General features: G+C 49.6%; 2 protein-coding genes across 2 annotated transcripts; one reads left to right on the forward strand and one right to left on the reverse strand.

The window, feature by feature from the left end:
• Positions 1–11,031: 11,031 nt before the first annotated feature.
• On the reverse strand, positions 11,032–43,760 carry LOC127200977 (zinc finger CCCH domain-containing protein 3-like). Its single transcript, XM_051159341.1, has 4 exons — positions 43,673–43,760; positions 41,050–42,361; positions 39,410–39,606; positions 11,032–11,233 (listed from the first exon to the last, which is right to left on the reverse strand). Exons 1-4 carry the CDS (start codon positions 43,758–43,760, stop codon positions 11,082–11,084), a joined length of 1,749 nt encoding a protein of 582 aa, XP_051015298.1. The 3' UTR covers positions 11,032–11,081.
• A 17,876-nt stretch (positions 43,761–61,636) lies between these two features.
• Positions 61,637–65,010, forward strand: Gsdmd (gasdermin D). The gene is made up of 10 exons (XM_051159342.1): positions 61,637–61,878; positions 62,086–62,278; positions 62,502–62,670; positions 62,923–63,097; positions 63,265–63,318; positions 63,652–63,722; positions 63,837–64,040; positions 64,117–64,261; positions 64,361–64,446; positions 64,581–65,010. Exons 1-10 carry the CDS (start codon positions 61,662–61,664, stop codon positions 64,821–64,823), a joined length of 1,557 nt encoding a protein of 518 aa, XP_051015299.1. The 5' UTR covers positions 61,637–61,661; the 3' UTR covers positions 64,824–65,010.
• Positions 65,011–70,916: the final 5,906 nt, after the last annotated feature.

The raw sequence follows: 70,916 nt of genomic DNA on the forward strand, positions 1-70,916 counted from the left end.
CGAAGCCGGCAGGCAGTCACAGAGCATCCTGGACTAAGATTGAGTCAAGAGACACAGACATCATAAAGGCCAGCAGGAGACACAGCCCATGAGGGGTGTCCATGCACAACCCTGAGCAAGGAGGATGTGCAGGTACTGCTTTTGCATGGCTCACTGTCCTACCCCTCCCAATGTCCTCATGCTGGCCTGTCTACCGTCAGTGCTGTACTAGGGGACAGAGACAATGGGTGACTACGTAAGGCAAGGGAGCATATCACTGCTGCCTGCTCTGCCTTCCTTCTGCCCCCACTGGGCCTCAAAATGGGGCCATTCCAGTCCAGGACCCTGGGCTTCTATGTCCTGTTGGTCCTAGCCTGTACCTCTTGCATGTCTCCCCTCAGATGGTCTCATCACAAACACTAGTCATCATTTCCTAACTTTGTGCCAGCAGCCCTGAAAGACTGATAAAACAGCAGTGGCTGTTGGAAGACATTGTCATAGGGATTTGGAACTCTGTGGGAAGAAGATCCTGTGGACCTTAGCCCTGTCCTACTCTTCCAAAATCTGAGAGGCAGCTGAAGTTGAAGAACAACTTAGGCTCTGCTCCTACCTGGGAACATAGGGGCACTGAAGACTCCCACGGAACTCTCAGTCCACTACACACGTCCTGGTCATAGGGCCATTCCGGAGCTCACTCAGAAGCTATCTGTTCAGATGTGGAATGCCCAAGCAAAGGAAGACCTGGGTGCAGAAGCTCTATCTGGCTTCCTGCTCTGGGGCCAGAATAGGCAAAGCACGGTGCTCATGCACTGCTTGTCAGAAGAGCAGTGCAGTTCAGTCAGAAGATCAGTAGGCACCAACTCAGTCATCAGTACCAGCTAGGCCCTGGCACCAAGAGCATCCTCCTCAGGGACTCAAGCAAGTCTCAGTCTTGTCTCTGTCCCACAGTTAGAAAGGGCTGGGTTTTAAAATCTGAGAAGGGGTTAGAGAGATGGTTCAGAGATTAAGAGAACTAGTTGCCCTGGTCTGTAACTCCAGTTCCAGGAGATCTGATGCCCTCTTCTGGTCTCTGCAGGCACCAAACATGCAACCGATACACAGATACACATGCAGGCAAAGAACCTTACACATAAATAAAATAAAGTGACAATAGACAAAAAGCTCTCTGAGAGAGTGCCCTCCCTTCCTGAGAATCCTGTATCCTTCAGCTATATCCCAGGCTCAGTGTTGGTCAGGGGGCTAGCTGCTGCCCTGACAAGATGGCTCCCCTGACTGTCCCTCTCTGAAAGGCTTTGAGAGGGCGTGGGCCTCAGCTTTCATGGAAGCAGCAGGTGTCCAGCTCAGGAGGATGCCACTCAGCCTTACAGCCAGCACTATGGAGGACACAAGCTCAAAGGGCCTGCCTGCCTCAAACTGAAATAAATAACCAAGGCGTGCTTTGAAATGACTTCCAAATTAAGAGTTGCATCCGTGCTGTCAAGCCCCTGCTAGCAACTTCTGTGGCACCTTCCGTGCAAAAACGTATCTCAGCCCATTTATTAGAATGATGAAGGCAAAGGGATCTAAAAATTGCACTCCTTCCTTAATGAGCAGCCGAAGGGATCGGTAAGCATAATTTCAGAAGCCAGTAATATTTTATATAATCGCCGAGTGGTTTAAATTGAAAACCCCCAACTGAATCAATATTTACTGCATTGAAACGAAATGAATAGTAATAAGTCACTAAGCTCCCTGTCCTGTTTCATAAAATAAAAAATTATAAAAATGAGCACAGGCGCAGGGAGGCCATCACATTAACTTTTACAGCACTTGGGGAGCTGTAACGCCTGTTCTCATAAAATAAAAGTCTAAAAAACCTGCCGGAAGAGGCCTCCTTCAACACCACGTGGGGAAGCTTGTGGGGCCAGAGCAGGAGGGAATGAAGGCTCCAGGACTCATCCTCAAGAGCCCTCCCCTGGGCCAGAGAGAGTCCCACGATCTCCTGCTGCAGGCTGACACAACCTGGTGCTGGCGTAGCTCCTTCTGCACGGAGGACAGAAGAGCTACATTGAATGCAACTCCTGTTCCCCGTAGGAATATCCTGCTTTAGTTTCTTTATCTATTTCTCAGATTTCAGAACATCAGATGGAATATGAGTGAGCAGCCTGACAGGGGATACAGACAGGGACCCAAACAGACGCACTCAGGCAAGCATCTCTCCCAGCCTAGGAGGGGGGACACAAGTGAGCTGGCAGGGACTGGGACCCAGTAAGCGTTCCCTGAGGTATAAGCGTGGAACCAGGGCATAGAGCACAATGGTGTTAGCAGACAGCCTGCCTGAGAGGGGAGTGTGTGCATAGTATACTGTGTGTGTGTACATGGACAGGTGACAGAGGGGGCAGATGGGACACGTAGGAAGGCAAGCATAAGAATGAGGTCCCTAAGCCAGGTGTGGTGGTGCACGCCTTTAATCCCAGCACTCCCCGGGAGGCAGAGGCAGGTAGATCACTGTGTTGAGGGAAATGAAACTTGCATTCCAGGCTTGAACAAATGAACACAGACTGGCACTAATGGAATGAGGACTCTCTGGGTTGAAGAAGAGGCACAGATAGGAGGAGGTGGAGGTGGAGGAGGTGATGGTGTGGTGGAGGTGATGGTGGTGGTGGGGGTGATGGTGGTGGTGGGGGTGATGGTGGTGGTGGGGGTGATGGTGGTGGTGGAGGTGATGGTGGTGGTGGAGGTGATGGTGGTGGTGGGGGTGATGGTGGTGGTGGAGGTGATGGTGGTGGTGGAGGTGATGGTGGTGGTGGAGGTGATGGTGGTGGTGGAGGTGATGGTGCTGGTAGAGATGATAGTGGAGGTAGTGGTCGTATGGTGGTGATGGTGATGGTGGAGGTGGTGGTCGTGTCGTGGTGATGGTGGAGCTGGTGATCATGTTGTGGTGATGGTGGAGGTGGTGGTCGTGTCGTGGTGATGGTGGAGCTGGTGATCATGTTGTGGTGATGGTGGAGGTGGTGGTCGTGTCGTGGTGATGGTGGAGCTGGTGATCATGTTGTGGTGATGGTGGAGGTGGTGGTCGTGCAGATGATAGTAATGGTATGCACATATATCCAAGCACAAGCAGATACTGAGATGCAGAAGCAACATGGCAGGGTGTGTTCACTTAGGACTAGGTTTCAACATTATTAATACTTGGCCACAGGAGGCTTTCTACACATTGCAAAGACCAGCCGAATGTTGACATACCACAAGGAGCAAGAAGTGACTGATTCAGGACCATGGAAGGGAAAGTCCAGGGCAAACCCGGAGCACCTGGTCCCACCAAGTCAGTGTCCAGGGAATGAGGAGGCCTGGTGACCAAGGACCAAAATAAATAATGAACGATACAAACAGCCTACAGCCTACCTGACAGTGTAAGTTCCGGACCACGCCATTATAAGTAAACAAATACACTACTTACAGGCAGAGTTCCACCAACCCACCGGAAGGAAGAAGGGCTTGGAAACATCACTAATAGGTCTGGATGACTGGGTGACAACTCAACAGCGAACATGAGTCTGCCAAGTCTTCACCATTTCCAACCAATGGATCAGAGTAACCTGCACAACACAGGCTGGCCAGGAGCTCCTGGACCACGTGGCTCCTCTACCAAGCAAGCTAAGAACACAGCAGAACCTATATAACATTCCTGCCCAACAGCAAATCTACCTAATTCCCAAGAGACATCAAAAAATCCCAGTAAAGGGACATTGCCCACAACACCTGGGGCCTTTACTCTCCAAGTACATAACCACAGAGACCAAGTTAGGCCTCAGATGTCCTCCCTGCCTAGAGACATGTGCAAGACCACAAAAAGAGGTCCTTAAGAATCAGTTCAAAAGGCACAAAGGCAAAAGAGTAGTAAATGGCCAAAATGAAAGTTATTGGTAGGCTTCGAAAAAGAATATTAGAGTTCTATATTATTCCTATGCCTTTTTTCTACGTATAAAACATCAAAAATTTTAAAAAGTTATTTAAAGAAATTACAAGTAAGAAACTAGTTAGGAAGGGAACATGCAAACCCCGAACCAAAGGTAACTCCTCCCTTCCTTTCCTGGGCACTTCTGACACAGAACATACAGGCAGCAGCCTGTGTCCACTGGGACCAGAGCAAAGGAGCAGATTCAGAAAAATGTCAGCCCTAGACCAGAGCCACCTCTAGCCCAGCCCAGCAGCTGTGGGTTTTGAACCTGTTGGCAGCCATCTACAGTCCACCTCACCAAGCCCCAAGGGGCAGTGCATAGATGTTAGCAGAGCCCTGCATGGGATGGTGGCTACATTAAGGCCACACATAGCTATTATATCCACCACTGTGCCTCTGAAGCAAGAGCTGTTATTGGGCTTTGACATGTCCAGGCCTGCTTGGCAACCCCACGGCCCCATATTCATCCTCTAAAGCCAGACCCCTCTACTACAGACCCAGCCGAGCATCTGCCTTGGCACTTCGCTGGCCTCCTATATGGGCTCCCCAGGATCTCCCAATCTAGGCTGTGCCATTTCCCCTACCATAGCCTCTGCTATGCCTATGACCTTTACCAACAGGCACCACAGCTTCAGAGAAGTCCTGCGAGCTATCCCTGGGCCCAGCTGTTCCTCTCAGCCTAGAACAATGACCTGTTCAGGCTGGCTGGCTTATGCTGGGCTGTAGCTTCCAGGTAGGCAGGGGCCTTCAGTGATTACTGAGTGAGGGGACACACAACAATGGTAAAAAGAGCAAGGCAGACACCACCTAGGCTGTGAGTCAGGCTGGCAGGTCTTAAGATCTAGTCCCTAAGCAGGAAGGGAAGCCTCACCCACCTGTTGCTTGCCTACAAGACCCACTTAAGGGAACTTGGAAGAAAAGTCTGACCTGAGTTACAACACCCACACAGTCAACAAGTAAAATATGGGTGCTGATCAGGTGAATAATCCCAACCCACATGATCGCCACTCTATGCTATCCAGAGACCCAGTTCCCCCAGAACCAAAGTACTGGACACTCCTCTCCTGCTGTCCTGTTACTGGGTAGGAAACCCCTGTGCTTAGGGTTACTTGTATCCAGGATCTCCCGACCTGAGATAACAATACTTGCGGACATGTAATTCAACGTCTCACATTCCTATAATACTGCCACTAAGGTGAGGAAAGGGAGTCAGAGGAAGCTGTAGTGGCTCCCAGGATGGACAGCAATGCTTCTGACCACTGTACCCCTCCTTGCAGCACAACCCTGTCTTCTTTCGTTACCACCCCTCTTAATCCCCATGCTCTAGGAACTGTGCACTCAAGCAAGAGCATCAGGCAGAATGAGGCTCAGAGCTGTGGCTCAAATGTAAGCCACCTGGATGAGGTCCTAACAGTCAGGTTTACTCTGAAGCACAAACTGCAAATTGCTGAGGAACCCAGCAGAGCTCTGTCCCTGGCAGGAGGTGGACTATCTTGAGTGACCCTGCCTTTTTCTCCATCACAGCCAGAATTAGGGACACTGTTCACCTGCAGAGCCAGGAAGGCAACTCCCAAGGAGGGCTTGCAACAATGCTGCCTCAGTAGCAAGTTGTTCCTTTCTTGTGGAGGGAATAATGCCTATTCTGATACCCCATGGTACACAATACTGGATTGGCCCGTGGGTCCTGCTTTGCATACCAGCCTCTTTCCTGTTAGCACATAGTCCAAACTCTTCTCTAAGCCACAGAAAGGCCCTGCTGGTACACCCTGTGCTGCTCTCACCCTAATTCCTGGAAGCCTTGCTTGCAGACGGGTCTGCCCACAGACCAACCCCCGACCAGCCATTTGGAGCAGATCCCAGGGCCTCAGTGCATTCTACCAGTGGCTACTTACCTGCCTCATTTATCCATGTGCTTCCTGACTGTCATCCCCACTAGGACTTGGGTCCCACAGGCCCCTAACCTAATATGCCCTCAGCCCCTTGGCATCTAAGACCACCAGTGTGAACAGGACCCCATACTAAGCTGAACTAGGGCCTTTGTAAACTGCCAGAGTGCTGTATGAGACCAGAGAGAGGACCAGGATGAAAGCCACCCTGGAGAGAAGGAGTCACCCTAAGTATCTCTGCCTCCTGCACTCCCTGAGAATGTCAGGATGCTGTGAGAAGAACTCCAACTCTAGCTGAGAGTGGACCACACCCTGCCATGGATAAAGTGGTTGTGCCCTTCAAACTTCTATGCTGCAGCCCAAGCTCTAAGAAGTGTCATTTGGAAGTAGGGCTTTTGGGAGGCTATTAAGAGTCAGATTAAGTCCTCGGGATGGGATGATGGTCCTGTAAGTGAAAAGATGAAATGTTCATGAACTCTCTTCTCCCCTTATATAAAGATGTCCCCAGTAAGCCAAAAGCAAGCCCTAATCAGCCCCACAATCTGTCTTCACCCTGATCTCAGACTTTAACCTCACAAGTGAGAGGCAAATACCCAGATCTGAGCCACATACATGGTGACACTTTGTTGTGGCAGCCTTGGCAGTCACAAGACAGTCCCCTGCATAGACAGCAGGCAGGAGGCAGAGCAGGGCAGTTGCTGGTAGCCAGGCTAGTGAGTGCACCTGCTCATTAAGGAAACACATGTAGACAGAGCACAGGAACCAGCCGTGCAGTGGAGATGCCTCCCATCCTTGGCTGAATCCTTTTTAATGAGACGTCACTTTGGAGAAGCATTTCAGAGCCTTTCAAAATCTTGGTCTAAACCTCGTCAAACTGCACAGAGATTACTTAAGATTTACCGCACACGCACAAAATAAAATAGAATAAGGCAACCCAGCAAGCAGCAGCTCTGTGACAGGACCATTTGTAGTTGGGCTGGAAAAGCCTCTCGATTCATCTGCTTAAGCACAGTGGCTTCTGTTTATTTCGCACTTTCATGTCAAATGAATTTGGAAAAAGAAAAAAAGTGACAGGCAGTTTAGGGATATAAGTCACATCAGTTTCAGTTCAGATTAATGAACTTGCTGAAAGCCACAAGGACACAGGCAAATCCACAAATCTTAGGGGGAAAACTCACCCGCCATACAGATGTGCACCTCCATTCTGGGGTGGCTCCTCTCTCAGGCCCCATTCAATCTCTGCCCCTGCATCTTAGGTCTAAGCAGCATCCTTTGGGCCACTTGGACTGGCTCTGGGCCTGAAACCCCTGGAGACAAGCCCTGTGGCAAGACAGCAGTGCTGTACAAGGCTTGAGGATTGCTCTGGGAGGCTGAGGTGGAGCCAAGGCAGCCTGTGCGGCGGGGCTCCCAGGGCCCTGGACTGAGCTAACTGAGCAGCCATCCTGCTGGCTCCCCTGGGCATAAGCTGAACAACACATTCAACAGAACAGCTTTAGAGCTAAGCAAAAGCCAGAGATCAGCCCCACAGATACTATCCTCAGAGTCAGAATCCTGTATCACAATGGACTGCGGTCCTTGCACCTTCTGTCACAGACCTCTATGAATTCACCTGGCCAGGGCAACAGGTGAGCTTGCCAACCACAGCCTCAATGGGAACGCCCATCCTCACAGAGAGCCTGAATGAAAATACCTCAAAGTGCTAAGGGCTTTGCTCAGTAGCCTCCCAGCCTTCTGTTTGGACAGAGACAAGCACAACCAAAGGGATCTGAGGTCATAAGTTGACTTCCAGCATGTCCAGCCCAGAGAATGCCAGCAGTGGAAGGAAGACCCATTTCCCCTCCTGGGAATACTCTGTGAACATATGCCTGCCAGTTTCTCATAGCCTTAAAGAAAGATAATCTCATAGCATAAAGTGTGTTCAGAGACAATAGGTGCTAGGAGTTCCCCTACAGTGCCACCTTAGGCTCCACAGAAGGAATATATAGAACTTCCCAGAAGGGAACAAGATGGTCACCACTGTCCTTTCCCCAGAACAGCCCAGGGTACCAGAGACTTCCTGCCTTCCCAAGAAAGAAGGGGGTGGGGAGGCTGGAGAGATGGTTCAGAGGTTAAGAGAACTGTCTGTTCCTTCAAAGGTCCTGAGTTCAATTCCCAGCAACCACATGGTGGCTCACAGCCATCTATAATGAGATCTGGATCCCTCTTCTGGTGTGTAGGCAGACAACTGTATAAATAATAAATAAATCTTTTTTAAAAAAAAACAAAAAAAGAAAGAAAGCAGGGAGGGACAAGCACAGACAGGAGGCCCCAGGCTGTGGTTGAGCGGCCTCACACAGATCATAGCATTGCCACCTTACCCACTCCCTCACCCTGGTGGCCCAAGAAGGGCAGAGATGGCAACCACACAACCCGGCTGTCAGGTGGCGTTGTGCTGAACCCAGTCACTAAAAAGCCCTGCTTAGGGTGAGACCAACAGGCTGCTCTCTGAGCCTCTAAGGACCCAGAGCCTGGACCCTAGAGCCTCTCTGCACTCATTATCCACATCTTCTATACCCACTGCCTGCTATTCCATTTCTAATACTGCAGAATAAATAATGCCAATTCCAGGGCAGATTAGAAGCTGATGCTTCAAGCAGGAAGTGGCCTACCCAACCAAGATCACTTAGCAAGCTCCCTGGAGGGGCCAAATCCCCAGCCATAGTATCTGCAAGGAATGAGAAGAGGTCATCCCACCACATGTGTTTACCAGTCTCCACTCTGTCCATCAAAACTTCCAGGGCTACTAGAGCTACAAGAATACCCTCCTCCCCCAGGGAAGCGACAGCTATGGGCCCAAGGTGAGTCCCAGTAAATAGCACTGCTTTCTCTTCACTGCAGCAGTCCTTAGTCTGCAGTGGCCTGAATCCAACACTGTCTCAACCCCTCCTATTGCACAAGGAAACCCGAGAAGCCTTTAGGGTGAGCTGCATGGAAGCAAGCCTGCCAAATAATCACGGTGGCCCCTGGCTCTGACAGGGCCCAGCCAGCAGGGAGGCAGGTACCAACTCTACCACTGGCCCTGGAGACAGGCTCTTTCTGCTGCTTCAATAAGCCCAGCCCAAGTGTATGCAGCCAACAATAGCAAGTCAGGCAGCTGACGGGCAGCCACTCTGCTGAGCAGGCAGCTACGCCAGGGCATGGGTGACCTTGGGTAAAGGAGGTCCAACCTGGTAGCAGTCATCTTTCCAGGGTCCCCTGAGAATTGTACTTCTAAGCTTAGTTCCTTCCCCAGCCCTGAGGACAGAAATCATGGGCCCCAAGAGTTTCAAATATCTGTCAAGGGTTTAAAAACAACCAAGGTGAGTGGTCAGAAAAGAGTGGAAGGGGCCCTCTACACACCCTCAACAACTGTGTCCATCTTGATAAGCTGAACCGTACCTCTGAGTACAAGGACAGCACTGAGGCTTGGAGTCCACAGTGCTAGCTGGCACAGCAAGCACGTAAGTTCAACTGCAGCACCGATGGCTGTGGGACCTGAGCCATCAAAAGGCAGTATCCACTCCACCTCCTGGCCTCTCATACAGCTAAAGTACACCAGGTACTACCTTTGAGAACAGGAAGCTGAGATTGAGAGCCCAGTTGACTTGGCTGCTCTTTACTGCCTAGTTAACACAGACTGCATGACATGCCTGCTGAGTGGACACCCCTAGGCCTGCAACCAATACCTCCCTTTTCCAGACTCATCCCACTGTGGTCTAGGCAAGTTTCTACATAGTAACTCCTTTAGGGCCCTCCTAGAAGGGCGTTATGAACTGAAACCTGGAGCCTGCTTGGCTCTCCAAGGTTGGGAAAAGATGGCTGTGTCCCCAAGGAGCATTACCTTGGGCCCCTATCCATGCCCACTAAGAGGAGGGATGCAGGCCTACTACTGGCTGCAGGAGGGGGAGGTTCTCACTAGCTGAGAATCAATAAATCTGAACCTCATTCACGATGATCTGGGGCTCTTATTAAGTAAATTAATTTAAGTTAATTTAGCTCGATCATGACTCCCGATCACAGTGATTTAGTGAGGGGGAAATTGCATTAGGAAAGGCCATGCTCACCAGATAGAGGAACGGAAGAAAATTAGATCCACTTAGCAATGTGAATTAATATGGAAATAGCAGGTGTAAATTTAACCTTATCGAGAGAGTAAAAATTATCTTCATAAATTTGTAGAAATAGCCCCCAAGATACATATAAATCTATTTAAAACAAAAATATTACAAAAAGTGCAGTAAAATTAATTTAAAATATACTTCGAGCTATTGCCTCCAGAAAAGTCAGCAACAGGGCCAAGGCTGGTGTGGCCAGTGGTAAGGTAGGAGGGTGGTGGGCCTTGGACACACGAGCTAAGTAGGCCTACCCACCACAGGCCCCAGAGCCAGGCAGGGCTGTGCACATGGCATGAGGCACCTCTGCTGCTGGCCACAACCCTGGAATCCTCTGGGTAGCAGCAGGAACAATGACAAATAGGGGGTGGCAGGTCCTGGAATGCACTGTTCTCCAAGTAGGCCTGCCCATAGTCTCCACACCCACATCTCTAGGCTCTGCCACTCCTTGCTCCGCACCTCCCCACTGGGATGCCACTCCTTATGGTGTCTGAAGTAGGACACCTCCAACAACAAAAAAAGAGCAATGTCCTAAAAGGCTCAGCCTCCTCCTAGGACCCAGAGGGAGCCCCAAGAATGCCACATACAGCTTGCTCCTGTAAATGGTTGTTCCCACACTGCCGCTCTCTAACACGGTAGCTACAGCAAGGCCAGGCATTCTCAGAGAAGACTGGATGAGATGGCCTAGGCAGGGTAACGAAGAGCCCTGAGTCACCATTCTGGACAGCTAACATGCTGGTAGTTTTCCGACAGGCTGCTCAAGGGTCTGGCTTCTCTGGCTAGAAATTTCTTAGCAAGGACATCCATGAGCAGCTCACAGTAGAGGACCCAAATATTTTGGAGGAAGCTGGATCCACGCTGTATGAGGTCCCACCAATTAGTAGACTTGCTGACATCAGCACTGGATGTGTACACACATGTATCTTTGTGAACATGCAATATAGCAAGCTGGCCATGTATATGGTATATAAATTGCTAAACAAATGAAAAAAATAATACATAGGCTGTTTGCTAGCCAAGACGTTGCACACCATGCATCTCCTTGAGGGAAGCTGAGATGCCACAGCCCTTAGGCCTCAATCTTCAGCCCTCAATACCTAGAGTGAGTCCAGAACCCAGGTTTGCAGAAGCCTAGGTAAGGTTCTCCTACCTCGATGAGATTCGTCGGGCCCGCCAGGTAGGTAGAGACGAGGGGAAGGATGGAACACCAAGGGGAAAGGCTGGGGTCTTCTTGACAATGCGGTAGCGGGTCTTGATCACCTTATTGGAGGGTGGAGTCCGCAGGTGCACACTGGAAGCTGCAAGGAAAACCCAGGCATTAGCATAGATCAGCAGGAGACAGCAGGATTGAAAGCCCTAGGGGCCCAAGGCTATATCCTCTGAGTGAGAGGAATCTCCATCACCCCCTGCCCCCAGCCTCACTCCTCGTACACACACAGATGCCCCAAAGAGCCTGGCAGCTAAAGCTTTAGGAGGTGGCTGGTGTGGCCTGCAGGGGAGCCTAGAAAACCCTCACAGCCATCACAACAAGATGGGAACACTGCACAGCTGCTCCTAGTGCAAGCAGAAGCCCAGCAGGTGAGACCGGGGCAACAGGGAGGCCTCTTGAGAGAGAGTCCGTACCAGAAACCTCTAGACTCCAAACTCCAGGGTTGGTCCCAGAGGATGAGGCAGACAAAGTCCTGCCCCTGAGTACAGGAGGGGGCACCACAAAACTCACTTTCTCTCTAGCACCTCCCAATACCATGCCCAAACAGATTTATGTACTTAATCACTGTTTTCATAACATTCTGTGGAGTGATGTCCACGACGGCTTTTCTTGCTGAATGTTTCTTGCAATTAGCAGGGATCTGTTTTGCCCGAGTTCCCTTCCACTTGATAGCCAGCAATTTCTCCATAGCTTCAAGGAATGCGCCTAATTGCCCGACTTTCATAATGTACAGCTCTAACTGCCCAGATAATTAAAGCTAACACGGCTGCCTCTCATGGCTGCTCCCCTCTGCCATGAGACACAGGGCCCTAAACAGAGCCAAGCCAGAGAAACGCAGGTGGTCTGAGTCCCTTCAGTCTGTGCCTAGCTTCCTCCTGCCCCAAGAACCCTCAAAGACATGTGTTTGTCCCTGCTCTGTACTCAGGCTGTGAGTAGCTCTGAGTGACCCAGCAGCTGTGACAGTTCCTGAGAGTAATGTACTGGAGACCAGCAGAGCTCCCACATTTCAGCTTCCTGAGGTAGCACTTCAGCCACATGACCTCTGGAGAGGCCAAAGAGAAGATGAGCTCACTTGCCCATAATGCCCACACACAAGTGTCCTTCCTCATTCAGATGTCAGCAAAAGCCCTCCTCTCGGGCAGATTGCCCCCACTTGCATCAGAGCTACACTTCAGTCAGCACACACACTGAATGTCTCAGGGTCACTTGGACAAGGCCCTCTGGGTAGTGATGGGGTTGAGCAACCCTCAAAGTAATAGTTCAAGAGCTATCTAGCCCCAGGGAATAGAGACAGATGCCAGTCAAAACTGCCATAGCAGCCTCTAGATGACTCATCCCAACCACTCCTTCCACCTCCCCCATACCTATTCAACGGGTTCTCTTCTCCTTTCTATTAAAAAAATCAGTTAAGAACGCACTACATTTATTCACTTACTTATGTAGGTGAATGTGCACATGTGCCACATCACACATATGGAGGACAGAAAACAACTTTGAGAGACGCCTTACAACATGTGGACCAAAGGAACCAAATTCAGGTCCTCATGCTTGACAGCAAGTGCCTCTCTCTGCCACTGAGCCATCTCTAATCAGCCTTTCTGATTTATTCTTTCCTCACCTTCTGGTTCTCTCTGATCCCATCTTTGTCTTGATATCTCTCTCTCCTCCATGTCTGCTCTATTACCCCACTTTCCTGTCTGTCTCTCCCCAGGTCTGTAAGAACAGCAGGTCTGACCAAGGAGAAAACAAGAGTTCAAGAACCAAAGCAAGAAGCTGCATTTGAGGTGGTAAGATGACTCAGCAGTTAACAGCATGTACTGTTCTTGTAGAAGACCTAAGTTTGGTCCCAGCACCCAAATCAGGCAGCTCACAACCACCTATAACTCAGCTCTAGAGAATCTGATGCCCTTTCCTGAAGCAGAGGTAAGCAGATCTCTGAGTCCAAGGCTACACTGGTCTACATAGTGAGTTCTAGACCAGCCAGAGCTATATATGTGAGGCCATGTCTCAAAAAAACTAAATAAATAATACATCCAAGAGAAGTCGCAGTTGGGCATGGTGGCACACACCGTTAATCCCAAGCAGAGGCAGGTGGATCTCTATAAATTCGAAGCCTGCCTGATCTACAAAGGGAGTCCAGGACAGGACAGCCAAGACTACAAAGAGAAACCCTGTCTCAAAAAACGAGAGAGACAGACAGAGAGACAGACAAACAGACAGAGACAAAGAGAGAGGCAGAGACAGAGGGAAGGAGGGAGAGAGGGAGACAGAGATAGAGACACACAGAGAGAGGCAGAGACAGAGAAAGGGAGGGAGGGAGGAGGGAGGGAGGGAAAGAGAGAGAGAGAGAGAGAAAGAAAGAGAAAGAGAGAGAGCCAGAGCGCAAGCAAGCGCAAGACCTGGAGTTCTATGATCCTCTCTGAGTTACCAAAGTGACTCTGTAACCCTGAGGGCTGCCCCTATAACCCAACATGTTTAGTACGCAGGGAAGAGCCTGGGATACAGTGGGTATCAATAAATAAATGTTTGTTGAATTGAATTTTCAAGGTCTTAGAAGCAAGGAGAGTCCAACAATCAATACAAGCTTGTTTCAACTAAGAGCTCAAGAATACAGGCATCCTCACTGTCAATAACCCAAGATGACTTCACTGCCAGCAAGCCCAGCCCCAGGCTCCCTGCTTCTTCCTGAGCTGAGAATGTGCCTACTAGACCCATTCGTTCCTTACACGGGACAGTGGGCTACCTGATACCAGTGTTCCCAGTGGACAGGGGCATGTCAAGCAGAGCAACGCTCAGGCTCAACCTGCCCCTCCCCCCAGCTAAGGTTCTCCAGACAGAAGGGTCCCAAACACTAGCCAGCAACCTCTTCTGTTCACACTCTGCTCATGGGTCTCCTGAGTCTACACATGGCTACTGAATACAAATCCTAACACTTTCCCCCAGCTTAGAGTCACAAAGCTTAGTTCTACAGCCCAGCGTACTCCATAGCAGAAACTTGGACTGGGCTGCTCTGGAACCCATGTTCCCTCTGAGAGACTGCATCATGTCAAACCCGGCTCTGCTCCTGTTCCCTGGCCACATTCTAGTTAAAATAACCTTCCCTTAGGTAGAAGATATCACCTCCTCTAGAAAGCCAGACATCCCTACGGCCCATAGCACTGAATTCTAGAAAGGCTCTCCCCTACACAGCAGCTCAGAACAGTCAGCACTTGAGTGGCAGCACCAGGCTGAGGCCTCTGCTGCTCACCCCTCCTGCTAGCAAACCTAGGATCAAATGTCTTCACTAACTTCCTGCATTTCACTTAGTAGTGCCCAATTGTCACATCAAGAAAATACAAGGTAACAACCTGGGCCCCCAAACCTCCTATCACTGTAAAGCAAGGTGGGACATTTTCACACAACCTCACCCCTACCATGGTCCCAAGGGACAGTCCTCCCATGAGAGTGAAATGATTTGAGGGGTACAAAGAGAGGATTATGAAGCCCATGCCACCCAACAGTTAGCTGGGTGGCAGCCGTGCCCCCCCCCCCAAAACTACTCACAGTCCCCAGCTTTTTTCTGGATGGACAGCTTGGAAATATTCATAACAATGACCCTGGGGACACAGGACAAATGGCTAGACAGATGGGCTACAGGAAGGAAAACACCGGATGCAGTAGCCAGCAGGAGCAAGGGTTTCTGAGACTATGCTTAGCACACAGAGACCAGACAGGCTCAAAAGAGGATGGGCCCCTCCCTGGTAGACAGGGGATAAAGACTTAGAGCTACTGGGCAGCCAGACTCACTGTCAGGAACAGCCTCGGCCCTCCTCCCAGAGGACACAGGTGGGGGCAACCCACCCCGTCTTGCTGGCTGAAGGGTTTTGTGTAGATAATCATGTTATTTAGATAGGATGTTGGTTTAATTCCCTTCATTACAGACTCCCAGGGCTGTAATTTTTTTTCTCCGCATGATGTATCCCCTGTGGCACGCTTCACTCAAATCAAGCCCCTTGCGCCTTTATTGCCTACGCTGCCCTAGCTGTGTTATCAGGCCCACACATGCAGCCCTCTCCGCCCGCCGTCCAGAGGTCACTTCTAATGACTAATCGAACTCATTAGCTTTCCTAATTAAAAACTTTACTACCGCAATGGAAGACAAACTACAAAAAAACTGCTGGCATCATATTTGAATGGGATATGAGCCCCATCTATCAGCAGGGCTCCAGCTCCTGTCCAAGGATGAACCTTCTGGCTGTGAGGTTCAGTACCCGCGCTCCCAGGCTGGAGGGTGGTCAGGGGCAGCTCAAGGGTACCCTCACCCTGGAGTATACTATCAGGAGGGAAGAAGGGAGGCACTCGGCCCAGGAAGTCTGGACAGCCCCTTAAGTGGCTGACCAGAAGACCTACTTGTCCAGAAACACTGCTCTCATTCTAGGTGGCTCCACCACAGATGGCAGATTCTTCCAATAGGTGTCATAAGGCAGGAGTTGAGAAGCAGTTCAGACTTTTATGAAACTCCAAAGGGAATAGGAAAAAAAATAAGTTGCTAATCTCACAGGAAGTTAATAAACAGTATGATATAAGAGTTAGCACTTTGTTCAAAGAACTGTCCAAGGCAACCCAGGAAAAGGCTACGTTTCCATCTCTTGCTCTAATCAGCTGAAGAGCTGAAATGAGTGCCCTGGCCACAAAAGCCACACATGCTCCCTTAGGAAAGGGGAGGACATTTAAGTGCAATCTTGTCCCACCCACAGGAGGAGAGAGCCAAAGAGACTTCTGAGCATGCCTGAGAGCGGTGTCCACCACGCCCTTAGCTGGGGCCCCAGAAACAGGCAGGTAAAACAGCCGCAGCTGCTGTTGAGGTGGCTAACACAGGGCAGTAGGAGTCGTCAGCAGAGCAGAGCTCAGCTCTGGCCTAAGAAAACATCCTTCGATTCCAGGTAGGTGACAGAGGCAGCTAGGAGGAAGGCCAGAGACTGGCTCCAAGCACAGAATGTGCCAGGGTTAGCCGTGAGACGGACATGCCAGTGGAAGAGGAGAAGTAAACCTATAAAGAAGAATATGACCCTGCTGACAGAACTCTGAAAATTACTCCAAGTTCTTGACAACACAGACACTGGGAAACAGGCAGGCATGGGTCAGACCCACAGGAAGACTGCAACACTCCAGGATGCATGAGGAGAGGCCAGAGACAGGAGGTCTCCTGGGGCTGGCTTCCCAGAGCTGTGGTACTACTACCCAGGTTGAAGCCCCTTCATGGTTAAGGACAGAGCCACAAAGACGGCTGCAGCACTAAAGATATCCTGCCCAGCCAGGCTCTCTGCCCCTAATTCTGTATGATTCAACTTTCTTCATCTATTGCCTAAGCTGCTTTTTATCAACAGCCACACTGACACTTCTTCAATGTCTTCCAACTGTCTATACTCTTCCCTGGCTGATGACAGCTCTAAGAAGTCATCATGGATTAGCCTTTCCAGAAGCCACATCGATCTCTACTCTGCTCCATAAACCATGCTCCCTTCCCATTCAGTTCATAGGCTAGCTGTCCTGTCTGTCCATAAATAGCAGCATCTTCCATGGTCCCCACCTCAGGATCAGCATGGGCAGTCCCTAACCAGCTCACAGCGGCACTGGCATCGGACTCTCTTTGGTCAGTGACAGTAGTCTACAGGGCCTTTCCCATCTTATCATAGCTTCTGATGAGATGCACGCTCTAGGCCAGCTCAGGATCCGTCCTGGGGCAACTGGCCTAGGAGAAGAAACATGAGCATGAGGCAGAGGTGAGCAGGCTGCAGGAACCCATCCAGACAGGTGGCAGCGAGCTGCAGGAGCCTTCAGGGACACGCTGACTGAAATGGGGCTCTGTTTATCACCTTGGCCTGGCAAGTGCTCCCTAAGAATGTGACCTAAGACTACTACACATCTTCATGCCCACCCACCTTCCCTGTAACTTATGCATTGTCCTTGCCACCCTATAGTTCAGGTGCTGTGCATGAGTCCCCACAATTACAGAAGGATTCCGGGGACAAGGCAGAGCCATTCTCCCATGAGAGCAGACTTCTCACAACTAATTGCCTAATTAGTTGTGTTACAACAGATGGTGTTCTGGTGCCATATATATACACGCAGTGGCCAAGACAGGAAACCTTCCAGACCTTCCAGAGCATCTTTTGAACCTGGCTCTGAAGGAGCAGAAGTAGCCACAGATTACAGTCACAGGCCAGGACTCCAGAAGTGCCAGGGCTTCAAGGAGCAGGGGCAGTCCCAGACAGGGGTACCCTACTCCCTGGTATAAGTGGAGAGATAAACTAGAGACTGACAAAAGTCAGGGCAAACTGGCCAGGTTCTCAGGAAGTACCTGACAAGTCAGGCCCCTTTCTCAAGCCTGGATGTCCAGCTCATGTGGCAGTGTCCTGTCCCTCCTGCTAAGAGCTAGAAAAGGGCTGAAAGGGAGGGTCCAGCAGTGGAAGGGGCAGGAATGGACCCCTTGCCTATCCAGGATGAGCAAGATCCAAAGAGCAGCGGCAGTGAGAAGCCGTTTGAGCTTAGTGGCTTCTGGGCAGACTCTCAGCAGCTGAGACAGCACAATGGGAGAGGAATACCATCTTATTCCATCCAATTCCCCCTCCTCAGAGGCCCTTGCCTCTTCTGCTGCAGTCAGCAGGTGCCCTAGGGGACACTAGTCCTCTCCAGCAACCCATCCTCCCTCCACACCTCCTGCAGAAAGGCTAACATGTTACACATAGGCAGGCGTAAGAGGCCAACATTCAGGTCTGCCTCTGTAGAGCCAGTATGGTACCCCCTGCCAGCACAGGGCCCTGTCAAGACAGCCTCTTCCCCAACAACTGCTGAGCTGCACTCTTGGGGAAAATGACCACAAAATTCTAAATAGAACATGCAGCATACATTTCTGAAAGGCCTGCTCCTACATTTAAAACCGTGACGTACACCTGAGCTGTCTGCAAACCCCACGCGCCTGGAAGGCACAGTGTCCACTAGTGTAGCAGGATGGAGCAGAGGCAGTGTCAGCAGGACTTTCTGTCAGTCACAGAAAGCAGGGCAGGCAAGAGCTGCTCTAGAGTGAGAAGGCTCTTTCTGGCTTGAGCAGTCATAACCTACCCTGTAAAGCCTGGACTGAGACCTGAGATACTGCACATCGTAGTCTACACTGAGGTCAGGTGGCATAGTCAGAGTGACCAGAGCCTGGGGCCATAGAACTAACCAAAGTGAGGACTGGAGAATCAGTCACTTCCTGACCACAGGGAATCACCTCAGCCCACAGCTCATCACTCTTAGGGAAACCTGAGACCAGGACCATATAAGTGTGCAATTTTTAGTCCCTGAGGTAGCTGAGAGGAAAGTCAAACAAGGTAGGCTCTGGCACTTCTGTGTCATGATTAAGGAAAAAGGATCCAAAAGAGACTATTCTCCTTGGGGATTCCTAAGCCATCTAAACCCATCCCACCCTTCCTATAAGACTGTGGGACCTTCTTTGCCTCAGGCCCATTTCTCTCCTATTTCTGCCACAACAAAGCTTGCCTAGAACCAAAAGCCAGAGTCAAATGCCTCTACCTTAGGCTCTGCCTCAGCTCCTCTCCTCCCAGTGTCTGACTATTGCTGTGCCACACAGACTGCCTCCAGTATAGACATACAAAATGCAAAACACATACACATATGTGTGTGTATTATATGTATGTAATATATATGTGTGTGTATACATATACATATGTATATATATAATTTCTTTTTTCCATAGCTCAGTGGCTAGCTTCTCAAGTATGATACCCATGGCTCCTATACAAGGCAAAACCAAAGCTCCAGCTGTGCCTGACCAAGTTACATGTGACTCTATACTAGAGCCGGGACAGCCTACTCTGAGGGTAGTCAAAGGAAATAACAGCTCCCACAGAGCCCATCCCTGAAGGCCTGAGCTCACTGCTTAGGCGTATACCTGCAGAGGAACATCTGTGCATGGCATCTACTGACAACAGGTAAAGTTAAAGGCTGACCACACACTCTCCCAGGCCAGAAGCACAGAGGGGTCTTTGTGTGTCTTTCTCTCAATCTTTCTGAGCTCTGGCCATCTCCATCATCGCCTCGCATCCACATAAGGAAGTCTGCAGCCAGGCTTGGCTGTTTAAGTGTGTGGTGTCTGCTTCTGGAGAGCTGAGGCATAGTACCGGGTCCCATTCACGCCACCCAACAATAATTCCCTCCACTGCACAAATGGGTACACGGAACCAGCACTGCGTCCCACTCATCAGTTCATACCACTATACACCCAGACAGCATAAGGTCCAGTCCTTGGCAGGGTTCCACGAGTATCCATTGGGCCCTGACCCTGCCTAGACCCACTAGAAGTCTACCCTCTGCCTTCTGGTCCCTGAAAGCCAGCTAGGAAGTTCTAACTGCTTTTCTTTTCCAGACACTGCGAATGGAGTATGTGCTACCAGGCCTTGGTCAGCAGCAGGGCCCCTTGGGGTGCAGGGAATAATCAGTACTGATGAGTACTGCATCCCAGTCTGCTCATGCATGACACTTGCCTCCCTGCTGTTGGCACTGGCAGGCTGTGGGGACCAATGGCTATGAGAGGAAGCAAAATCGAAGCAGAAAAAGCTGAGGATCTGCCTCTGCCCTTGGCTTCCCAGGTGGCCTAGACCCTCAACTATTTAGGGAGGCAACAGACATTCCTGCCATTAGAAGGAGAGTTCTCTGCTTCTCATACTCTCGCATAAAACAATGCCAATACTATGGCAGAACAGGAGTTCATGTCAGTCCTTCAATACAGATGAGAAGAAGACAGCAAGACTTACAAGAACGGAGAACAGCCTGCCTATACCACCTAGCACAGTGGCTCAGCACATGGGTCTAGCTCAGGCCATGCAGGGACCAGGACAAGCAGCCTTAGCAGAAGCATCCAAAAGACACACAGGGCTCAACTCCCACTATTACCAGCCTGGCAATAATCACAGAGGCATTGCATCCTCCATCCATGACAACTGCTAGAATCACGCCTGCCCACTTGAACTTGGCCTCCTATACCTGTCCACACCTCTACCTATGCTCATGTCTCCACCTACGCCCACAGAGTATAGACAGACTGCTGTCTGTCTGCATACAAGGTGTACCGCCAACCTGAACTAGCCCGAGACTGCTCATACTTAGTGCTCTAATACCTGAACAGTTTCATCCCAGGTCTTTAGAGCAAGGAGCTCCACCACCTGCTCTCACTCGTAAGGACACAGCCCGGAAGGTACAGCTGTATTATCACAAGAAAATCCCTGCCCTCCCAACCACTCTCCTTTGCAAAAGAGTCATTCATGTGCTCCCAGAGCCTGCCTGTCTGTTTTTCTAAATACAGCAGGATGGCAGCTAAGGCAAGGAACGACTTGTGAACCCTCCCCACCGCCACACTGGCGCGGCAGGAGCTGCCAGGGACCGTGCTCTAACAAGCTTCAGATGTGGGATGACTGGAAGCACAAAGTATGAATTTTTATGAGTCTAATAAATCACTCTACTTTCCTCGTGCTTGATAGTTCCCAGCAAATCAAAAAGGAAAAGACATGCCACAAGCAGCCAGGTCCTTGGGTCTGCAGTGGGCACAGGCAGCATGATGGGGCTCTATACCCTGAGGACAAGGCCAGTATGTCCAGCAGGCCCCTTGGGAACAGCAGCAAAGCAACGTGCAGGTGGAAGTTCGTTAGCCTCTAGAAAGGCCCTGCCAGAATCCCAAAATGGTAGAAAAACATGCCTCAAGTCCTTACCAGCAGAGGAGGACTGACAGTCATTTGGGTGGCTCTAGGAACAGGCCTTCTTATTTTCCAGCTGCATGAGAGACAGGGACACATGTGTACACATACATACACATATGCTCACCCAACACAAAAATAGCAGGAAGACCCAGCCCTGTGAGAGAAAGAGGCTCTCTGGTGTCATATCCCAGGCCAATCTTGGGTTCCGGACCAGAGACCCAGAAACTTCAGCCATCTGCCTCTTCAGATGTACCTGGTGTAGTGGCTGTCCACATCGCCTAGCCCACACCTGGCTTGTCCTCAGCCTCCATTGCAGCACCATAGAAATAAGGAATCCATCTTTGACAAACATTTACAGATTATCAAATCACAACAGCAGCCCCCGACAGGGCCATAAGTCACCCTAAGCAGCCATTCGCACCGCAGTCTGAGGAGTCTGGGCAGCTCGGTGATGACAAATAACTGCTGTCAGCCACCCTGTCCCCCTGTGCAAGATCCGTGTTCTCTGTTGTTCCACACTACCTGGTGTTTAATGACAACACTGTCAGCCCAACACTCAGCCACCAAAGCCGCTGCCGCCTCAGACTGTCAGAGCCCTATTAGAGGGAAGATTGAGACCCTACTCTTCCTAAAGTCACTCAAGCAACACAAGCTGCTAGTTCCTGTAATTATTGTGCGCTAGCCATCGATCGTGCACGACACCTGACCCGCCTGTATGAAATGGGAGTAGTTTGCTGTGTGACATTCGCTATAGATTATAGGGGCTGGATCTCCCCTCCCCTTCTAACCATCACTCTACCCGACCTTAAAGGCTAGTGAGGGAAGAAGGAAAGAGTGCCACCCACTACAGGGAGCTGCCACCATGAGAGTGGAGGTAGGCCTGCCATGCACCTCCGGGAGCCTCCCAGGGAGCCCTTAAGTGGCTTGCAGCTGCACTCAGTCAACTTCAGTTCCCAGGCTGACTAGAGGGTAGCCTGTTCCACTTCAACATTCTACAGGGCCCTAGGCATATGGGCAGCATGTGTAAAAGGGCCTTCCTTGGTGCTGTGAGTCCTGAATCATGGATCACCGATCATGATGGCTTCACCTTGTTGATTTGCTGGGATACTAACTCCAAGTATGCAGAGGCACAGTACTCCCTCTGTGCCACAGGACCACCTATAGCCCAAAAACCATAACATAGCACACACCAAAGACGGAAACCTGCTCCTAAACATGATGCTGCCATCCCTAAGGGTATGTATAGCACCAACTTACCCAACTGGGTTCATCCTTGCTCCACCATTCCGGTGATCTAGGGACTCTGTGACCCTTCCCCTCTCCCTTGGGATGCTTATGTTCACATGCCCTCTAGAGACTATGCCTGCGCATGGAAGCTAGTCAGACTTCCTGACATACATGAGCAGAAGCACAGTACCAAGGGAACAGGGCCTGCCTGTATCAGCACCACACCCCCAGGCACAGGCCCTCACTCAGGAAATTTCAAGGGACAAGGCATAGTGACCTCTTAACGCAGATTCAGGTCCCCTCCATTTCCATTGGTCATAGCTAGCTACATCCACAGGACTCCAGGCCCTGCTATGTGAACATCAGCATGGTGTTTAAGACAAAGTGGCAGGAGAGGACAAAGGCCAGGCTGCATCTCTGAGGCCCCAAGAAGCTGAGCTGCTAAAATTAATAAATGATTCCACTGGACAGCCAGGTGAGGAGGCAGCCTCTGCTTACCCTAAAAAGGCATAGCTTGAACTGTTTGTCACTGGGCTCACTCCCTCCTACCCTTGGTTGTGAGCTGCATGTAACCTTCCCACCAGTGGAGCCTGGCTAAACTCTGAAGTCAAGAGGATAGAACACAAGACTGAGTGGCTGCCAGATGGCCTGAGGACCTAACTCCATCTTGTCAGCTTCCCCAGAGGGCACGAGCATCCTGCTCTCCACAACTTGGCCTTCTCTTGGCATCTTTCCTCTTACTTCCTGAGTTAGAGCCAGGAAAAGATGCTCTGAAAGGAAGCCTGGAAACCACACTCTATAAAAAGAGGCACAGCTACGAGGAAGCTGTATTCCTCTTGTTAACACCAGGTTATCAGGCCCTTCTTGGCCACTCTTCAGTTTCCTTCTGGCCATCCTGGCCTTCTATAGCTCAGCGAGCCAGCTGCAGAGGGAAAGCCTTGAAGCTAGATGCTCAGTATGCTAGGCCTCGCCGCCAGGACCTTTGGGAGTGTGTCATCGAGCCTGCACTGTGAACCACACTCTTTGGAAAGATCTAGTTCGTATCCTAGCTTTCAGAAAATGTATTCCCCTGTGCTTCTGCACATTCGTGATCACAGGTGTGTACACACACACACACACACACACACACACACACACACACACACACACACACACACACACACCACACAGGACAAAGCAAGACCTGCCCAGAGCTGACAGTGCAGACTGGGGCCATGAGAAATCAGCAACAACCTCCCCTGACCCTCAGCCCAGTATAGATCCCAGCAGGCAACAGGGCTCCCTCCCTGGCCTCTAACAAAGCCCACTGGTAGGATAGGCACCATCACCCTCAAAATAGGAAAAATATATCCTTTTCCTCTGGAGTCTCCTATCCAGTGGCAATAAACCTGCTATACGCGGCCAGGCAAAGGGTATCCTGGAGAGGAAGGGTCCTCAACACAGCCCAACACATGAGCCCTCCAATGAGGTAGGATCAGGGAGGGAAGGACGGAGGGGAAGGATCCATGCTATGGTCTGTGGAAGGGCGGAGGGGTAAAGACCACCAGGTGCTAGTCAACTAGAATTAGGCAGACAGCTGCAGTGGCCGACTGGCGGGTAGATCTTCCAACATTACTGACCCACCCCCAGGTGCAGCCTCTAACTCACCTACAGTGCCCAAGGACTGAGAGCTCCAGGGTGATGCCTCCTCTGGGCTAATGGCACCACAGAGGAGCTTCACCAAGTAGCAGCTAATCCTGAGCCATCCCAAATCAGTAGCAACAACCCAAGCCTGCCCCCAAGGCCTACCTGACAACTGTACACAGAACCAGACTTGTGGTGCGGCCATAGCTCAGAAGGGCTTGGTGTCCTCACAGGAGCCACCAGAATCTCAGGGCATCCTGAGAGACACACATGACAACTTGGCTGCCAGCTGCTAGACTGCCCAACCCCTTCCAAAAACCTTCTCAGGTGACCAGGGCTCAGAACATGGGCGATGTCACCACCCAGGATTTAGCCCCCGCAGGTGACACCAGCCCACTGCAAGGCTCCCACAGACATGTGCCCTACCACTTACATGGCTGCTGAGGCATGAGAGGGCAATTAGAGAAAAGTGGCCAGATCCCTTCCAAGCCCATGCAACTTTGAGTGCTCTGTAGAGAAACATACAGCTTTAGGACTAATTGAGGTGAGAAGACCGCAGAGAATGAAAGAAGGAGGCTGGAGGACTGGACCACAGGACCTTCTGCAGCTGGAGTACCCTCAGCCCTGGCTATAAGAGCCTGGACTCTGGACGACTGTTCAAGATAGGTATCCAGAACAGCAGCATGTCTCACAGAGCCCCAACTACACTTCAACAAGCTGGGAAGGGTATCTGAACCATGTTTGGCCACAGCACTTTATCCTGTGAATGTGTAGCTCTGGGTTCCCTCAGCATGGCCCAAGTGGGCCCTGGAGCAAGGTGGCTGACGTGGAGCCGGTCCAGGCGGGCTTTGAAATCTACTCCCCTAGCACAGCTGTAGCAGGTAACAGGCAACTCCCCAGAACCTGTCATCTGCTGAGCCCCAAGAAGCTTCTTGATTCTTGGCTGGGACTATTACTTCAAGAGAGTTACAGGAGCCGTCCTCATGTGAGGCACTCAGAGTCCCAGGGCACCCTGTGAGACAATGAGGAGTCTGCTGCCAGCTGCTAGACTGCCCAACTGTCCCAAAACTTTCTTCTCAGGTTGCTAGGGCTCAGAAAGTAGTCATGGTCACGGCCCAGGATTTATCCTCTGTAGGTGACACCAACCCTCTGGTGTCCAAGCTGCTTACGTGAACTCTGGTGTCCCAGTTAGATCTCATACTCCACAAGGGGGAAGAAGAAAGAACACAGGCAAGCTTCTAGTCAGGCCCTATGTTGAACTACACCTGCCAGAGCCACCTGGCTGGGACATCCAACTGAGAGGAGCAGGCCCCAAATCAGCTGGGCCCCCAAGCCTACCCCACCCACTTCATACCAGCAGAAGGCCAGGCAGCCTGTGACCGGTTATGTGACAGGTGCCTGTGGCCGCCTATGCATTAGCCCCAAAAGAGAAGACTGGCCCCACCTGGGAATCACCCCACCTGGGACCCAGTACTGTGGGAGAGAATGGAGAAGAGGAGAAGATAGAGTTCGGCTTCTAGTCAGAAGACTTCCCTATAGCAGGGACCTGTTAGTCTACCTGAACTGGATGCTTTGTCCTGACTTTGCAGGGACCAGTCAATAGTGGAAATGAGCATGCAGGCCATGAAGAGCTACTGGCCCCCGAGGAAGCCCCAGAAGACTCATGGATTAAAAGTATCAAAAGAGAGATTGGGACCCAGGGGCTTATCTCCAGGGCCAGGGTTCCTTCCTGCCAGGACTGAGAGACAGACACTCAGACAAAGCCACAAATAACCGGACACTTAATGATCACAAGCTGCTGGATTTACAGTCATCGTACCCAGCTATAGATTTTCTTTACAAATTCCATCAATTTCTATGCATTTAGACTAAATCTTCCATTTGGAAGGCTATGAGCCCTAAAAACCCCTAGCTATGTGACAGTGGTGCTTTCTGGCCAATCCTGGCCCTGAAGACTTCCTCTCCAGCAGGCTCTGCCTAATCCATGCCTCTTCCCTGTGGTAACGTACCAGCCACCTGTGGAGAATGAGGGCCCTTTACAGCAAACAAGTTATTGTTAGCAATACCAAGCCACCACCATGGCCATGGCCACAGGAGAGGGGATGACAAAAAGTTAAAGGCCACAGTGACTGTAGTTTTCTCTCCAGGGACTGGGATTCCTATGCTATCTAGATGCTCTGACAGCAGAAGAGACACACATAGCCTGGCCCTGAGGCGGCCACATTGTAGAGCCTGTATCTGAAGATCTTCCATTGGAGGAACCACCAAAGGGACCCCAGGAGCAGGGGTAAGGATGTCACTCTCCTCCAGACTCCAGTGGGCAAGGTTATCATGGGAGGGTGGAGCTCCATTTGGGTCACATGCTCCGGAAGAGGCTGTGGGCCAGGAAGGCTACAGATGTTAAGAGGAAGACCAGCAAGGGGCTCAGTCTTGGGAGTTCCCACCAAGAGCACCACAAATGGCCTTCTGGCCTGACCTATACTCTGATTGCAGCAATTCCTCAATGAGCAAGTACACACAGAAGGCCCCACTGGGTCTCCTGGCCAGGGGTGGCACCATCAGCCCCCAGTTCCTTTCCCTGGCTGCCCTCTTAACAACAATACTAGCTTACAATGGGCTATAAGAGCATTGTTATAAGCTATAAGGAAACCCAAGACCCACCTTAGCCTGTCCTTGCCTGCTATGGGCTATCCCTACTCATTCCCTTCTGTATTCTACAATATCCCTGAGCCAGTGAGCACTTAGCCAAAACATGAATTAGTACTGGAGACCTAACAGGCCTCAACAACATCAGAGCCCAATGCCCTGGGCTACTCCAAAGTACTGACTCTCCCTGCAGTTTCCTCGGGGCCTGTCAGTACCCATTACTATCCTGCAGCCAGCATTCACTCTCACTCAGCAGCCCACTTTATGTGCTGGGTGCAAACAGGCATTTCTCACCCAAGTACAGCCTTGTGGGTATTTTCCACTTGGACCACATTCTGCAGCCCCACACTTCAAATCAGCCACAGGAGGTTCAGAATCCTAACCAGGCAGGATTTCTCACAAGCCTCTCCCAGGGGCCTACAGGCAGACAAAGGAGAAAGCTGCAGGAGGAAGGCACCTCTAGGATCCCAGAAGCTGCCCTTCTACCAAGCAGTCCTCCTGCCACTCTGCTCCACACACTCTGAGAAGCTACAGTCAGTGAGCTGCACACAGGTTACCAAGACACAACTGCCTTCTGTTAGTGGCAGTTTGGTAAAGCACCTCAGACACTCAGCCTGCTGATGAGTGAGTAAGTCCAAGGTTTGTAAAGCTACATACAGCTGGACTGAGCAGGTTCCCATTGCTCACTCTGGGCCCGCTTCTGCAAATACTCTGCGCTTGCGAGTTTGATGTAAACTTGACACAAGCTGGAGTCATTTGAGAAGCAGGGAACCTCAGTTGAAAAAAATGCTCGGGGACAAGGCTGTAGGGCATTTTCTTGACTGGTAATTAGCATGGAAGGGCCCAGCTCACTGTGGGTGGTGGCACCTCTGGGCCAGACATGACTGCTATAAGAAAGCAGGCTGAGCAAGCTGTGAGGAACAAGGCACTCCTCCATGGCCTCCTCCAGGTTGCTACCTTGAAATCCTGTGCTGATTTCCTTCAGTGAAGTTTCCTTTCCTCCTGAAGATGCTTTTGGTCATGGTGTTTCATCCTAGCAACAGAAACCCTAACCAAGACAGACACTGTTCAGCTAACAGGCCATCAAACCTAGTGAACTGTTGCGGGTAGAGAGGTGCTGCCAAGGAAGAGCCAGAGGCTCACAAGGCATCATTGGGCTTTAATGGACTTATACCCCAACTCCTCCACAGGCAACCTGGGCCTTACAGAGCTACAGTCCAGCCAGGCCTGCCCAGCAAAGAGCCCCTCCCTGGACAGGACAATCATCCAGTGGCCTAGAAGACTGGCGCGGGAGGTCCTGTCATACACCCAAAAGAAGACATCATCCATTCTCAGGTTTCTTCACATTTCTCATCCACATTGTCTACTAATCTACATAAAATAACCCAACACGTACGTCAGATTTGACTCAAAACTAAGAAACAATACACAACAGACAATGGGACGGCCAGCTATCTTAGTAATGGGCGGCCTCTAAAAGTACAGCAGCAGGCGGAAAGCAGAGCTCAGTTCGGGTGAGTGCACAAAACCTCTGTGAGGGCCTGGGTTCAATCTGCAGCACAAAGAGATTAAAACAAGATTAGCATATTTTCTCCCAGACTTGGACTTGAAAAAATGACTAGTAGAAAGCCTGGTGTAGTTTGATCCCAGAACTCAGTACTCAGGAAGCAGAGCCAGGTAGATCTCTGAGTTTCAGGCCAGTCAGAATAACATTCTTTTCAAATGCAATTTACCAAAACCACAAGTTGAGCTACAAATCTGCAGAAATATCAAATAGCCTAAAATTCAAGTGCACACACAAACTCAAGTAAGAAATCATTAGTTAAAATAACTTTAAAATCCCTACATGTTTGCAAATTAAAAAGTACCTTCTATAACTCACAGGTGAAAAGGGGGAAAAGTCACATAAAAACTATAAGGTAGGTCGGGCTGTGGTGGCACACACCTTTAATCCCAGCACTCGGGAAGCAGAGGCAGGTGGGTTGTTGTGAGTTTGAGGCCAGCCTAGTCTACAAAGTGAGTCCAGGACAGCCAAGGTTACACAGAGAAACCCTGTCTCAAAAAACAATAAATAAATAAATAAATAAATAAAATTAACCTATGATAAACAGCTTAAGAAGGCCAGCAAGATGGCTCAGCAGGTGAAAGCTCTTGTCACCAAGGTTGATAACCTGAGTTCAACACCCAGGGCCCACATGGTAGAAGGCATCCTCTAACCTCCACACGCATAGTGTGGCACATGTGTGTACACACACACACACACACACACACACACTAAATAAATAAATAAATAAATAAATAAATAAATAAATATTTTTTAAAATGTAATAATTCTGAAAAGCTACACCTAGAGTAAAATTATAGGTAGCACATTTAGATAGCTATAAAGTACCTGTCTCACCCAGTGCTTTCTCTGACAGGCCTCTGTGGTAGGTGGGGTCCTAACATGAGTCCCTCCATATCCAGTCTCTTTGCTTGCTGACTTTCAAGCACTGTAACCCCAATCAACCCTCATTCTCAGAGCAGACCAGGGTCCCTGGCATGGGAGGCAGGGTGACTTACAGCCCTTGCCGTCAGATGCTCACCAACCATGCCCAGCACCCCTGCCCATGGGAGGCCATCCTGAGCTAGAACCAGATGAACCCCACCCAGCCATGTGCTTCCCTTTAAAAGAAGGCCCAGGCATAAAGGAAATGGCCAAAGAATGCTTTTAGAGACTCGTTTTGAGCAAAACATATCCTGAGAGACCCTAGACACAGCTGTCAGTCCTCAAGCCCAGGCCTACTGGCTAGGCAGAGGAGCAGGAACAGGCTCAGCCAGCTGGCTGCTCATGTCAAACTCAGACACACCCTGGCTAACTTTCAGAATGTTATTGTTGGGTTCCAGCACAGGTGTCAAACAAGGTCTCTTTACACCCCTCAAGTAGCAATGGCAGCCTGATCTCTAGCCCCATGAAGCCATACCCTGCTCCTCTCCACAAGGCCAGCCCATGGAGTGAGATGACTCTCCATTCAGCTACCTATCCCCAAAACCCTCAGTAGGCACCTCCTGTCCTCCCCCCACATAGGCCTAGTTGTCCTCCTCGCCAGCCCTGGCTGCCCTGGAGCTCCCAGTGCAATTCTGCAGGGAATGACACCCTTTCTATTGATTGTCCTTGACCAGAGGAGACCAGGTCAGGTCTTTTCACAGCATGGAGGCAACCTAGGAAGAATCCCTGGCAAGAAGCCAAGAGGAACCCTGCCTATCCTAGAACACTGTGTCCCAACTACCCAGCTGTTTTCCATGCCCAGCTGTCTTAAACAGGAAAAAAAAATAAAACCAAAAACAAACCACATGGAATGCTCTCAAGCTCATCATGAGCACACCCTTCTAAGCCAGGCAGCTTCCGGCATCACTCCATGGGACTCAGGTCGTGAGCACCAATCACAGGGCTGCTGCCTCTAGCTCCACATGGCTCTAGAGGGAAAGTTCTTCCCTAACTATGGAAAAGTAGACCTAGGAAGAGCCCTTGAGCAGCCAGAGTCATGAGCGAGTGGCCCACGCCAGGTTGTTTGGCACGATGTGTCGTCGTTGTTCTCCACCATGTGAAACATCTTGACTTGGGGGTTCTCAGTCCTTACAGCATGGTCTGCCAAACCCATGCAGAACACCCAGCTTCCGGCCCCAAATGGCATAAGAAGCAATACCAGGCGGGGACCTACTCCAGACACAGTGCCACAGACAAAACAGCACTCACGGGAACAAGCTGGGTGGAGCTCATGTGCCTCTCCCACCCTGAGGAATGTGCTCTGGCCTCACCGACTTCCACCACCTGCCCCATTACAGTGAGACTGATCACATTCCTATGACCACCAATCACCCGCCTGAGGACTTGTCAACAAAAAGAGGCTCCTAGGAAGCCTACTACTGGGGCAGCCCAGCACTGGAAAGCCATACACTAAGGCTGGCTCACAGCAGCATCCTGGCCCCTGGATCTATCTCACACTCATAACACAGGTTTGGTTTGGGCCTCTTCCCTGGCCCACCAAGAACCCTGGCACTATGTCCTGAAGCCTGCAGCCCACCACAAACTGGTCCTAACTTCGTATTAGAGGTGTTTGCCTACACTGGCACCCACTGCACTGCTACACTGTACCCACATCTGCCTCTAGGCCCTGCTGACTGTGCTTGAAAACAGACCAGGCCATGGGGGACAGTTCTTACCCCATATTCCCTGGGGAAACCCTGGGTGCTCAATAGTGTATCAAGGGAGTCAGCAGCTTCTGTGGGCTGCAAGAGGCAGCTGGACAAAGCTTAACTCTGCAGCCCAACACCCCGTGTGAAGCTAAGCTCTTGAGGCCCTAAAGCCAGTTCATGCTCAGTGGCCATGGTGTGGTATTTGATTCAAAGTCAGTCAGGACGCATAGAAGATAGGCAACTCTTCAACCAGGAGTAAAATGACAAGAGAACTATTCTCACTTCAGTCTACAGAAGTCCTAAGCCAGAGGGTGAGGGCTAGCTGTCTTAAAGATACAGCAAGCTCAAGCTGCTGGGTGTGGTGGCGCATACTTTTAATCTCAGCACTCGGGAGGCAGAGGCAGGTGGATGGCTGTGAGTTCGAGGCCAGCCTGGTCTACAAAGCGAGTCTAGGACAGCCAAGGCTACAGAGAGAAACTCCATCTCGAAAAACAAAAACAAAAAAGACACAGCAAGCTCCAGCGACCCTGATACCACCACCCTTTCCAAGCCAGGAGTCAGAAGGGGCAGCTCACCAGGAGTAGCACACACGTGTCTTCATGCCAATTCTTGTGGAATAATTAATTAGCATGGTTGCGACAAACGTAAAATTGCAGGCCTCCAGCGTGCCTGATAATTTATGCAAGATCCAAGGATCGCTGCGGATGCCTTTCCCAGAGCCTAATTCAGCATTTTCTTTTTTCCCTTATGAAAGCAGGACTCCAGATTTAACTGTTCTCATGCCCTTTAACAGTGTTTGCCATAGCCGTAGTAAAATTGAACAGCCCAGCTGCATAGCAGTGAGCAACAATGGATCGCAGACCCCTGAGGCATTGGCCAGGACTTTCCAGACAGCAGCAGCAGCAGCAGCCACCACCACCACTGCTGCCACCACCACACAACACAGAGGAATACCACACTAGTCTGAAACACCTAAAGGCTCCAGCTCCTTGATCTGCAGAGACCCTGGGGCCAGTCAACTCTAATTATATAGATTAAAAACAAACAAACAAACAAACAACAGACAGTAGTGCAAAGAACACAGATAGTCCAAACTCCCTCAGCAAGACAATGACACCAACCAGCCTAGATAGCCTGAGCTATTTTATGTGCACAGTATCTCAGGGAACTTCCAGAACCTGAATACTGGATATGGCTGCTCCCAGCACCCAGCATTAAAGGCATCAATCAAGCCTGACCTCTCACCGAGACCCCTGGCCCTAAGCCCTTCCCTGCCAGGTACGACTAGCCTCTCTGAGCACCCTGACAAGTACCCGAGGCTCCAATGCACAACCCTCCCCATCACATCTGCTGCCATAGCTGTGGTTATGACTAGAGAGAAAGCAGCATGCGTCCTTCCTGTCACCCTGGGGTCCTGATTGCAGCTCTCTGCTCCCCTGCAAGATAAGAACCATGCCTTGGGCTGCAATGGAGAAGGCAGCCAGCAAAGACCACCAAGAGCTGCTGCCCAAGCCCAAGTGAGGTAGGGAAAGATGCTGTCACAACCAAGCTGCTACTTCTAAAGTTCTGTGCCACCAGTCTCTGCTCTCTGGCTGAACTCTGCTCGAAGTCAGCTCCCCACAGGCCATACAGCTCAGGGCCAAGCAGAGGATTGGGCACCTGAGAGACAGCAGCTCACATTAGTGCTTATAACCAGCCCGTGAGCACTTTCATCTACCAAGCCTCCTGCTCCCAGATTTCCTTAATTGTCCTCGTGGCACAGGTGGTGAGACAGTATCATCCCATATCCAGCCAGTGCTAAAAGATGCCCATGGACTCTCCCAGCATGCCACTACTGGCTCCCACCTACCAGAAACACTTGGCACAGGGCACGGGTAGGTCTGTTGTCTCTCCTGCCAGGTCAGTCCCTTTCAGATTCTCTTGTCCTCAGTTGCTGAACATAATGATGCACCAACAGTTCTGGACCTAGGAAAGACCTGAGGTCTCCCACATGGGCAATGCTGCTCTCAACAGGCAATCACACACATCTTGATTCACACCTGCCATGCACACTGACCATGCCCTGATGCACACCTGCCTCGCACACTGACCATGCCCTGCCCAGCCTAAGGAAGATGAAACAGGTATCCCCAGACCAGCAGGGCTTGCCCACCCAATCAGAGCCTTGGGTTGAGACCAGGATGGGCTTCAAACATATATCTGTGACAGAATGTGACAAATGTCTGTGACAGAATTAGAGAAAACAACCTTCACCCAGAGGACTGCAGAGGAGAATGCTACCCCAAACAGTGCTTCTGCAATGGAATAAGCTAACTCTTGCCCTTGTTCTGGACCAAGAGCCTCAGGCCTATGTGACAAGAGAAGGACAACGTCCTCGTACAGGGCCTTTCTAGGAAGGCAATCTAGACAATAAGCACAGAAACACACATGCTGTAGAAAAGGAAGCAGGAAGTGTGGGTGCCATCGTGATCCTAACGCAGATAAGCTTGGAAGGCAGCCATGGGCACTTAGCAGTTGCCAGGCAGGAGGCCTGGACATCTCAGGGAAGAGGATCACACTGCAGTAAGTTGGCGGATGCAAAGGGTTGGGGTCTGGCTAGACAGAGTGGGTGGGGCCTACTCACAGAGAGGTCTGGCTAGAGCTGGGCAAGGCCTTCAGAGGCCTATTGAAGGGGCAAAGCCTAGTGTCTGGCCAGAATAAGTGGGGTTTGGCTAGGGAGGTGTGGGATCTGGCCCAGGAATGAACAGGTCCTAGCCAAGAAGGAGCAAGGCCTTCTAAAGGGGGCAGGGCTTCCAAAAGGGGCAGGACCTAACTTAGCTAGAGAGAAGGCAGGCTTAATCAGAGGCAAAGCCAAAGAATTTTGGCAAAGGCAGAGAAGTGAAAGGCAGGATGGTGGCTCGTGCTGTAATCTTAGTACTGGGAGGCAGAGGCAGCAGGTTCAAGATCATCCCTAACTACACACACAGCTTAGGCTTTAAAAATAAGTGTGTGAGGTGAGAAGGGTAACTAATCCCAGCTACCCAGAAGGCTGAAGCAGATCACAATTCAAGGCTTCTCTGAGTTATAGCATGAGTGCAAGGCCAACCTGAAAGACTTAGTAACACTCTGCCTCAAAATAAAAAGCTAAAAAGAGGTCCGGGTGTGGTGGCACATGACTTGAGGAGGCAGAGGCCATCCTGGTCTACAAAGTAAGTCCGGGACAGCCAGGGCTATTATACTGAAAAACCCTGTCTCAAAAAAAGAAAAAAACAAAAAACAAAACCAAAAAAAAAAAAAACCCCAAAACATTGGGACTGACTCTAACATGAACTATGGTGCCCCCTAACTGACCACTTCCCCTTGGTGGGAAGGCCTGGTGGCACTCAGAGGAAAGGTAACCAAGCTACCGAGATGATACCAGGTGGGGGAGGAGGTCCCTTTCTGTCACAGGCCTAGGAAAGGGAGGGGGAAGCAAGAAGATACAAGTGAGGGGAAAACAATTGAGATGTAATCCGAATAAATTATTTTTTTTAAAAAGGCAAACAAACAAAAGGAGAAACAAGAGAGCTGACAATATAGCTCAATGGGAGAGCATGTGCTTGGCTATGTTCAAGGCCTAGAGCTCACTCCCTAGTATCACAGAGCAGTGGACAAACTAAGTATTAAGCTACAACTACAGGAGAAATATGGATGGGCCTCCTCCCATGCCCAAAACTACCTGGCAAGATGCCCCTTCCCCACAATTGGTAAAAAAAAAAAAAAAAAAAAAAAAAAAAGATTCTAAAAGGATCCATATATACCAGAAAAGCCTGCTTGGGAACTCTGCCAGGAGCAGGGAACACAAGGCCTTTTAAGGGGTCAAAGAAGGCAGCTGATGGGCAGGGCCTAAAAGCACACGAGATCAAGCAGGTCAGCAGCCTTGAGAACATTTGTTTATCCAGTCAGGAGGGACAATGGAGAATCTGTCCTACCATTGTATGAAGGCAGCCTCACCCCAGACACCAAGAAGGACTGGCCAGAGCTCTGGGGAGGCTGCCCTCAGGATAACTAGAAGCTGGAGGGTAGGGTAAGCTCCCAGAAAACACTGAACATCTGAACTGTTTCCAATCCTGACTGGTGCCAGCCCTAGGCTGAGGATGGCAAAAGAGCTACCCAGTTGGTGATGAGTGTTGGGCAGGGTGGGTACTGGGCTAAGAAGAGGCTAACAGCAGTAGGTGGCACACGCCTTTAATCCCAACACTTAAGAGGCAGAGGCAGGCAGATCACTGTGAGTTCGAGCCCAGCCTGATCTACAAAGCGAGTCTAGGACAGCCAAGGCTACACAGAGAAACCCGTCTCAAAACAAAACAAAACAAAACAAACAAACAACCCCCCCAAAAAAAACAAAAACAAAAAAAAGAAGAAGAGGCTAACAGAGCTTATACTGGGAGGACTCCCTGAGCGCTTCCTTAAAATTAACCTTTGGATCTAGGAATGAACACCCATCCCAGCAGACTCTCACCCTAGGCAGGACAATAGGACCTTCAATGAGTGATACCTGGCCAGTCAAGGGGCCAGGACCCTTACCTATCCTTGTTCCAGTGATCCAAAATGAGTGGTCACTCTGCTTCTTACGGATAAACATTATCAGTGGTCCATTCATATCACAGAGCCACTACAGAGGACTGAAGGATGGTTCCTGCCACATGCCAAGAACTCTGCCCTACAGGCAGGTGACTATGCCCAGGGGGCTTATGTGAAAGCCTATAGGAGGCTGCTAGGTCTCGGGTCAGCCCACCATCTGCATGATGTCACAGTGAAAATTCATCTAGTCCTTATTACCCAGCCCTTAGCAAGTCCCAGCCCAGAACCTACCAGACTAACTCTAAAAAGGCTCTATTTCTAGGGCAAGGCCAAGGTTTGTTTGTTTAAAATATTTTATTTATTTATTTTATTGTTTTAGGTTTTTCAAGACAGGGTTTCTCTGTGTGGCCCTGGCTGTCCTAGAACTTGCTCTGTAGACCAGGCTGGCTTCAAACTCAGAAATCCACCCACCTGCCTCTGCCTCCTGAGTGCTAGGATTAAAGGCATGTACCAGATCCTTTGACGAGGTGGTGCACATCTCTAATCCCAGCCCTTGGAAGGCAAACACAGGTGGATCACTCTGAGTTCAAGGACAGCCTGTCTGGGGTGGGGGAGGGGGGTGCCCCTATACTCAGCCAATTCATTTTATTTTTATTTTTAATAGTGGGGGGTGGGGTGTCCATGAAAGCTTAAGGTGTCAGATCCCCTAGAATAGTTCTATATAGGCAGTTATGTGCCACCTGACATGTGTGCTAGGAATCAAACTGAAGTACATTTTATTTTAAATGATCTCTATGTCTGTGTCCATGTGTGGGTACATGCACATGCATACAAATATGCACACAGTCCAGAAGGGGGCGACAGATCCCCTGCAGATGAAGTTATAAACAACTGTGAATTAAACTTGAGCCCTCTGCAAAAGCAGTAAATGTTCTTAAGTACTAAGTCCCAGGACCAAAATTTTAACACACATAGGAAGAAAAGGACAGGCAATGGCCACATATCCACTATGGGAAGATAAAAGAGAGAGTCTTCCTATCCAATCCTACCTCTGAGAGGTGATGACACACAGTCTGTCTACCCACAGTGGCTCGCTCTCGGCAGTGGACAGCTAATGCTTCCAAGAGGCTGTTGGTTAGAAGCCCATGACTTACTGGTACTAAGCAGCTACCTAAGCTAGGGCAGCAAGCGAAAAGGTGGCTGGTGTATCAAATTAAACAGCACCCTGTGCATACAGTCAGGGAGGAAGTTACGTACTAGGCCTAGGCCATGCCCTATGTGAGTAAGCCTAGGAGCTCACGCCAAGCCTCCCAGGTTCCATATCCTCACACTGAGCAGAGGCAGAGCATCATCCTAAGGGGTTGTCTCCTCTCCCCAGATGCCTTTTCTAGCATTTGTCCATGGGAGGTAGACGGAGCAGGTCTCAGCAGCAGACCTAGCACACATGTCTCTTTGGCCCCCTCAGGGCTCCCTCTGGGGGCTCTCACCACACTTCACAACCAAAGGCTGACCAGAAGGGGAGACACCACATCAGATTGGAACCTTCCTGACACTCTTGGTCCCCAGGCACGAGCAGTCCCATGGCTGCTGAACAATGCAGTTTTGAATTCAATTAAAGCGATTATCTGTTGTGCCAAATAAATTGTGTACAGCATATATCCTGCGGCACTTTACACCTCCAGGCTCATTATTCCCTAACTGTTTCCTCCTGTTTATGCGCTCTCAAATTAAATTGCTGATAATACGCGCCAAAATAAAAAATGAGCGCACCTTGTCCCAAGAAAATTGATTCTCCTTCTCCTGAACTGGCGATTGCCAGGTTTTATATACTCGGTTCCTGGTGATCATTAGTAATTCAATTTTCTTTTTATTAGCCCCCTTATCTGCTGAGCAATATAGTGGCAGCGCTGACCTCTTTCGCACGGGTAAATGTTTAAAATCTTTTCCCTGATTAATTTTGCCAGTTAAGAAAAAGAGGAGAAATGGCCCGGCTCTTAGCCATCACAATGAATAAAGCTTAATGTTGATTGTGATGGAATTTCTAATGCCAGGGAAATTGATTGAACGCGGCAATTACGCTGCAAGAGTAACTCGAGGGAGATGGGATCGCTTTCTTCTGGCCGTAGCCTTTTGGTTATTTAAAACAATCCAATTTGCAAGGATAATTATGTATTAGTGTTTTATCTGCCACTTGAAATGAACAGGGGAGTTTCGATACTGGCCCAGCATTAGCAGGTTATTGCTGCAAATTACTTGATATCTGCTTTCTTTCACATAAAGAGGAAATTAGGCAATCAATTACCAGAAAAAGGTGGATGGAGGGATAAGAGGGGCAAGTGCGCCCTCTGCTGGCAGCAAGGCCACAAAGGAGGATTGAGTAGGGAATGGGAGGAGGGGCCAGCCAGAGCAACTAGGTTCACCGTTCTTTGGCACACAAAGTCTACTGCACAATCAGGTCCCTCCCTAGACATCAGGCAGAGTACTGGCACCAAGAGAAAATTTGGAACTAGGACTAAGCATTTTCTTTGATTTTCTTTGAGGGAAGCAGAAAGAGAAGACCCTAAGCACTAACTTAAGGGGAAGTCCCTATCCACTGACCCATGTACTAGGAGAGCTGACTATCAACCACATGAGTTTGGGGGCTGCACCCACTTGGAATCAAACAGACCAGCCAGAGCCCTGAGCATCATTCAGGCTGAGGTTTAACGACAAGCAAGGAAAAAGGCAGACAGTGAGCCTTGCAGGCGGGAGCTGAGGAAACCACAAGCCAGTTCCTAGAGCAAACCAAATCCAGCCAGGCGCAGTCCAGAGAAATTACGCTTGTCATTCTCATCTCCTTGGGCAGCACTGGCCAGGCCCACCTCCTTTAGACAGCCCATCCTCGAGGTCTCTGCCTGTCTGGAGTTGTGCAACAGTCTTCTCTGGAACCACTACAGGAGCAGCCATACCAAGCACAGGCTCAGCATGTCCTGTTTATGTTTATTTATTTTTTTTTTTTTTTTTTTTTTGGTTTTTCGAGACAGGGTTTCTCTGTGTAGCCTTGGCCATCCAGGCCTCACTTTGTAGACCAGGCTGGCCTCGAACTCACAGCAATCCGCCTGCCTCTGCCTCCCGAGGGCTGGGATTAAAGGCGTGCGTCGCCACGCCCAGCTCGCGTGTCCTGTTTATGATAACCCTCCCTTGAGCTCACATGCAAGGCCTTGCATACTAGCCATCCTGACTCGCCTGCTAGCCCAGCCCTGCCACTGATGTTCCTGAAAGCAGCAGCACAAGCTGTCTCCCGCCTTCCCTGAAAAATCACAGCCTAGCCAGAACTATTCCCCTCCTTACTGTGGCATAAACAGCCTCCCTATTACCTAGTGTCCTTTCCACTGGGGCAATCCCCTTTTCTGGTCCTGTACAGCACACTGGCTATATGGCCTCCCTTCTGCTCTGTGCTCCACCACTGCCTCCACCTGCATAGCTGAGCACTGTTTCCTCTCCTCACTAAAGTACTCCTAATGCCTGCCTAGTGCTTACTCTCCCTGTAGCCCATAACTGTACTCTTCTGCTTTCTTGTTCTTGGGACACCTTTACCACCCAAAGCCAACTGTCCAGCCTGTTTACAAGGGCTCATGCAGCCATTTATCTCCAGTAGAATGTGGCTCAGCAGCTCCAGAAACCAGCATGACGATTCTTGGCCTCAAGGTACCCATCACATGCTTGATGGGTGAGCAGGTGAACAATAGATAGAAAGACTCCCCAGAGCCCTTCCTGCAACAGGAAAATCAGGGACACTGTGCAGCTATCACATCTGTCTGTAATTATGAGGCCATCCGTTCCCCCACCCCTAGTGGAGGCAGCAGCAACAGTTTCAATGGTCCCCTAACGCTTCCAAGGCACCCCAGGTGGAGCCAGTGAACTCAAGACCCGTCACTGCTCACTCTTCTTGGCCATCTGTGGGGCTAGGGGACACTGTGCCAGCCACTACCAGCAGGAGACAATGTTTGCTGTCCCCAGGCTATATGCCCATAGACTCTACCCCACAGACACAAGCAAGTGCTGCTAACCTAGAGGGTTCTAGTAAGGATCCCACAGCCCTTCCTCACACCCTGCCAGGCAACAACCTAGCTGGCTTCACATCTTCTCCACCCAAAGCTGTAAGCTTCTTCAACCCATCTCAACTGGCCAAGGGGAACACAGCCATGTCCAGCCCACCCCTCTCTCTAGCCTTTCACTTAGGTCCCACGCCCCAGCCTCCTAACAGGGTTCCTCACCACCCTAGCAGAGTGCAGCCCACCCTCAGACAACACCAAGAGCTTTCCTCCCTGTCGTACCTTCCTTGGTGGAGGGGTGGGCCCGGGTGGATGGCAGGCAGCACAGCCGATGCCTAGTGACCTGCATCAGACCCTTGTGGGGAGTCTTCCTTAGAACCGGGTTATTCTTCCCCCGGAGGGCCTGTCTCCGTCGCTGGGTAAGATGGTTTTTGTTGGTGGTGGCAGTTGAGGGACTGCTCTTCTTGTCCCCAGGAAGGCTATGAAGAGAAAACACACACAAAAAAACTACCAAGAGGCTCATTGGGTAGACCTGCCCAAGCACCTTCCTCACCTGGAGACAACAGAGGTTGCCATGCTCAGCCGTAAAACACAGCAGAGTGGTTCAGACCCTGGCACTGCCCCAGCCTTCTCCAAGCCAGAGGAGACCCTGCACAAGACTGGTGGAAAGGATGATGGGGAAGGACAGCATTCCTGAAAAGGAGATGCCACCTGGTTTACATGCCATCTCCCCAGCACATCTTCAAGGGTACTACCAAACTCCCCCTCCAAGCTCCTCCCAATGAAGGATGGTACCAGTATGACAAGAACAAATCTATCCTCCAGGCACTGTGAGGATGGGTCTCAGGGTCAGATACCTAGCAACAGCACCTGTCTGGAGCACAGAGCCAGGAGTGAGCGTACAGAGAGCCAAAGACCAAATTAAGATGACAGCAGGAAGAACTTCCTTAGGGGGGGTTCATGGCAAGGAGAGGAAGTGTCTTTTGGAAGAATGCTGTCTGATGGCATAGGCAGGCCCTCTGCCAGGTAAGCAAACAACACCTTTGCCATCAGTGGCTCACCTGAAGTTCCTGACTCCTGACCACAGACTCTGGGCTGTGATGCCATCTTTCAGTCTCCCACAATCATGCAAGGATAGGAATCTCAGACGTGATACGCACTCATAAAACAGTAGTTTGGCCAAAGGGCCAGCTGGGATGTAAAACCATTCTGCCTCCTCTGCAGTGACAGCCACCCAATACTTCAGCACACTTTGAAGGTGGCAGAAGAGCACAAAGCAGGGAAAGCCTGGGGACGCAGTGTACCAGTCCCTTTTACTGTCACCCAACATAGCACAAATGGTGCATCCTTTTGTCTGGGCCAGGGCATAGTGCCCCCACAGAGTCTAACTTCCTGGAACCTAAGGCTGTCAAGTAAAAACAGAGCAGGAAAGCCCGGGCACACCTGGCAGAGCCCAGCACCCTAGTCCACCACTCAGCTCAGACACATAACCCACTGCTCTGGCCAGAACAGCCATGCAGCTTTCATGTACTGCTATACATTGGACAGAGCCAGGGTGCTGCTCCCCAAGCACCTGACTTGACATGATTTTGATTTTGAACCCCGCCCACCTAGAAGGGAAAGGACCTCCTGCACAAGCCCCTGAATCATTCTGTCTTCACCTGACACTTCTTTACATGACAACAGTACTTCCAACCTCACTCCCACCAGAAGCATGACCCAAAATCACACACGAAGCTCCCAGCTTAGGCCACACATCCATGGTGCTGAACAGACCTTCACAGGCCTTCTTTTTCCCCAACCTGGAGTCCAGGAAAGGGAGCACAAGCTAAGGTCAAAATTCCCTAATTCAGGAACCAAACCACTGAATGAGCCCCACCCACCCACCTAGAGAGGACATTGCAAGCTGGTGAGATGCACACCTGGTACTGCCCCGCCTCCGGATGATCTTGGTGCGGCTCTTCACTTTGTAAGCCGAGAGCTGGGTCTCTCCAAAGAGGGGCTTCGAGCTGCTGGGACTCCCTGCTGGTCTGTCTCCTGAGGGGGGCCTAGATAGGACTGGGGAGAGCTGAGAAGTACGGTCCTTGCTGCCAGCCTCTGACTGCCAACGGAAAGAGGAAGAGGAGGAAGCAGAGGGACTGGAAGCCTTCCACTTGTATTTGCTGGGCGGGGGTCCGAGCTTGGATGGCGTGGCTAGTTTCTCAGGTTTGGTCTCTGGGTCAACTTTAGGCTGTGGCTTCTCTGTCTTTCCAGCTGTACCAACAGGAGCCTTGCTCACACTCTCCATTGTTGTCCTGGGACTGAGGGCTCTCCGAATGACCCGGGGGCTCTTTTCTGAGGCAGCCACCCATTTGTAGTTGTTCTTCCGAAACTTGCTGGTCCGACAAGACACTAGCAGTGAGGCTTCCCTGACCTGCCTTGTTCCTGTTGCTGGTCTGACGGGAGCCACCACGGAACCCACGGAAGCTGGCTGGTCTGCATGGCCAGCATTTGCTCTTTGGTCTCCAGTGAGCTGTGTGGCAAAGCTAGCAGAATGAGGGCCTACCTTCCGGCCCTGAGCCACACCCGTGAGTGGGGGCAGGACAGGGGATGGGAAGTGTGCCTTGATGGTAATTTCACTCTCGCTGACAGTCCGCCGGTGCTCAGAAGGGCTGTCGCTAATCCTGCCCACAGACTTCACCACCCGAGGTTTACCAGGCTCCTTCTGGCAGACCAGGAGGGGGTCGTCCACACTGTAACCCACCTTGGTTCTTCCTGGCCTTGAAGGCTGCAGCTGCCCACCAGGGAGCTCAACCTCACTTCCCTGGGGTCTTTGGTCACTCCAGGAGGGGTCACCATAGTCTTCCAAGGAGTCCTGCTGGACCCCTGGAACACTGGCAGAGCTCAGCTTTGTAGGTGGCTTGATTTTAATAACCATATTCTGATCTGGACTGAGCTGGACCTGCCTCTCCAGTACATACCGCTGGGGGTCAGAAGGCCGGCTATCCCCAGACCTGAGGGATGCCTGCAAAGTATGACTGCTGGCTGGATCAGAAGACTCCAGAGGCTGATTCACAAGGGAGTATTTCTTGCGCCACGAAGGGCCATGCTGCGAGGAGAAACCCCTCCGACTTGGACGAGAGTAGCGGGCACCAAAGGTCCTGCCGCCCTGGTAAGCGGGCGGCTGCCACCGAGTAGCCGAGGTGCCCAGGGGAGGGCCATTGCCATGGAGGGTTTTATAGTCATCAATTAGACCTGAGAAGGCAGAATCACAGGCTCAGTTACCTAGGAGGTGTGAATAAAAACAGCAACAATCAGGACTACTAGCCCTACCCTAATGCCCCGACCCATTCTCCTTCCTAACCTCCATGCTGACTTGAAAGCATCCCTAAGTGACTGGAAACCACAGAAAGTTTAGCCCAAATGTCTAGGCATGTCAATGCAATGAGTGCATCCCTATCAATGCTTCTTCATTACTATTTTACCTGCTTATCCCCCAAAATGGCAGCTTTTGGGGTATGACTGTTTCTATTCACTGGTCGCCTAGGTCCACAGTGTTCTGAGGGCAAGTGTCACTCCATATACAAAAACAAAAAATGAAAAACAAACAAACAAACAGTTAGGGATGAGAAACCATCACGGAAACCTGTGGCGCCTGGGTAAGAACAGGACAATTCTTCCACAGAGGCCCTCTGCTCGCCCACGCATGGAAAAGATGCGGGACTGCATCCTAGCACTCTCCCGGTAACCCAGTACTTGACAGACATCAGGAAAACAATACAGTACACCCACTGATGACCCACCAGCTAGCAACAGCATCTCCCACAGAAAACAACTGATACCACCCACCACAAGGATTTTCCAATGAAGTGACTCATGGAGCCCTGGATGAATGCTGGCAGGTTCACTGGGTCCCCAGTAACCAACATCTTAGACACAAACACACACACACACACACACACACACACACACACACACGCGCGGCCTGCCTCAACCCTTACAGAAAGGCCACACCCAGACACCTAGGGTTGGGTGTTAGGAAAACCCAGGGTGTTGGGAAAACCCAAGAAGTAGCCCCAAAGAGGCAGGCCATCTGGACTCCCCAGCACAGTCTTTCCAGTCCCCTAGGTAATTTCTGTGGGAAAAACTTGAAACAATCTAAAACCTTATAAAGACCAACTTGGGTCTAAAATTTTAAGCTGGGGAAGCTGATGCCTGGGTGGGTAATCAGCCAGTCGGTAACAAGGGGGCTGTGCCTGAAAGCTAAAGGTTCTCAACGGCAGCGGAAGAGAAACGCTACGCAGCTGGCAGGGCCTGGAGACCGGTTGGCGCGACCACCTAGGGGTGGGCCACCGTGCTATCTCCCACCAACCCTCTGATGCCCGCCCGCTCAGTAGCCCCGAATCCTAGCAGGTCTGTCACCCGCGGGCCGCACCCGACTCGGCCGCTCCGACGCCCACCCAAGCCGACCGCCAGGAGACCGAGACCGACAGCGCCCGCTTCAGAGAGGGTCTACGGCGATCTCAAGAAACAAGTGAGCACACGCCCCGACCGCGGCCCCCTCACCCTGCAGGAGGCGTATCTGCCGCCGCAGCTGCTCCTTTTCCTCCATCTCCGGAGTCTGCGACGCCTTGCCAGGTCCCCGCGACGTCATCGCTGGGCGACTGCTTCCCCCGGGCGGGGCCCTGAGGACGCTGAGCTCGGCTAGGCACGGACATGGAGCTGGGATGAGCCGTCTCCTCGGCAACCCTGAGACGGCGCATGCGCAGAACAAGAAATGAATCGTCATCCTGAAGCGCCCGGAAGTGGCGGCAATCTGGCTTCGGCACCAATTCTTGCGCCTTAGTCCGCCGCTGTGGATTCCATGGAAGGCTTGGAGGAGATGGGTTGGTAACAGTTCCCTCTAGGCCCAGGTATCCCTTTTATTTACTTTTTGAGACATGGTCTCACTATGCATTCCTGGCTGGGAAAACTCGCTAAGTAGACCAGGCTGGCCTCGAATCTACAAAGGTTCACTTTGCTCTGCCTCCGGACCTGGAACTAAAAGCGTGCTCTTTTAACGCCTTTGCTGCGGCAGCACGAGCACAGCGGGAAAGAATCGGAGGCTGTTTTTGCGGGTGGCAACAGATGTTAAGACCAAAAAAATTCTTGAGCACGGTTAGTCAGAAAGGCCGCAGCCTCGAAAAAACAGTGAAGAAAACTCAACACTATAGTTACCACGTGTTCAAACAATTCCACGTCTAGATGTATATAAGAAAACACCGAGCAAACTTTTATATCGTTCATAAAAGCTAACTGGAAGCAACCCAAGTGACTGTTAACGTGTAAATGGGATATTATCTGGTGTTTATTCGAGTCAGGGTCTCACTATGTAGCTCAGACTGCCTCGAACTCAGACATCTGCCCGCCTCTTTCTCCTAGGTGCTGGGACTAAAAGTTTGTGCCACTAAGCTAGGGCGTGCAGTAATTTTTGTTTGTGGCACTAAGGCGTCGAGTCTGACCACTGAACTACACCTGCACAGTCTATTGTTAAGCCTGAAAAAAGACGTGCATTAAGAAGTACGGGTAGCTGGGCACGGCTATAGTCCCAGCACTCGAGAGGCAGAGGCAGGCTGATCGCTGTGAGTTCGAGGCCAGCCTGATCTACAAAGCAACTTCAGGACAGCCAAGGCTACACAAAGACCCTGTCTCGAAAAAAATAAAAATGAGGTAGGGGTAGAGCTGGGTGCCGTGGCATACGCCTGTAGTCCCAGCACTCGGGGAGGCAGAGGCAGGCTGATCTCTGTGAGTTCAAGGCCAGCCTGGTCTACAAAGCAAAGCCAAGACAGCCAAGACTACACAAAGAAACCTTGTCTCTTAAAAAAAAAAAAAAAAAAAAAAAAAAAAAAATTGGGAGTAGATAGCCAGATGGTGATGGCACAAGCCTTTCATTCCAACACTCTAGAGACAGAGACAAAGCACTCTGGAGGCAGAGCCAGGCAGTTCTCTGAGTTTGAGTCCAGCCTGATTTACAGAGCAAGTTCCAGGACAGCCAGGGATCCACAGAGAAACTCTGTCTTGAAAAACTAAAGAAAAAGAAAAAAGAAAAGTAAAACAAGTAACTCTTGCTTTTACTCCCAGAACCCTGGAGAAAGAGGTAGGTGGATCCCTGTACATTCTGGGCCAAAATAAAGAAGAAAAGAAAGAAAGAAAAGGAACGAAGGAAGATGAGACACAGGCCATTGGTCTGGGGTTAGGAGAAAAGAAAGTATTTCTTTAAAAGATAGGAAGTTTCTGTTCGGAAGGATAAAAATGTTTTGGAGATAGAGTGATGTTGCACACATTCTCAGATACTAATTTCACTGAATTGTATGCTTAAGGAAGTAGCGAAAGCTACAAGGTTTGCATTAGATACAGTTTGATATACTTTAACCACAAAATGGACAGATCGCTGGGCATGGTGGCTTAAGTCTAGAATTTCAGTACTCAGAAAGTACAGCCAAGAGGGTCTTAGCAACAGAGTGTAGGTGTGTGTGTGTGTGTGTGTGTGTGTGTGTGTGTGTGTGTGTGTAGGGTATCAGAGTATAATTGTATGCCTGAATCCTAGCTACTCAGGAGGCTGAGACAGGAAACACTCCCTTCTTGAACAACATATAAAGACCCTTTTTACCCACACCCACCCCTCCCACCCCGGAGAGAGTTGCTCTGTGTAGTCCAGGCTGACCTGGAACTCTGTACATAGACCATACTGGCATTAAACTCACAGAGATTCTCCTGCATCTGCCACTGGAGTACTGGAGTTAAAGGCATGCTCCACCACCACCTACATTAAGACCCTTTAACAACAATCACACACGGCCGGGCATGGTGGCGCACGCCTTTAATCCCAGCACTCAGGAGGCAGAGGCAGTTGGATCACTGTGAGTTCGAGGCCAGCCTGGTCTACAAAGCGAGTCCAGGACAGCCATGGCTAACACAGAGAGACCCTGTCTCGAAACCTCCCCCCCCAAAAAAAAAACAATCAGAGAGAGAGAGAGAGAGAAAATGCTGCTTTGTTGCAAAACAGTTGGGGGTTTTGTCTGTTGGTTTTTCAGTTTTACTTGTGTGTATAAGTGTTTTCCCTTCATTTATGTCTTCGCAGCACGTGCATGTCTGGTGTCCCAAGAAGCCAGAAGAGTTTTGGGTCCTCTGGGAGTGGAGTTACAGACTGTAACTGTGAGGCTGCCCGTGTGGGTGCTAGAAATTGAACCCTGGTCCTCTGAGAAAGCAGCAGTGCTCTTACCCACTGAGTTTTCTTTGCTGCCCAAAACAGTGGTATTAAAGCCCCTATAAGAAACTCCTGCCCTTACTTCCCCATAGGCCGATGTTGCAGATGGTAAAATCTTTAGATTCTTGTAGTATAGCCATCTTCCCCAATTACCCATCCTGTTGGTTTAGGATGCAAAGTCTTCTCTAACGAATATTCTGTAGCTTGAGATTTCTCCTTTTGCTTTTCTTCCTGTTTTTGTTTTGTTTTGTTTTGTTTTGTTTTGTTTTGTTTTGTTTCAAGACAAGGTTTCTCTTGTAGTCCTGGCTGTCCTGGACTCTTTGTAGCCCAGGCCGGCCTCATACTCAAAGTAGTCTGCCTGCCCCCACCTCCCAAGCACTGGGCTGGCTTAGAGATTTCTCCTTTTTCTGATCATGGATTCCATCATATGGCAGACTGCCTGCAACTTTCCAACTCTCAGAGTTCAGAGCTAAGCAAACACCAGCCACCAGCTTGGGGAAGAAGAACACCTCTTGCTTTCTGCTCACTTATAACTCTGTGACGAGATAGAAGCTTACCTCATACTGAAAGTAAACTATAACAATTTATATCTTACACATTTACCACAGACCTTCACAATGTGTAAAATTAAAAGAAATTTCTTCAAACTTACTGTGGGAACTCAGTTCTATAGCAATAAAAAGTACAGGGAGTGGGATATGTGCTAGTTGAATGTAAACTTTTTTCTCAAAGCAATTATCTTCAGAAAAAAAAATTAACTGTATAAAAGACCAGCAAGATAATTCAGTGGGCACAAGTGCTTACCATCAAACCTAATGAGCTCAGTTTTACCCCTAGAATCCACATGGTGGAGGGTGAAAACAGATTCTTTAAAGATGTCCTCTGATCTCCATGCACATGCCATAGCATAGGTGTGCACACATATACAAATAAATACACATGTTTCTTTTTTTTTTCTCAAAAGATTTATTTATTATTTACACAGTATTCTGCCCACACGTGTACCTGGCCACCACAAGAAGGCACCAGATCTCATTACAGGTGGTTGTAAGCCACCATGTGGTTGCTGGGAATTGAACTTGGGACCTTCAGAAGAGCAGACGGTGCTCTTAACCTCTAAGCCATCTCTCCAGCCCCCCACACATGTTTCTATAAATATTTATATGCGTGAAATGACCACAGTGCCAAGGATTCACATGAACTGCTCACACAGGCAAGTACATGACCATGGCCTAAGCCCCACCCATAGGAGCTTCCATGGCACCTATAAGCAATGACAGACTGCAGGTAGCCACACAGTTCAGACACTTGCCTTTGGCCCTAGCACTCAGGAGGCAGAAGCAGGAGCAGTTCCAGACTAGCCTGTCTATAGAGTGAATCCCAGGACTAGAGAAACCCTATTTTGAAAAAACAAACTGGGAAAAAAAAAATTAAAAAGACTACAGGTAGAGTTCTGCATGCAAGACTAAAAAGGCCTGGCTTTCCAGATCAGGACAGACGAAGGCTAGGGAGGCCAGGCAGGAGGGTGGCCCACATGGAGGCTTCATGAAGCAAGATAAGCCACACGCAATGGAACATTTTTGTAGAGAGGCTGAATCTGTCAAGCATCTTTGCTTCCTGCTTCCTTCTTTACCCAGTCCTGTCTTCCTCCAAACCTCTTCTCTGGCTGCACTCTCACTAAACTTTGGAATGTTTCTGATTCTGGCCAGTCATTTTTATCCAAATATGCCCAAGGGAGTAGCCAGTAGACCAGCCCACAAGAGTCATGTGCCAGGACTGGCCCTGCACACAGCTCAACACTAAAAGACTTAGACCTTTGCAAACTCAGAGAAGGGAGAGGCTATGTCTCAAAATGTGTGAAATGTATTCTCCACTTGAGGTCTTCTTTTAAAAGATTTTTTTAAAATGTATTTGACTGTTTTGGCTGCATTATGTGTCTGTGCGCCACATCTGCACAGTGCCTAAGGAAGCCAGAAGAGAACATCAGGTCTCCTGGACCTCTAGTTACAGGTGCTTATGAGCTGCTAGGAATCAAACGTGGGTCCTCTGCAGGGACAACAAATGCTCCTAACCTTTGAGCTATTGAGACTTCTACCTGCAGATTTGTTTTCTTCTCCCTCCGCTCCCCACTCCTTGGTTTTTCAAGACAGGGTTTCTCTTTGTTGTCCTGGAACTCACTCTAAACCAGGCTAGTCTGAATCTCAGAAATCCACTTGTCTCTGCCTCCTGAGTGCTAGGAGCAAAGGCAGGTGTCACCACTGCCTCGGCTACCTGAAGTCTTAAGCACTTGTGTTGTAGGGCATGGTGGCACACACTTTTAATCCCAGCACTTGGGAGACAGAGCCACGGGGATCTCTGAGTTCAAGGCCAGCCTGGTCTACAAAGGGAGTCCAGGACAGCTAAGGATACACAGAGAAACCATGTCTCGAAAAACTAAAGAAGAAGAAGAGGAGGAGGAGAAGGAAGAAAAGGGAAGAAGAAGAAGAAGAAGAAGAAGAAGAAGAAGAAGAAGAAGAAGAAGAAGAAGAAGAAGAAGAAGAAAAAGAAGAAGAAGAAGAAGAAAAGAAGAAGAAGAAGAAGAAGAAGAAGAAGTGCATTGGCCTAGCCTAGTTTTCCTTCTTATAAGTCTCCTGTAACTGCCATCTTGTAAAGAAATTAGGGTTGGCCTACTGGAAGACAGCACATACTCAGTAATGACTGTCTCTTTCCCTCCTCCAAATTCATATGCTGAAATCCTAGTCCTTTGTGGACTGGAGAGATGGCTCAGTGGTTAAGAGCACTGCCTGCTCTTCCAAAGGACCAGGGTTTAATTCCCAGCACCCACATGGCAGCTTACAACTGTCTGTAACTCCAAGATCTGACACCCTCACACCAACACACATAAATTAAAATTAAATAAAATATTAAAAAAGAAGAAGAAGAGGGGCCTTAGCCGGGTGTGGTCCTCCATGCCTTCAATCCCAGCACTGGGGAGGCAGAGGCAGACAGATCCCTGTGAACTTGAGGCCAGCCTGGTCTACAAATAGAATACCAGGACAACCAAGACTACACAGAGAAACCCTGTCTCAAAAAAACCAAAAGATGAAGGAAGAGGAGGAGGGCCTTTGGTAGATGAATATAGATCATCAGGGTAAAAAATTCTGGCTGTAAATGGTTATCCCAAGAGAAGAGGCCAGAGAGCATTCACCACCAAGTGAAGACACAGCCAGAAGACTCTCTTCATCAACCACCAAGAGTCCAGCTGTGGCCAGGCATGGTGGCACACGCCTTTAATCCCAGCACTCAGGAAGCAGAGGCAGGTGGATCGACCTGAGTTCGAGGCCAGCCTGGTCTACAAAGGGAGTCCAGGACAGCCAAGGCTACACAGAGAAACCCTGTCTCAAAAAACAACAACAACAACAAAAAAAAAAAAAAAAAAAAAGGAGTCCAGCTATGGAAGCACCCGTGATGGCTAAGCTTGGCTGCCAGCTCAACTGCATCTAGAACTGAGTAAAACACGAGCATCTGGGCACTGCTCTCAGGGTTGCAGATCAGATTATTTGAGCAGGTAGATTCTCCTAGGCGGCCCCTCTGCTGGCAGCCTGGGTGAGAGGAAGTGGGAAGAAGGAGACTGGGTTTTGCCTCCCCTCACTCTCCTTGGCAGGTTCATCTATCCTGTTGCTGAAGCACCTTTCACGGATGTTAGAACTAATTTCTTTGGACCTCGAAAGTAGACAAGGCCAGCAACAACTCTCCAGGAATCCTCCAAGTGTCCATGGTCAGTTCTGTCCCTTTAGAGAACTCTAGTGGATACAGCACCTTTCGTTGACCTTAGCCTATGGACTGTGAGATGCTTAAGTCTGAGTCCCTAGAGCAGCCTTAGTCAACCAACATCTGTTTAACAGCACTGAACCACTAGCAGACAACCGTCTGCCACACACGTGAAGCTACTGCTTGCCTTCTGAGCATAGAATAGTGCCTCAGGAAACAGAGGTGAACCCCGCTCTGCTAAGGCCTACCCAAATTACCAACACAGAATTAGGGGCAACTGTTTGGATTTTTTTTTAAGACCTGAGCTTAGTTTTTATTCCTTTGCTGTAAAACCTGATGGGCTAACAGGTCCAGCAATAAGGTGTGTTCTCACCTGTGCTGGCTGGATTCTCTACTCATGGGATCCAGTACTGAGATTGCAGCAGATCCCTGGGCACTTGCTGAAAGGACAGGGTTTGTGGATTTGTCCAAGGATAGGAAACTGTCAATGAGATGGGCACTGTCAGAGTTATTTTACAGACGCTGATCTTGGCAGTTACACATGCCAAATTGAGGATAAAAAGCAATCCACTTTCAGGACCAGAAAGATGGCTCAGTGGGTAAAAGCACTTGCTTGCCACCAAGCTGACAACTTAAGTTTACTTTCTGGGTCCCATGTGATAGAAGAGAGAACCAACACCTGCACATTGTCCTCTGACCTTCACAGGCACTCTGACACAGCACACATGCACGCATGCACGCACGCACACACCCACCACCACCACCACCACCCATGCTAAATAAAGGTTTTGAAAAGTTCACATTCAAGCCAGGTGAGGTCGCACATGCTTGTAATCCCAGCACGCAGGAGTCAGAGGCAGGTGGATTGTTGTGAGTTCAAGGCCAGCATGGGTCCACAAAGCGAGTCCAGGACAGCCAAGGCAACACAGAAAAACCCTGTCTTGGAAAAGAAATCATATCCACTACTAACAACAGGAATAGAATTGTGTGATCTGCTTACTTTAAGAACCATGTAGTTTTTCTGAAGGGTACTTTACAGTGTAAGTCAAGACCATAGATTTTCTTTTCTTTCTTTCTTTCTTTTTTTTCCCCTGGCTGTCCTGGACTCGCTTTGTAGGCCAGGCTAGCCTCGAACTCACAGCAATCCGCCTGCCTCTGCCTCCTGAGAGCTAGGATTAAAGGTGCGCACCACCACACCTGGCTCCATAGATACCTTTTAAAAAATTAAGGCCGGGCGTGGTGGCGCACGCCTTTAATCCCAGCACTCGGGAGGCAGAGGCAGGCGGATCGCTGTGAGTTCGAGGCCAGCCTGGTCTACAAAGTGAGTCCAGGACAGTCAAGGCTACACAGAGAAACCCTGTCTCGAAAAACCAAAAAAAAAAAAAAAAAATATATATATATATATATATATATATATATATATATATATATATATATATGGGTTGGCTCAAAGGTTAAGAGCACTGACTGGGCTTCCAAAGGTCCTGAGTTCAATTCCCAGAAACCACATGATGGCTCACAACCATCTATAATGTGATCTGGTGCCCTCTTCTGGCCTGTAGGTATATGTACTGGCAGAACATTCTATACATAATAAATAAACCTTTTTTTTTTTTTTCAAGGGGGGGCCTGGAAAGCTGGTTCATTGGTTAAGAGCACCATCTATAATGAGTTCTGCCCTCTTCTGGCCTGTAGGTGTATGTGCTGACAGAACATTGTATACATAATAAATAAATCTTTTTTTAAAAGGGGGGGGGCAGGTGGGCTGAAGAGTTGGCTCAGTGGTTAGGAGCACTGCCTGCTCTTCCAAAAGTCATGAGTTCAATTCCCAACAACCACATGGTAGTTCACAGCCATCTGTAATGTGATCTGATGCCCTCTTCTGGCCTACAAGTGTACATGCAGATAAAACACGGTACACATAATAAATATAAATATTTTAAAGTGTTTATTTTCTTCTCTTTCTTTGCATGTATGTATGTGAATGGGGGTGTGTGCTCATGGAGACTAGAGGCATGGGGTCACCCTAAAGTAGGAGTTATAATTTGTCTCCAGTCGCTGGATGTGAATGCTAGGAGTCAAACTTGGGTCTTCTACAAGAGCAATGTGCTCTTAACTGTTAACTATACCTCTGGCCCAATGATACCTTTTAGATATTTTATTCTTAGGAAACAATGAAGCACATCAAGGATTAACATAAAAAATGTCAAGCACCACATTGCTTATGAAATCCAAGAATATGTCATATTTTTATAACACTTTACAGAAGATGAACATGGTGTGCACATGTGGGTGATGATGGCTAAGGCTCCAACAAAACTCCCAACATGGATGGGAAGCTACAGGAGGATGACTGGGTTGGAATCATGAAGCTTAGAAAGCACAGATATGGGTCTGGAGAGGCTCAGTGGTTGAAGGCACTGGATGCACTTCTAGAGAACCCAGGTTTTATTCCCAGAACCTGCATGGCCACTCAATCCTCTGTAACTCCAGTCTCAAGGGACATGATACCTTCTTCAAGCTTCCAGAAGCACTGCATGGCAAAACACCCATACACATAAAAATAGAGGTCAAAATCTTAGAAAACACTTACAAATTGTCCTGCCCTTGTGTTCAGCAGCCACATCCCTGAGCATAGCAAGTTCAGTCTTCACACCAGCCCTGCCAAATGCCAGCACTTCAGTCAGAATGCAGGTCCATTCCAGCACCCACCCACCAAATGTGGTGCTGGCTCAACTTCCTGTCCCTCAACTCTCAGAACAGCTATGCCTTCTCCCCTCTGGCCCACGCTGAGCCAGCACTTTGTAGCCATCTCCCCCTGGCCTGCTCTCCCTCTGATTTTTCTGCCTTTTGTTTTTCTTTTTGGTCTTTCAAGACAAGAGTTTCTCTATGTAGCCCTGGCTATCCTAGAACTCTCTCTCTCTCTCTCTGTCTTCTCTCTCTCTCTGTCTTCTCTCTCTCTCTCTCTCTCTCTCTCTCTCTCTCTCTCTCTGTCTGTCTTCTCTCTCTCTCTGTCTTCTCTCTCTCTCTCTCTCTCTCTCTCTCTCTCTCTCTCTCTCTCTCTCTCCCTCTCTCTCTCTCTCTCTCTCTCTCTCTCCCAGGCTGGCCTCAAACTCATAGAGATCCACCTACCTCTGCCTCCCAAGGGCTGAGATTAAAGGTGTGTGCCCCCATCACACTGATCTGCCTATGTTTTATCTCCATAAAGCATGCCTGCTTGCAGAGATGTCCAAATGCGTGTTGCAGAGGAAAACGGATAGCCTTTCACCAAGCAGATGTGTGAGTCACACATCCATATTGCCCATGCTGTGGTAGGCTCCTTCCTTTCCCTCACAAAGGGGCATTTTTCTTGGGTCCCTCTCCATCCCCTCTGCTTTAATTCACCATCTCCTACATGCCCTTCGAGTTCTAATAAGGCAAGAGCTTCCTCTGATCTTCCCAACTGCACCCAGATTTGGTCCCAAGCCACCTTGAGTTTGCCCTGGGCCTGGCCCATACCTGTCTTCTCAGCCTTAACTCCCAAGACCTCCCAGATACTGCCTCAGTGAAGTGTGTCCTGGGGCTAGGCCAAGGGGAAAGTGTCACCACTTTAAAAGTATTTTTATCTGGAGAGCATGGGCAGAATGTTAGACACATTGTGTACGTGTTATCTACAACCCACCCCAAGACAAACAGAGAGAGAGAGAGAGAGGGAAGGAGGGAGGGGTGGAGAACACTTCGAAAGTTTGGGAATTTTTCCACTCCCCTTTCAGGGTGTGGCCCTTCAGCCTTTGTCCTGGCCAAGATGAGGTCAACAAGCATCAGCTAGGAGGGGCCAGCAGAGAAGCAAGATTCCTTGAACACTGAGGTGGAAAAGGTCCTTGGCAGCTGTCCTAATACCTCCCAGAGAGGGGAGTGACTGAAAGAGACTCACCCAACATGCAGAGAGACCCCTCACCCAGTACCCCACCAATCTCCACGGAAAAGCTTCTCACCCCCACAGAGCTACTCCTGCCACAAGTTTATTTTCTCAGTGTGACAGTGGATAATCTCAGGATGAGCTCTCTTTTGTCAGACTGGGTAAAAGTAGACACAGGAAGGCTTCAGCCCCGTGTGTCTGGGGCAATAACTCTCTCAGGTGCCCTCCCACAGACCCTGCACTCTGCATGTACCTGTGTTTTTGCCCGCCCAGCCCAAGACACATAGATTTCTATAATTGAAACAATTCAAATAAGATGGCTTGGACAGTACGGCAGAGCCACCTCTACCAAATTGCTGCTATCAAGCCACACCAAATCAACTTGGGTCTAAACAGCCTATACACATTTCTCCTTTTCTCCCTTACCAAGCCGGGCAGTGGTGGCACACACCTTTATCCCAGCACTCAGGAGGCAGAGGCAGGTGGATCTGGGTTCAAGGCCTGGTCTACAGAGTGAGTTGCAGGACAGCCAGAGCTACACAGAGAAACCCTATTTGGAAAAACAAACACAAACAAACAGCAACAACAAAAAACTTGCCAAACAAACACCTTTCTTCTTTGGAGACTTTGTGTGATTTAGGTTGATTTTTGCATCCTTGACCCTAGGACGGAGCATTCAACTAGGCTTTTGAGGATATATGAATGGTGTGAACTTGTCAGTATTTTGTAAGATCAGAGTCAGGAGGCATAGCTCCCCAGTGTCACCCTCAGCTACCTAAAGAGCTTCCTTTGACTTTTAGGAACCTCGGCTCAGACTAAATCAGGATTTGTGCATTTGATGCATTAAAGAATTTCAGGACTAATCAATATCAAGCAGAGTTAGGGTATAATAAATATATTTTAATATAGGCTTAAGCACTAGAATCAAGAGAAAGAGAAGCACTCAGAAGGAAAGTGTGCATATGAAGTTCTTAAAGAAGAATTGCTCAAAGTAAGGCATACTCGAGTGTGGGTACAGGCTGCCATGCCACCTCCAGTAGAGTCCGCGTGACAATGCTGTTCCTGGAAAGGGCCATGGTGTTCTTTCCTTTGGAGTGTTGAAAGCAACCTGCTTCCTGGTATTCTTTCTTATTTGCTCTATTATTCTTCTCACTCGTAGTCAAGGCAACAACAAGATGACAGAGACACAGTGCCAAGAGGTAAATTGGACAAAGCGCCAGCCTAGAAACTGCAGAATGAGATGCCTCCTCCAAATGCGCCTAATTTATTATTAGTCATCCTGAACGTTCTTAAGGATAATAAAACAATGGGGAACTTCTTCATTGAATTACAGCAAAAGGAAGTGGTTAAATAACACCCCCCCCCCCAGTTAAATGAAGGGTCTTTACCAAAGGCAGAGCCCATTCAAGGAAAAAGTAACTCAGACAAGAGTGAAAGTACAAGCGGAATTTTAATTTCTACAATACAAAACTCCATAGAGTGTGGCATATGTATTGAAGGGCGGTCTCTGGTGTCCTCCTAGATGCAGAGGACCCTATAGATTGGCTACTGCACCTCATCCACCTCTCCTCTATACAGGAGTGTGTGAGGGAGGGGATGGATGGGTAGTCATCAATGGGAAAAAGGTGTCAGACACTGACTAACAGCAACATGTTAAGTTTACAGAGGACTGTCTCCACCCTTGGCTCACCCTGAGAATGTAATATCTGCCTGTGCCAGGTTAATGTCTTAGAAACAATGATGTTATTACTATGGACTTTGTACTGTGTATTCTATATGCCTGATTGCTTCACTGACCCCTTGAATCTACTCCATGTAAAATATAACCACAATGCACTCCCTGCTCCAAATGTGTATAAAAGTCTAGACTGCTTGCCTGTAAAACATACTCAGATTCAAACTGCCTCTGTGTTTGTCTCTGTTTGTCACTGCTGAATCCTTGCCAACCAAGCCTTCGAGGACCCTCATCCCAGGGACCCCCATACTCGACTGGGGTTGTCCATGGCAGCAGGCCTCTCAAAGGATAGTAGGAGCTAGCTGGCTATTTTACAATAATCATATATTGGATTTTGGTAGGATTTGAAATTTTCTTCAAAAAGTTGCTAAGAAATCTAAATGAGGCCACTAGACTGTTTCTGGGGGACAATTCGTGGGGGGCACAAAAGTCCTTGTGCCCACAGATCACCAGAAAACCAGGAATATGAAACACACAGAGGCCCCTTCTCAATGGAGGAGATAAAATACCTGTTTTCTCGCCCAGAAGGCTGGGAGTGGATTTTGTTAACAACCTGGTGACCTTTCTGCTGTCTGTGGAGGTGGACCTCGCTTACCTTTTGCGATAGAGACAGACCTCCCCAAATTCCCTAGAATGATTATCCCTAGGCCATTACCCATCTTTAGGGGAGATGTCACACGCACTTCATGGCCTGCTAACGTCAGTCAAAGACCACACTGGGTACTAGGCTTTGAGCTGGAAAGCCCGCCCTCCTGGTCACCTGTAGTTTGTAAAGGAGTCTCTATGTAGTCACACCTTAAGCTGTATTGTGCATCCAGAATTGCACTGATTGGACTGACTGTTCTGCAAACCTTTTCCCAACTTATACTGTGTTTTAAATATGCTGACAATGAAGAGCCGCCTGGCATTAGGGTCCTCGATGTCTGATCCAGGTTGACAAGTCAGTCTGCACTGGGTTTTCATCCCAGTCTCTTCAAGTGTTTTGCTTTCTTGTCTGACACCTGCAGGGATGCCAAGACAACTAAGATGGAAAGGAGTGAGATCCTAGCCAAAGTGATAAATATTCAGGCTTCAGGCCTGGCAGTGCTAACTTAACATAAAATATCTATATTTGAGATTATCTCCTTTCTATCAGCCTTTGCTGCAAATGTTAATCTTTTCAGCTGGCGAAAGGTTGCAATCTGATTCCAAAGTGATTGAGGGGGTCATTTCCCTTCCCCTGTCTCCTTAATTTTCTGTTTTTCTATCCTGCCTCAACCTCATCTTCCAGTTGAAGGAACCAGGCCCCCCTCCTTAAGGACCCCCATTAAGGCCAAAGTCTGGGGAAATGTAAAAACTGGCCTACCCAGTCCTCCCTTAAGGACCTCCATTAAGGCTTAAGTCTGTAAATCTCCTCTGCTTGGAGAGTCCAGCTTGAACCAAGGACAGCCAGCTTGTGTAGGGTCCAGCTTCAAGCAAGGACAGACAGCGATGTCAGATCACTACATATGTGGCAGAGTCCAGTTTGACTCAAGGACAGCGAGTTTGTGTTACAGCTTGTGTTTAAAATTTCCACTTTCCCAGGAATGTACTTACCCCTCCCAACTAAGGAAGTTCCTAACGCCCCTGTGACTGCTTCAGCCAGTCACATACTGTAAACCTCATCTCTTTGTTTAAAACCTATAAAAAGCCCATGCCTCTGCTTCTCAGGGTTTCCAGCTCAAAAGAATTGGCAGACCCCGTCGCATCAGCTCAATAAATTCCTATGCATTTGCATTGACAATGGACTCTGTCTCTCAGTGGGCACTCGGGAATAGACTAGAGATCTCTCTGGAGATCTCAGTCTTACACAGTCTTTGACCTGCTAAATTACAGGCCTCAAGAATCACCAGTTGAGCCGGGCAGTGGTGGTGCATGCCTTTAATCCCAGCACTTGGGAGGCAGAGGCAGGCGGATCACTGTGAGTTCAAGGCCAGCCTGGTCTACAAAGCAAGTCCAGGACAGTCAAGACTACACAGAGAAACCTTGTCTCAAAAAAAAAAAAAAAAAGAATCACCAGTTGATGAAAAACAAGCCCTACCCTAGGAAAGACCTCAGAGAAATGCTGTAGAGTCTAGGTGTGGAAACACAGGACACTATGACTTTTCAACCCATCCAGCTGGTACTGCGATCTGACACCCCTAGAAAAATGTGTGAAGAATAAGGTGGGCCCAGGTTTCATGAGGCAACAAAGAACCCTTCCTGCTCCCCACCCCTCCCCCCTTACCCCCTCCAGCCCCATAACCTCTACTGCCTGTCTCTTAGGGACAGGACAGCCGTTAGGCCACTGTCCCTGAACTCCTTCCCTCATTACCCTGGGTCTTTCTGCAACCTCTCCCAACTCCTCTTAAGCAACACCCTCGCCCGTCCTATCTGGACCCAAAGGGCCTATCCCATTAGTCACGCAATGCTGCCAACTCCCTCATACTCCTAGGTCCTGGGTTGCAGCATCCTTCCCATGCTCCCCCGACCCCACCCCCGACCCCAAGGCGGGCCTCTCATCTAGTCCAGAGTCCCTCTTGTCATTGGCCTCCCTGTGTTCCACAATCTGTCCTTGCTCTGTGGCCAAGGTCGTTGATCCCTCAGTTTCGTTGCCGTTCTTGGCCGGGTGCCACTGTTCTTGGCCCAGTGCGGATTCTGGCAGGCCCCGGCTGTGCTGTAAGCTTCCTCTTTAGCCCAACCATATAAGGATTCATCTCACCTAAAATGACCCACCTCCCACTCTCCCCAGAATCGTGGTCCAAGGCTCCCAGGCCCTGGACACAGTTCAACCACAGAGATCTGTCTGGCTCTGAACTCAAAAGGCCCATGGTAGCCTTGGTCACCCGTCTCCTCCCAAACTCCATAACCTAATCAGAAGGAGGAAGCCTAGCCCAAAGGGTGTCTGGGTGTTGCAGCAATGTGTCCTAGACTCTTTGACACTCAAGAGGAACTAGGGGCCTTCGGCCTGTGAATGGGGGTCAGAGAGAGAATGGGGATCAGCCCTGAACATACGCAAATGTCTTCCTTCTGTGTCTCAGAGCGGCTTCCGGGAGCTAACAAGCCCAGCACTTTGGGTTTAGAGTATGATTAAAGAGCTAAAATGTGAAAAAGGAATGCACCCAGCAGTACCCGCATCCAGGCCAGTGCCTACTTCAGACCACTGTCTGCGGGATGGCAGGCACAATGTGCCACAGCCTGTTTTGCCCTCCCTGTGCACAGCACCTATGCGGCCTCCATGCCTCAGATAGCTCTGTCTCCCCACACACTGGACTTCTAAAAAAAAGTGAACAAGAGAGGAGCAAGGGGGTTCAGTGGATAGAGGCGTCCATTCCCGACGCCTGAGGACCTGAGTTTGAGCCCCATGATAAACTCCGGAAGGTTGTTTTGGTCTTGGTCTGGCTTCTTCTGCTTGTCACAGTGCTTTCAGGGTTCCCTCCCGTTCTGCAGTGACTCACGGAAGTGTATTCATTCCTTCCAGTTGCCGTGCAGCCCCTATTGTGGGCTGGTGATGGAACCTAGCCTTAGAGCACTGACTTGCCTAGTGTATGTGTGTGGGGGGGTGCAATATCTGGACAAGATGCTATACAGATGTACTATTTTTTGCCAGGGGTAGTGGTGCATGCCTTTAATCCAGCAGCCAGGAGGCAGAGACAGGCAGATCACTGTGAGTTCGAGGCCAGCCTGGTCTACAAAGTGAGTCCAGGACAGCCAAGATAACATAGAGAAAGGCTGTCTCAAACCCCACCTCCCAAAAAAAACCCCACAAACAAACAAACAAAAACAAAAACAAAAAAAACCCAAAAAACAAAACAGATTTGCTATTTTTTAAGCTATGTATGAGTTGATAGACATTCAGGTCATTTGAGGGTTATCTGTTTGACTCTTTAAAATCACTGGAGAGATGGTCCAGCGATTAAGAGCACTTGCTGCTCTTATAGTGGACCAGGGTCAGGTCCCAGCATCTATATATGATGCACATGCATACATAATAACAAAATACTCACACACGTACAATAAAAAAATTAAATACTACCACGAACATTAATGTACTGTTCCTTTGATCTCTTGTTTGCTTTTTAGGTAAATGTCACCACTGACAGCCACAAGCACAGGATGACCTCTTGCCTTGGATCTATGCACCTAAATCTCCAATTCCTAGGTCATTTGGTTACTCAACACTGCCGATATATTCTTTTTTTTTTTTTTTTTTTTTTTTTTTTTTTTTTTTTTTTTTTTTTTTGAGACAGGGTCTCTCTGTGTAGCCTTGGCCATCCTGGACTCACTTTGTAGACCAGGCTGGCCTCGAACTCACAGCGATCCGCCTGCCTCTGCCTCCCGAGTGCTGGGATTAAAGGCGTGCGCCACCACGCCCGGCTACTGCCGATATATTCTAAAGCAGCTAGCTCCACTCTTTGCAGTTTTTCCACCTGGAAGGGGCCCCCGAGGGAGGTTTGTTTCTCTACATTCTTACTACTACTTACTTAGGACGACAGCCAGCCTAGATAGATAGATGCTATCTAGTTTTTATTTGCATTTTCCTGATAACTAATGACCTGCTTACTGGCAATTGGCACAGTTGCGCATCTCTAGAGCAGTTCATTCAGAGCTTTTACTACCGGCCAGGTGCTAAAGAAAGAAAAGGCGCTGCACATTTTAGGTACCAGGACTAGAGGAAACCTAAGCTCTGGGCTACTGGCAGGCTGCCAGGATGAGGGTGGGGCAAGCTGCACAGCTGTTCCGGGAGGGGAGGGCTCCTTGAACGCGCAGCTACGTCCAGGACCACAGCTCACAGTTTCACTTTTGTGTCCTGGCGCCTCCTCCGAGAAGCACCCTTGGTCCTGGCGCAGGCCCCGTGGCTGCCTGCCGCGGTGAGCAAATAAGAGACCTCTCCGGGACACACATCCTTGCTTCCCTTGGGAGACCCAGACACCTCCCCAGAGGTGAAGATCCTGGTAAGTCACCCTGTTACTCAGCCATCCCAGAGACCTGCAGCCCCTCCTCTGGCTTAGTCCGCTCTCTGCCCCGGATGCATGCTTGGTGGCTGGGTGATTCAGCCCTTCCCAGAAACCTCACCATACCAAACAGCTTGAAGAGGCCCTAGCGGCTAGGGTCTAGCCTCTATGAAGGCCATCCACTAGCCCATACAGTGGGGCCAGCCTGGTTTGGGCTTGATGCTGACAAAAAACACTTTAGGCTTCTGTGTCGGATGCTGATCCCTTGGCCCACAAATCCCTCCCTAACTGCCAAAGACCTTCCTGCCTCACACTCCATCTTCAGCAGGTCCAGGGGCCCAGTTTCCTAGGAGTAATACTGCTCTTCCACACTGTGTGGGTTGTTGGCCGGTTCCACACCTGTTTTGGACTCTGAGCTCTGAAGGTTCAACCAGGACAGTCTTAGAACTGTGCATGAGACCCCTGGAGAAAAACCACTAACCTGGAACCCTGGTTTTGCTGTGGGCTCCTGTGCCAAGTCCCTAATAAGTGGGGGCCTGTGTTTCCTCCCCAGCTTCGGCACTCAGCCAGGAAGGATAACAGGTGTCCTAGATGTTAGCAGGTGGCCAAGGGCTATACGTAGGAACTGATGGTGTGGATAATACAGGGCCTGCTGTAGGCTGCCTCTCCTCCTCCTTTTTCTTCTTCTTCTCTGTCTTTTTCCTCTTCCATCTCGTCCTCTTCCTCCTCCTCCTCCACCTTGTCCTCTTCCCCCTCCACCTCCTCCTCCTCCACCTCCTCTTCCACCTCCTCCTCTCCTGAGTGCCACAGCACCGGGGAGAGAGAAGTGGGCCAGAAAGTGAGCACTGTGTCTGCGTTGGTGTAGTGGTCACCCAGAATGTGCCAGGACTAGCAAGGCCAAGCCGCTTTGAAGGCATGACTTCCCGAATACTGGAGGCAACTAAGTATGGACCAATCCATCTGCCCTCAGGATCATGTCATCAGCCTTTCAGGGTGTGGTCAAGAGTGTGATCAAGGAGGTGGACCCCAGAGGAGAGCTCATCCCAGTGGACAGCCTTCGGAATTCTTCCAGCATCCGGCCCTACTGTCTCTTGAGTAAGAAACTCTCTAGCTCATTGTTCTGGAGACCCCGTTATACATGCGTCAACCTGTCAATCAAGGACATCCTGGAACCCAATGCTCCAGAACCAGGTATCTCCTTCCCTGCTCCCCTCTTCCTCACCCTGAACCCCCAGATTGAATACAAGAAAGGCGTTGGCTGCCATCTCACTGGGCTCTATCAGCTCTGCGGATTGGGGCCCTATTTTCAGAATAGGAGGTTTCATGAAGTGCCCAGCTACAGAGGAAAGACCAGGCTGTGCCTAGTGGACTAGGGCCTTAGAGCTGGTGTTGTTTCAGAACCAGCTTGTCATGGCTGCTACCACTTCTCCGATGCCGTCGACGGGAATGTTCAGGGCAGCGTGGCGCTGTCAGGCACAGGACAAGGGGAAATTTCTGGTGGGGCTGCAGTGTCTAACAGTTCCAGTGCCTCGGTGAACGTGTGCATACAGCGTGTGACTCAGAATACCTGGGATATCATGCAGCTTGAGAGGTGAGCCACTGAAGGCATGAGGCAGCCGCGTGGGTCCACCTCTCCCTCTTTGAACTTGTCCTGCTCCTACAGTCACCTTACACACTGTTGGAAACTCTCTGGGAGGGTTGCCCAAGCCTGGTATCCACAGGACTCCTGGGTTCCCTAGCCTTTTCATCCCACCCATCAGCAGGACGGGAGGGACGGAGGAGACCTCTTGTCTATGGGGCACAATCTTTTGTAGGCACCTGCGGCAGCCCGAAAACAAAACCCTGCAACAGCTTCGGAGTTGTGGGGTTAACCTGTTTGTGGTGACAGAGGTGCTGCAGACCCTGGAGGAGGTGCAGCTCACCCGGACCCACAGCAAAGAGGGCTCCGGCCAGTTTGCAGTGCCTGGAGTTATATGCTTTCAGGTATGTGACTAGCCCTAGCCCCTGCCTGGCCCCACTTGGGCACAGGGATCTAAGAGGCCAGGAGGCAGCATCCCAGGCAGTGGTGGTCTGAGCGCTTCTCTTCTGAGGCCCTTTCCTGAAACAATCCATGGGCCCTACTCGTGCTGGAATTGCTAAAGGCTGGATTGGCAATTACCAATGGCAAGCCTGTTGCCAGCGCCCACCGTAGATAGCTATTCACTCTACGTCCCTGATCCTATCCCTCTGCTTCAGGGTGAAGGTAAGGGCCAACGGAGTTGGAAGAGGACCGTGACCATTCCTGCGGGCAGCGTCCTTGCATTCAAAGTGGCCCAGCTGCTCATCGACCCTAAGTGGGGTGAGTGTCGAGGGGCTGTCTCTAGAGCCCAGGCTGTGTGGCACAGAAAGCAGGGAAATCTGAGCGGCTTAAGCTAGCCAGGGGATGCTGTGGCCATCTGGTTGCATGAGGTCCCAGACAGGACGGTCAAGTGCACCAGGTGCTAATGTGTGGGTGAGAGGGGCCCGGTTCTCATGAGGTGCCGGGAGCCCCTGGGGATAAGGGAAGTTGATGACCACCTTGCTCCTTCTTGCTGCTAGATATTCTTCTCTTCCCCAATGAGAAACAGAGGACCTTTGAGCTGTCCCCTTCAGGTGAGGCCCCAGACCCTCTTGGCCCGACAGATGTTTCTGTGCTCAGGGCACGAGGTTTCTCAGTCTCCTACAGAGGTCGACACACACACTTACACACCCACACATGCATACACACTTAAACACAATGAGCGATGCTCAACTCGGGTGCTGCTGCTGGGCCTGCTTAGCTTTCTAGCTGCCCTGGGCTGCCGGTAGTAGGGGAGGGATGGAGGTGGGAGGTGGGGCAGGGAAAATCCCAGGCCTATTTGGCATGAGACAATAGTCCCTGGATCCCTGCACAAAAAAGGCCTCCCTCTCCCCCTCCGCTTTCCACCATCCTCATGCCCTGCTTAGGCAACAGAAGAGAAGATAGCCAGGGGCGTCATGCCTTTGGCCTGCGTGGCATACTAGGAGCCATCTGTGAGGCAATTCAAGTTCCAAGCAGGTCAGTACCCACATGACCACCCTGGGACGCCATGGGTTCTGCCTCTGCTCCCTGGATAGACCCTTCCTCACCAATGTTCCCGAAAGCCTCATAGGCACCGATGGTGCTCCCATCTGCCACTATAGATGGGAGCTATGAGGAAGAAGAGATCAGTGAAGACTTCCAAGGCCTGTGTGCAGAGGTGAAAGCTTCCTCCACAGTACTGGGATGCTTAGACATGGAGTTGAGACAGCAGCTACTGGTGGCCATTGGGAAAATTTTACAGGACCAGCCCAGCATGGAAGCCTTGGAGACCTCAGTGAGTGTGAGCATGTTGGAGGTGGGTGGGGCCTACCCAAGCCTATCTGGCCTCACTTACCTCACCCATACCTTAGCTGGAGCAGGGCCTGTGCAGTGGCGGGAAGGTGGAGCCTCTGGAGGGCCCAGCAGGCAGCATTCTCGAGTGTCTGGTGTTCGAGACTGGAGAACTGGAGATGAAACTCGCTGCCCCTGTCTTCTACCTGCTGGAAGCATTGAGTAGTAAGCAGCCTGTGCAGGGATTGCCATGGGGCAGGAAGGGAGGACTAGGTTGCATAGTGCACGTTCTGAAACCCTGTCTCAGTCTGGATCTCTCCCTAGCGCTGAGTGAAACCCAGCAGCAGCTGCTTGCTAAGGCTCTGGAGACGACGATGATGACGACAGTGCTGTCAAAACAGCTAGAGTTGGTGAGAGGACATGGCATTGGGGGTGCAGTGGGGCCCTGGGTACATCTGTGAGGGTTGACACAGACTGGCCCTGCATCCCTGGGGCTCAGAATACAGCCCACATCTGCAACCCCCTCCCCGTCTTCTGCTGGTAGGTGAAGCATATCTTGGAACAGACCACCCCGTGGCAGAATCAGAGTTCTGTGCCCCTGCCCGCCAGGCTCCTTGGGGACAGCTGGGATGAGGAGGATCCCACCTGGGTCTTGCTGGAAGAATGTGGCCTCAGGCTGCAGGCGAACCCTCCCCAGGTGCACTGGGAACCAGAGTCTCAGGGTCCCACGTGTGCACTCTGTGCCTCCCTAGACCTATTGGCAGGTCTAAGCCAGAAACCTTGCTAGCCTGCTGGCCTTCCTTCGCCCAGCATCCTCATGCCCTACCCTCCCACAAAGGCAGAAACTTGCCTAACCCAGCCCCTAAGAAAGCCAAGAGCCCAACTCAGTCACACAGCCAGAACGCAATGAGACCCACGAGTTGGGAAAACTCAATAAATGTGCAAAGAAAAGAAAAGTGACTGAGTTTTTGAAGGGTCCTGGATCTGTAGTAGGGTTCTGCCCACACAGAATCAAGATGGGGGCCCTGGAGAGATGGCTCAGTGGTTAAGAGCACTGACTGTTCGCTCTTCCAGAGGTCGTGAGTTCAATTCCCAGCAACCACATGGTGGCTCACAACCATCCTCAATGAAATCTGGTGTCCTCTTCTGGCATGCAAGTGTACACGCAGGCAGAATACTGTATACCCATCTTAAAAAAAAAAAAAAAGAATCAAGATGAGTATGAAGGCCATCCTCTCACTCTTCCAACCCTGTGAGGCCGAAGTGACCCTGCCCTGTTGTGTGACAGATTTTTCCCAGGGAGACACGAATAAATGTCTACTTGCCCTAAGTAGTTAGGATTTCTACTGCTGTGAAGAGACACCATGACCAAAGTAACTCTTATAAGGGAAAACATTTCACTGAGTTTGGCTTACAGTTCAGAGGTTTAGTCCATTATCACTGTGATGGGAAACATGACAGCATCCAGGCAGACATGGTGCTGGAGAGGGAGCTGAGAGTTCTGTGTGTTGATCAGCAGGCAGCAGAAGGAGACTGGGTACCATGGTGGGTGTAGTTTGAGCATATCAGATCTTAAAGTGTGCACACAGAGTGATATACTTCCTCAAACAAGGCCACACCTTCTCCAACAAGGCCACACCTTCTCCAACAAGGCCACACCCTCTCATAGTGCAACTCCTTATGGGCTAAGCATTCAAACGCATGTATCTATGGGGGTCATCTTTTTTTAAGATTTATGTATTTAGCCAGGGGTGGTAGCACACACCTTTAATCCCAGCGCTTGGGAGGCTGAAGCAGGCAGATCGCTGTGATTTTGAGGCCAGCCTGGTCTACAAAGTTTTGAGTCTAGAACAACCAAGGCTACACAGATAAAGCCTGTCTCTAAAAATTAAAAAAAAAAGATTTATTTATTATTATGTATACAATGCTCTGCCTGTATGCACACCTGTAGGCCAGAAGAGGGGCATCACATCACATTATAGATGGTTGTGAGCCACCATGTAGTTACTGGGAATTGAACTCAGAACTTCTGGAAGAGCAGTCAGTGCTCTTAACCTCTGAGCCATCTCTCCAGGCCCTGGGCATCCTTCTTATTCAAAGCACTACACCCCAGTTATGGAACCAAGGAGAGACCAAATCATTTATATGACCAGAGATGAACCAACTAATTTTATTGGAATTACTCACAGGAATGTGGGTAAGGGGTTGCTTACAGGAACCAAAATGACCCAAAGATAGTTGCAACACCAAAGGGCCGGTGACAGCTCATGAAAGCTGGAAACCTGGAGCCTGTAAAACCTGCAGCAGCTCCACAGCTTGGACAGTGTCCTTTCCAAGTGACTCTGGTCTAACCCTCCTCTAGGCAGCTCAGCTGGTCTCTGTTTCTGCTGGGCAGTTCTGTTGGCCTCTGCTTCTGCTTGTCAACCAGGCTTGACTGGGAGTGGCACTTCGCAGTGTTTATTGTTCATATGCACTTGAGAAGGGATGGACCTAGTGTCGGCTTACTTCCTGTCTTAAGGAGCCCTCTTGAAGGATGGAGTCTGCTAACTAACCGCTGTGTGTGGACATGGCCATACCCCAGCACACCCACACATACTTTCCCAGAAAAGATGCACAGAGCAGTTTAGGGGGTGAGTCTATACTTGGGACAGGATGACCCTCTGTTTCAGGAAATGCAGGACACAGCTAAGGTAGCAGACCCATACCCTGCAACAGTGCTATGCCACAGGCTTACAAGTGTGACCTACAGACAGGCAGACTCTGGGACTTCAACAGGTGTAGTGGCACTGGGGGTCCACTCCTCACAAGGCTCAGCAGCCTGTGGGCTCTGTGTCTAGGGAGAGATGTTCCTAATTGAGGTGGCCAGGGTGCTATGGTCACCCCTGGGAGCTTGCTCCTCTTATAGAGGACCTGGGTTTGGTTCCCAGCACTTATATGGTAGCTTGTAATCAGCCATCTGCAACTCCAGCTGCAGGAAATCCGACACCCTCTTCTGACCTCCACCAGCACCATTCGTGCATAGACATACAGATAAAACACTCATACACGTAAACTAAAAATGAAAACAGCACACATTTACACCCGGTGATTCAGCCAGATGGTGGTGCACACATATAATCCCAGCACTCTGGGAGGAAGAGGCAGGCAAATCTCTGTGAGTTTGAGGCCAGCTTTGTATTGAGATCCAGGCCAGCACGGGCTACATAGCAAGACTTTGTCTCACAATAAATAAACAAATAACATTGTTGAGGGCTGGAGAGATGACTCAGTGGTTAAGAGCACTGACTGCTCTTCCAGAGGTCATGAGTTCAATTCAACCAACCACATGGTAGCTCACAACCATCTCTAATGTGATCTGATGCCCTCTTCTGGCCTGCAGGTGTACATGCAGACAGAGCACTGTGTACATAATAAATAAATAAATAAATCTTTTTTTAAAAAACTAACATTGTTCTGCATAAAAGAGAAAACATGTATTTGTCTTTCTGAGTCTGACTTATCTCACGTAACATAATACTTTCCAGAGGCATCTTCCCAGAAAGTGCCATGAGTTCATAGTTCTATACGGCTGAGTAATATTCCAGTGAATATATGCGCCACATTTTTTTTTATTCACCAGTTGATGGTCATCTAGGCAGGTTCCACTCTCTGGCCATCGTGAACAGTGCAGTGATAAACATAGATGTGCAAGTATCTCTGAGACGTGACTTACAATAGTATTTCAGTAAACACCCAAGAGTGGTTGGTTGAGTGGAGCTGTGTGGTAGTTTTGTTTTCAGCATCCTTTTGTTGTTGTTGTTCTTGTTGTTTCGAGACAGGGCTTCTCTGTGTAGCCTTGGCTGTCCTGAATTCACTTTGCAGACCATGCTGGCCTCGAACTCACAGCGATCCACCTGCGTCTGCCTCTCGAGTGCGCCACCATGCCCGGCTCAACATCTTTTAAAAAAATTATTATTATTGAGATTTAGTTTTGGCTCGGTTGTGGTGGCACATGCCTTTAATCCCAGCATTCGTGAGGCAGAGGCAGGTGGATCGCCATGAATTCGAGGCCTACAGAGTGAGTTCCAGGACAGCCAGAGCTGTTACACAGAGAAACCCTGTCTTGAAAAACGAAAAAACAAACAAACAAAAAAAAAAAGATTTAGTTTTATTTTATTTTATGTGTTTTGCCTGGATGTGTGTCGGTGTTGGATCCCTCTGGAACTAGAGTTACAGACAGTTGTAAGCTGCCATGTGGGTGCTAAGAATCAAACATATGTTCTCTGGAAGAACAGTATTTTGTATTTTTTTTGGGTTTTTTTTGTTTTTGGTTTTGGTTTTTTTTTTTGGTTTTTCAAGACAGGGTTTTTCTGTGTAGCCTTGGCTGTGCTGGACTCACTCTGTAGGCCAGTCTGGCCTCAAACTCACAGGGATCCACCTGCCTCTGCCTCCTGAGTGCTGGGATTAAAGGTGTGGGCCACCGTGCCTGGCCTTTAGCTTTTCTTTTCTTTTTCTTTCTTTCTTTCTTTTTTTTGGGGGGGCAGCCAGTGCTCTTAACCACCGAGCCATCTCCCCAGACCAGTGTATCATTTGTACTCTCTCTCTCCCTCCCCCCCCCCCGTTTTTTTTGTTGTTGTCTTGTTCTGGTTTTTTGTTTGTTTGCTTGTTTTTTATCTGTGTACAATCCTGGCTGTCCTAAAACTAGCTTTGTAGACCAGGTTGGCCTTGAACTCACAGAGATCCACCTGCATCTGCCTCCCAAGCAGTGGTATTAAAGGCATGCACCACCAAGTCTGGCTATCATTTGTTTTCTTAATGATAGTCTTTTTGACTGGAGTAAGAAAGACTCTCAAAGAAGTTTTAATTTGCATTTCTCTGCTAGCTAAGAACGCTGAACACTTCTTTAAGCACTTATTAGTCATTTGCATTTCTTTGTTTAAGAATTGCTTGGTTCAGTACTTCATTAACTAGTTAATTTTTACTTATGCATATGCCATGTGTGCAGGGCTGTTGCATCCTCTGGAGCTAGAGTTATATGTAGGTGTATTTGTTTTATCCATTTTATTGCATCCTTATATCTCTACCTCTCTTCCAACCCCCCAGTACCGCGTAGGAAAGATATATAAAAGGTTAGAAGGGAAAAAGGTTAGAAGGGAAAGGGGGCATAGGTCTCTTTAGACTACTTCCTGCTGACTAGGGTTATTGGGTTCCTTGGGGACATGTCCAATCTTTGTCATCAGGATATCCAGCAGTCCAGCAGTCCGCCATAGCAAATACATCAGCAAACAGAGCAGCAAGACAAACCAGGAGCAGCAAAGGGGTGGGCAACAGGGACAGCAGCAGCCACCCGCCTTCTTCTTAGAAACTCCCCTTGCCGGGCGTGGTGGTGCACGCCTTTAATCCCAGCACTTGGGAGGCAGAGGCAGGCGGATCGCTGTGAGTTCGAGGCCAGCCTGGTCTACAAAGTGAGTCCAGGATGGCCAAGGCTACACAGAGAGACCCTGTCTCGAAAACCAAAAAAAAAAAAAAAAGAAAGAAACTCCCCTTATACCTCGCTGGGCTCTGGCATTTATACCCTCACAAGAGCTCCGAGAATTTAACTATCTGTAGCTGGTACAAACCATGCCCCTGACAGAGCATAAGGCACATTATAGTCAGCTGCTGTGGACAGTCTGAAACAGTCCCATATCCCACACCTGAGATTAAAACAAAAACATACTTACATAACATAACTAGTTTTTGTTTTTGTTTTTTTTAAAGAAACCAAAATTCAGGCTGGGCGTGGTACTACACGTCTTTAATCCCCGTACTCAGGAGACAGAGGCGGGCAGATCTCCATGAGTTCATGGTGAGCTTGATCTACAGAGTGATTCCAGGACAACCAAGGCTACATAGAGAAACCCTGTCTCGAAAAAAAAAAAACAAACAAACAAACAAACAAAAATCTCACTACAGTTATAGGCAGTTGTGAGCCTCCTGGTGTGGATGCTGGGAGCTGAACTCCGGCCCTCTGGAAGAGCAGGAAGAGGTGTTAGCCTCTCTACAGCTCTCCAGCCTCAAGGCGCTCATTAATTGATTAGATGAGTTGATACTTTGTAGCTTAAAGCTTGTAGTCTTGCTGGGCAGTGGTGAATCCCAGCACTTGGGAGGCAGAGGCAGGCAGCTATCTGTGAGTTGGAGGCCAATCTGGTCTACAGAGTGAGTTTCAGGACAGCCAAGGCTATACAGAGAAGCCCTGTCTTGAAAAATCAAAAAAAAAAAAAAAAAAAAAAAAAAAAAAAAAACAAACAACAACAAACCAAAATCGCAAAAAACAAAAAGAACAAAACAGCAACAAACAACAAAAACCCTCCTAAAATGTTACATTTTCGGAGGATACCTTCATATTTATAATTACTAACTACATCTCTACATCTTCTAGTTGGATGTTTCCTTTGTTTGTTTGTTTGTTTGTTTGTTTTTGTTTTTCGAGACAGAGTTTCTCTGTGTAGCCTTGGCTGTCCTGGACTGGCTTTGTAGACCAGGCTGGCCTCGAACTCACAGCAATCTGCCTCCCGAGTGCTGGGATTAAAAGCATGTGCCACCATGCCTGGCCCCAGTCTTTTTTCTTATTGGTAAGTTTTATCCATGGATGTTTAAGGTTGTTTTTGAGATATATGTACTAATCCCTGTAATTATTTTTTTTAAAGATTTATTTATTGTATATGAGTGCTTTATCTGCAGAAGAGGGTATCAGATAACATTATAGACAGTTGTGAGCCACCATGTGGTTGCTCGCAATTGAACTCAGGACCTCTGGAAGAGCAGGCAGTGCTCTTAACCACTGAGCCATCTCTCCAGCCCAATCCCTGTAATTATTGTTGCTGTTTTGTGATTGGCTGGATTGTTTTTGCTTCCCAGT

Source organism: Acomys russatus, chromosome 17, assembly GCF_903995435.1.
Source record: "Acomys russatus chromosome 17, mAcoRus1.1, whole genome shotgun sequence".
Taxonomy (NCBI): domain Eukaryota; kingdom Metazoa; phylum Chordata; class Mammalia; order Rodentia; family Muridae; genus Acomys; species Acomys russatus.

Excerpts from the sequence above, each read along its gene's own strand:
- Gsdmd (XM_051159342.1), top strand. The coding sequence starts at position 61,662 with ATGTCATCAGCCTTTCAGGGTGTGGTCAAGAGTGTGATCAAGGAGGTG. Across the intron at positions 63,723-63,836 it reads TACTAGGAGCCATCTGTGAG|GCACCGATGGTGCTCCCATC; the intron begins GCAATTCAAGTT and ends AAAGCCTCATAG. Across the intron at positions 64,262-64,360 it reads CCTGCTGGAAGCATTGAGTA|CGCTGAGTGAAACCCAGCAG; the intron begins GTAAGCAGCCTG and ends ATCTCTCCCTAG.
- LOC127200977 (XM_051159341.1), bottom strand. The coding sequence starts at position 43,760 with ATGACGTCGCGGGGACCTGGCAAGGCGTCGCAGACTCCGGAGATGGAG. Across the intron at positions 39,607-41,049 it reads CGGAGGCGGGGCAGTACCAG|CCTTCCTGGGGACAAGAAGA; the intron begins GTGTGCATCTCA and ends TTCTCTTCATAG. Across the intron at positions 11,234-39,409 it reads CCACCCCTCCACCAAGGAAG|CTTCCAGTGTGCACCTGCGG; the intron begins GTACGACAGGGA and ends TTTTCCTTGCAG.